General features: G+C 35.7%; 2 protein-coding genes and 1 long non-coding RNA gene across 4 annotated transcripts; 1 reads left to right on the top strand and 2 right to left on the bottom strand.

Annotated features, from left to right (window-relative positions):
- Window positions 1-45,627: 45,627 nt before the first annotated feature.
- LOC121408900 (dehydrogenase/reductase SDR family member 11-like) lies at window positions 45,628-61,395 on the bottom strand. The gene is made up of 7 exons (XM_041600605.1): window positions 60,959-61,395; window positions 50,621-50,830; window positions 48,841-48,935; window positions 48,191-48,320; window positions 47,662-47,748; window positions 47,203-47,268; window positions 45,628-46,158 (listed from the first exon to the last, which is right to left on the bottom strand). Exons 1-7 carry the CDS (start codon window positions 61,088-61,090, stop codon window positions 46,120-46,122), a joined length of 759 nt encoding a protein of 252 aa, XP_041456539.1. The 5' UTR covers window positions 61,091-61,395; the 3' UTR covers window positions 45,628-46,119.
- On the bottom strand, window positions 52,145-59,338 carry LOC121408901. 2 transcript variants are annotated; one of them, XM_041600606.1, is made up of 3 exons: window positions 58,877-59,338; window positions 55,984-56,136; window positions 52,145-54,399 (listed from the first exon to the last, which is right to left on the bottom strand). In XM_041600606.1, exons 1-3 carry the CDS (start codon window positions 59,124-59,126, stop codon window positions 54,269-54,271), a joined length of 534 nt encoding a protein of 177 aa, XP_041456540.1. In that variant the 5' UTR covers window positions 59,127-59,338; the 3' UTR covers window positions 52,145-54,268. The 2 variants fall into 2 exon arrangements, with proteins under 2 accessions (XP_041456540.1, XP_041456542.1); XM_041600608.1 differs by lacking the exon at window positions 58,877-59,338 and adding an exon at window positions 57,041-57,276.
- A 5,683-nt stretch (window positions 61,396-67,078) lies between the features above and the next one.
- Window positions 67,079-70,217, top strand: LOC121409625. The gene is made up of 4 exons (XR_005969185.1): window positions 67,079-67,306; window positions 67,694-67,738; window positions 68,527-68,583; window positions 69,760-70,217. It is a non-coding gene; the product is annotated as an uncharacterized LOC121409625 (long non-coding RNA).
- The last annotated feature ends 1,872 nt before the right edge of the window (window positions 70,218-72,089 follow it).

Here is a 72,089-nt window from a genome sequence, read left to right as displayed (position 1 = left end):
GCAAATGTGGATTTATGTCGGCCTAGAGAATGTTGGAGAGAACCATAATTGGTCCATGAGAGAACAGTATCATGGACCTACAGTAGGTCCATGATTAGATATGCGCTTTCGTGAATACCCAAACTCGATACAGAACACAGAAAATCGAAATGTGCAGCATTTGGCATATTAAACAGAAATAATAATAGAGACATATGGTCCCTACAACAGGACATGAGCATGCTCTTGGACACGAGTGGTGGCTTGCTCTGGTCATTGGCTGTATACTAAACTTATTTTACACTATATCACTACATATCTTAATTGGTCAGATTATCATGGTCGGATGATATTGAGGTCATTTACGATGATTACATCTAAAAAGAACTCTGAATATTCCATATTGCTCTCTTAACATCACAAGTAATTTTCATGGATTAGTGGGCGGAGAACGAAATTCAAATATTATTCGGGTCTGTGCAAAGAAACAATGCCAAATTCCACAATTCATCGCTTAATGGTTATTATCGTCCATATTGTTATGAATTCGTAGGCGGGAAACAACGACCAAATATTAGGTCGATATAAAGAAAATATTTAAAAATATAAATTCAATATTATTGTCTAATGGCCATTCTAATCTAGATGTTGACATAAAAAAGGGGCAAGGACGGATCTCCATTTATTTCGAACTCCAGAAACTAATAATAGAAATTGCCTTAATTTCCCTCGCATTCACAAACTGACCATTTGTCATAAATGGTCAGTAGATTGACAGACAAAATATACCCTACATATTTTCCCATATTGGTGGTACAAGGTCAGTATGACTACAATAGCGAGTAGTATTATCTCGCAATTTTCAATGGTCACTCACTAAACCGTGTTTTATTCTTCGTTCTTTCATTTCTTTGCACAAAAGATTCATGCATGCATTAAATGCTGTCATTAATTTTCATTATTTTCTCCATCTTTTAGACTCTCTTATATTTTTTATATCAATAAATGAGTTAATTCACACTTTTATTTGAATGATCCATAAATGAGTGAAAAAACAACAACATCGCCCTCCATACGTTCATGTACGTTTTACCCAGCTAATGTCTAAAGGATGAATCCTCTTTTCATTCGTATTTCCCAGACTCCTATCTCCATCATGTCCATGCACATGGAGCACACCCATATGGTCCATGCTTCTCCCATCTCCTTCAGTCGTTCTGCTCGTACGGCAATGATGGCAATTTTCTTGGTATCCAATCTCCAACATGTTCAATGGCATCGATGTATTCATTGTCCTTCACTACATCTTTCACTCTGATTTCCAACTATAAAATAAATATTTTCGTTTTCATCCTTTTGAGACAGTAACATCTGCCCCCGTATTCTCTGCCTACCAACCGTCGGAGGTGGTTTATTGTGTCCATGTATAGAAAGTACGTTCACTCAATTCCTCAATGCTACTCATTTCGTTTTGGAGAGAATAACAACATAGAATGCAAGCCTTATCATGACTGTAACCTTGACAAAGTAATTAGGAGATTGATGATAGTGTACCATTTATTGAACTTATATTTTAGAAACAATGATGTTTTAATGATAACATTAGTTCATTAATCATAAATATGGTCATTACTCATTGGCATGATAGGTATAGCGTCTTATCCTTTCATCCTTTACTAACATACACCATTTTACAACTTCATAATGGATGTGTTTTTTCACTAGCCAACAACTCCTTAGTCGAAAGAATAATCGTTAAAGGACTGATGAGCCCAGTATATTCTGAACCCGCCACGTTCCTACTCTCGTGCATATGGCATACAAGCACAACTTGATTTTGCATGCTAATCTGTCATCATTTCATCACATGTCGATACATGAAAATAAAGAGAGCAACAAAAAACAACGATTAACGAAACAAAAAAAAAGGTGAAAACAAAAGACTGGATGATTTTTTTTCACTTTAAGAAAGTTAAGGTAGTTATTATTTTTTCATGTTATCTCATTTTAAATATATTTTCACCCTCTACCGTGTCTAAGGAGTAATGACAGGGGTGATACCTCGATCTTCAACATGTTCAAAGCACATAACTGGTGCATCGAAGTTCAAGATTTCACTCCATCCCATAATAACTTCCATGGTCCTGTCAACTGCAAATTCTCCGGAGACCAATTCGTCCAACAACAAATCATATTCAATCATTTGTCATCGTTTGTCGCTGTATACAATCATTTACACGTTCGTATCGGTTTATGTACATACTCACCAGGGGATGAAGCGGCTTGCCTCTGATGTGGGGGAGATGAGGAAAGATAGGCAAGAGATGGGACGACAGAAGAGAGGGAAATGGAGAGGTTGTAGGATGGACACTAGAGTAGAGAAGATATAAGTATACCGACAGGATAGGGACGGGTATGGGGGTTCATCAAGGAAAGAAAAAGCGGGAGAAAAAAAAAAGAGATGGACATAGGTAATTTGGAAAAGATAGGCGGAGATAACAAAATAATGAGTGAGGCTAATGGTGACGGATGAGAAGGGCAAGGGGACAAATTAAAGGCAAATGCGGGAACGGGACAGCAATTTTTACCGACAAAACACGAAAAAAGCAAGGATAGCTGAAAGAAAATGATATAGAGAACGTGATGATAAGCATCTTGACGATTTGTGACAAATTTTCTATCAATTTAGTGGAGCGTTGTCATTGCAGCTCTGCGCGCGGAGTTTCGCGCCCGAGGGTGTTTGCAAACCGAGCTCGTTTGACTGACTAAAGGGGGTAACCGAAACTTGACTTTGAGCCGAGAGAGGTTAAAAGCCTTTGGAGTCAGCGCAATTACTCTGACGAATCGTCGAAATATGTGTTTCGAGATATTTTTTTAGCGATGAGTGGACCCTTCAGATTTACAAGAGTTACTGCCAATAACTTTAATAATGAGTAGATATTGGCGAAATAATATTAAAATGGAGAGGAAAAGAGGTTGGAACTTGGCGCAAGACATAAAATAAACAATCACTACTCCTCCCAAAAATCCACGTGCTCATTTACACTTTGAAATGAGTATTTCAAATGAACAGCCTGACAAGCGCAAGATCTCCATGCTTTAAGCGCTTAAAGGACATGGACCTCTATAAAAAAAAGCAAACCCAGTAGTGTTGATTTCGCATTTGGCAATGGGCAAGATACATGTTCAATTCAAGACATCCTTAATAATCAGGATAAACTCAGATTAGATTTATGTTCCTACGGAATGGGATAGTCGTCAATTTTGGATTCCTTTGCGTCAATAAATTATGCCAAGTAGACGTTGTAATTACGACGTTTTATTTATGCAATTCCCTTTCCATAGCTAACATGAAATACATAAACGGAAATTCAAAACACCTTCGTGCGAAGCAACAAATATAATTGGGCTATAAATGTATCTTAAATCAATGTAGTTGATCATGACATTCAATATTGTTTGTTTCTAATACCACTGTCTCCCATCCCGACTATATAATATTTGCTAAAAATAATAATTTGATAGGGAACGACTACCACTGCCCTATCCATTCGTTGTGATAGCTAGTTAGAAAGCAAGGGAGTTAGCAAGCAAGCAAGATAATTACTGAAATAAATATTAAAAAAAATATTTTGCCTGAAAGTTTTGGGCAATTAAAGTAAGAGTATGTACGGTCACTATATCACGAAAAATCATGCATTATCACTTAACTAAGTGATTTTATCATGCCGATTTTTATCTGGTATCCTCGCGCCCTATAGCCTATACATTCGGATAAAACCATCCCAATTCGAAGAAAATGCATCTGGAATCATTCGAAAACATGACTAGAATCATCCTAAGTGTTAGAATATCTATATGCAATATAATGAAAATACATTCAATCTGCTTTTCTTTTTTCCGCAAATTTCACACGCGAATCATTTGTTTTCATTCGTTAGACAGTATAATAACGGATTGGAATAATCCGATTGGTATATATCATTTGTGTACCCATTGTGCGTTTAGGCAATCCTCGCTCTGTTTTGAAACAGTGTCCGGTTACATCCCATACCAACTAATTTTTCAGCCATTGTCGGCTGCAGTGTACTATTTTGTGCGATTCGTTTTCGCACAAGTTGATGTGAATGGGGTTACCCTGTGCCAAAGTGTGATGTCATGATTCGTCCCCACTCGCGATGTCACTATTTTCACTATTTGTATAATGAATGTTATTAAATAAACTATTCTGTTTTTTATAACGGGATTGTTGCCGCTATCATAATAAATGGATTTATGTCCAAACCGTCGTACAAAACATTCTAATCGGATGATCGTTTTCTTGTCTTTTTACAAAAAAAAATGAACTAAACATTCTCCCTCCTTCTCGCACATTCTTTCTCACACTCTCTCCCTTTCTTTATTACTCTCTCTCCCCATTCTCTATATTCCAATCCCAACCTCTTTTAAAATATGTCCCATTTCTGATTTCATGTCTTCTTTTGGTTTTTAATTCATATCAGGGGGGTTCTCCGTCTTCCAAGTAGACGTCCCATTCATCGTAGACAACATGATATTACCCTGTAACTCAACACAGTCTTCCAAACTCGGTAAGCCCATCTTTTGTTTATAGGTTGCCCTTGGTAACGGTAACCTTTCGATGAATTTGTACGAGTTCTGAACAAAGACGCGTCACATTCTACTATAGAACAGGGGACCTATATTGTGAGTCATTACAGTGTAATAGCATGCCCTCTCCAATCCTGTCCAATTGCATATAGGTAGAGAAAACCATTCAGATATGAGGACGTTCACCTCACAAACAGAAATATCTCAGCACCGTGATGTATGAAATACATGTATGAGTATTAATTATTATTAGCCCATGGCATTGTCATTGTGAACTGAATTGGAAAGTATACTTAAAGGACAAGTCCACCCCAACAAAAAGTTTAATCGAATAAAAAGAGAAAAATCCACTAAGCATAACACTGAAAATTTCATCAAAATCGGATGTAAAATAAGAAAGTTATGACATTTTTAATTTCCGCTTAATTTCACAAAGCAGTTATATTCACATCTTTGTCGGTATGCAAATGAGGAGACTGATTACATCACTCACCATTTCTTTTTTATTTTATTATATGAAATATTCAAATTTTCTCCCTGTTGTCGTGTGAAACAACGATTAGTTCCTCCCTGAAAATTCCAATTATCATTGTATAATAATTATATTGTTCCATTAAGTTGGTCCTTATTGTCAAATCTGTAAAAAATGAAATATTTTATAATTCAAACAATAAAAAACAAAAGAAATAGTGAGTGATGGACATCATCGACTGTCTTATTTGCATGTCACTGAGTTGTGCATATGACTGTTTTGTGAAAAATAAGCGAAATTTTAAAATGTCATATCTTTCTTAAATCCGATTTTGATGGAATTTTCAGAATGATTGTTTGATTTTTTCTCAATTTATTCAAATCAACATTTTTCTGAAGTAGACTTGACCTTTAAGCAAATATTACTGTTTCTGTTGCGGCTATTTTCGTATACGGAGCATCATTTAGTCGAAATTAGCCCCCTACTCTTCTTGACTTTCGCTTTCAGTGTTTGTTGAGTGCTAAAATTAGCTCCTCTCGCCACACAACTTTTCGTCGAGTGGGACAACCATCATTTTGGGACTACCATCGTGACGAATTACTTGATTCCAATTACAGAATTCCTTTCCCCATTTACTGTTATCTGAAGAGACAATGAAAACATCATTGGAGAATGCCAAAGAAATGCCAATCATACTTCAATATTTGAGTAGGTCCATGGTTTAATGACCTGTAATCTCCGCCCTATGTAAACCCCAAAGAACAAATCTAAGCCATTTGAAGGATAACTCCCCCATTATTCCTGTATTTATCCTTCTTCCTTAATTTGGGTGTTAATATTTATTCTCCGATTTCTTGTCCCTTTCACTTTTGGTCAAGATATTCTCCATTGGTATTTTCAGGAAGGACGAGCCAATCTGCATTCAACATGTATCATTAGATATCATAATGTTTGTTAATGCTTTTGAAATATTCCATGATGTGTCGAACTTTTTGTACTATAATGATTAATGATGAAAACTTTATTAAAAATGTTTGGACTCTTCGCTTTTATAGTCATTTTGAGTTATACATTGATGCATGGTAAAATTCGATTGAAAACTAAGACCCCTGTTACATCTGAAAGTTTCCTACCCGAGACCCGACCAAGTCCACTTGCAACCTTGACTGGATTATTGGTGGATTAGCTTCGCGAACGGACCGAGTCCGAAATGTGGTCTGTTTACATCACAGTGTTCATTCCCTCCCCTATCGCCCTATCTGTACTGTTTCGAGCGGCATCCGATTGCTGACACCTTTAAAAGGCACTCTCGATCTAGGCTCCGAATAATTCGTGCGCGCTAATTGAAGTTACCCGAGATTCTGAAAGAATGCTGATGATCCCAGCAGTCGTTGAAGATATGATCGACTTGAAAAGGATACGTTTAAAATGCTTCTTTTCACTCAAATCAAAGACTTTATCAATCACAATTCATATGTCGCATGCCGCAAAAACATTCGAAGAACGACGGGGCTGGGGAGGGGATAGCGCGCGCTATGACGTAATTTGACAGCTGGCGAACGGACCGAGATAGGTTCGAAAGCTTGTGTGCGTTTACATCTACGAATCGGTGGACCGGGGCCGGCCCGATACCTACCCGAGACTACCTCTGGATGTGGTCTCGGGTAGGTTCGCTAAAAGGTGGCCCGAGGTAGGTTTGGGATGTTTACATCTGATTTCTTTCCGACCCGAGGTAGGCCCCGGGCCGGCCCGAGGTAGGGAATCTCTCAGATGTAACAGGGGTCTAATATGATCAGTGTTGCCTTGGTAGCTACAACCGATGCCTAAGTTACAAATAAAATCTTTTGTAAAAGATTGATGTCATGTTTAACAACTTCTTAAACCACACACTAATTAACGGTTCAAAACGTTAATCGTTGAACGAGTGATTCAGACCCTAACATTCATTTCAGTGTGCACTGTCACTACATTACAGCTCTTCAGAAATCAATGTTTATCTTTCATTGAGGTGAAAGTGGTTTGCTGGATCCAACAATGAATGGCTATTGTTAGAGCTACTGAAAAGTGAACTAATGGGCTATCGTTAGATCGGCTTAAAGACTTGTATTCGGTTGACTTAAGATGTACAGAGTGGGATATCGATTCTTCAAATCAATTTGATAGGGTCCAACATCACAGCTGTCCTATAAATACAAGTCTTGGGGTCTTTCATTTCAAAATAGGTTTTATTTCAGCTACGTGTTTGATAATGATGAATATCATGAAAAGCGAATTGCACGTCTGATTCGTTTTAATGCTTTTTTACAACTTCAGTCATTCCATACCTTGTCTTATCATTAAGAGAACAATAATCCGTATCATCACCCATTTCTACAATCTTTCCCACTATTCTCTCTATTATTAGGTAGGAAATCTATTACAGGAGCACCCATTGTATATGAAATCGATCTTTCAAATCGAGCGAGTGAATAAATGACGTCATTAACTGTACTATAATAATCGGATGATATGGAATAGTGATTAAATTCCAGGAGCTGAGTCTATTCCACTGGGTACCTGTTGCATGATATCATTCTTCTTTCCCTTCTTACTTCTCTCGTTGTGATATCACATCGATTTGTTTTACAATTGTAATTTGGAGTCTCAAAAAAGCATCAGGGTTTATGGAAGTGTAATGAAACAAATAACGCGATTCTGTCAGAAAGATGAAAACTGTATAACCCATCATAAAATGAAGAATGTGCATAATACTACGTGTTACACCAAACGCCATTTTCATGATTATTCATACTTGATTTAAATATCATTATGTGAAAATTCTTCCTTTGTCGATAAAATGGAAAATACGCAAGTCAGTAATCATAATAATGGAATAGATTTCAGATAATACTGAAGCATTTGAAACTCAATTACTTATTTGTAATAATCAGAGCATTGTTCGATATTTTTTTCGTTACAAAGCTCTGTAAAGGAATCCGAACCTCTCCGAAATTGCCATTTTCATCGATGTCGTTTTAAAACCAAGTCACTTTCCTTTTCATCCGCAAAGAGACTGGAAATGGCAAACGTGTTTTAGTATTTTTTTAATTCATGCAAATGGCTCAATTACTCGCTTTCCAGGCGCCAGTAAATCCGAGAGAAGCCTTAGAACGATGGTCCTTCATCCTTAACCAGCAAATCCATGCTCTTGGCTCTCTACCACGAGAATTTCGACACAAAATGATTATTTGGGCTAAATAAGAAAGACGAAATGACACAAAAAGAGTCATCTACGTCTTGTAAATACCGCGTAATATACTTGAAAGCCGATTAAATACCAGTGGTCTTTGTGCCAGTGAGCCAAAGGTCCCAATACGGCGCCATTTGGTCAGTAGCTTGAAGTTCGAGTGGACTCATTATTCCCCCAAAATAGTTCATACCTATAAGGCATTCACTTTCTACCCTTATTGGTATTGGACATTTCTGTCTCCAAAAGAAGAATGGCCATTGCGCCAGTGATTCACTGCTGTTAATGTTTGATCACCCCCCCAAAAAAAAATATATACATATATATATATATATATATATGTATATATCAAGATTTCCAGTTTAGCATAACTCTGTAAGGGTCCTACAAAATGATAATAAAATGCAATATACAAGATCTAAGAAGTCAAAATACAATGATTCAATTGTGATTCCATGACAGTCCTTAGTCGCCCAGCACCCTTACAATGGATTCAACCATCCTGAATGGTGGGGATCTGATGTTCGAATCTTGTGATTATTTGAGTTGGCAAATGAAGGTTACTGTACCCTAATTTCATACAACAGCCAAGACCTTCTACACAATCATAATGTCATTTAATGTAACACACCTCAACATACTCAAGGATATCCATCCTGAAATTTTTAATGTCTCAACAAAACGGCTTTAGTTGTTGCATTTGTACTCGTTTGTTTATCTGTATATAAGATATGTGACAGTTTTTAATGTTTTTAATGTTTATGATATAATTCTGAATAATTGAGCAAATATACCTTGACTCATAATGAGCTAGATGGGACCATTCTGACTTTGGCATAGATTTGCAAGGATATTACTACCCTATACCATGCCAACATTTTACATTATTTTTTTTATCCATATATGGAGGCATCATGTAGGCAACTGGTACATCAAAATATCAACACATCTCACCAATTCTCCAAAAGTTACATTGGTTGCCAATCCGGAAGCGTATAGAATTTAAAATACTTCTTCTCACTTGGAAAGTGTGTAATGGTTTGGCACCAAAATATCTACAAGAGCTTCTCACGCCTTATGCACCAGCTAGAAGCCTGAGATCATCACACCAGCAACTTCTTAAGACTCCCAAGACACGTGTTGCATATGGTGCACGAGCTTTCTCTGCCTCAGCACCTTCTCTCTGGAATAATTTGCCATTAAATTTAAGAATTATACAATCACTGGAGACCTTTAAATCAAAACTGAAATCTTATCTTTTCTAACAGTATTAGTTATTGGCACTTTGACACTCATCCAAACTTTCTCTTTCTTTTCTTGTGCGCCTCGGAATAGAATATTTCTAGATAGATGGCGCTATATAAATGCCTATTATTATTATTATTATGGAGGTATATGTATACATATAACATTCAAACCAGAAAGACCAACCATCAAGCTCCCACAAAGTTTCCTAATCCCCGGAGATGGCCTCTGGAAGATTCATCTAGGTCTTCAGTTGTTGGTGACCTTGAGAGGGCCAGGTGGACTTGACTTAATATAGACTTTGGTAAACTGTTTGGATCTCAAGCCCTGGAAGCTTCATGCTCTAGGAAATCCTTCCCCCGCGGCCAGTGTGGCTTCATATCGATTGTCATGAATATTCAAACGTGTGCCTAACAGGCTAATTATTCTTAAAAATGCCATCGCTTTCTGCATTTTGATGAAAACAAAATCACACCTGATGCCGCAAAGTATCTGCATTTCCGATGCATCATGATGACATGGAGAATGAGCAAAATAGGCTACTTGCAAATTGTTACAGTGAATTTGTATTAACGTGTTTTGGGAAAATCATAAATAATTTTCTTTTGTTCCGTTCAACATTAATGTGTCAAGGCGCTAGAAACTGACAAACTTCGGTTTTTTTTTAATCGAAAGTTATTTTTGCCTGAAAAATGGTTGTTTTCCACTGCATATGTGGTATTAACGGATTCGAAGCTTAAGTGGCAGCGAGCTCAGAAAACAACACATTATTTTCTTTTGCATGTTTCAGGTTTGCGCATTTAGGTGTTAACGAGATTGAAATCGAACAAACACCGTACTGTATCTTTTTACAAGAAATCACACTCGGGTGTTATTGTTTGTTCTCTGGAAACCACATTCGAGCACGCTCCAATGATTCACGGTGCGTAATTATTTGTTTGTTGATCTCCTTCACAAAATTACCCCTGTACAGTCATGGTCGTGATAATCTCATATTGCTAACTGCCTCATTCCCTTTTTCTGATGCCACCTCTCGCAATATTAGTGGCAATCGAGATACATCATTATGGGTATAAACGTTACTAGGACCCGAACTGATGTTTTCGTGTTGGATGCTGCCTAACTAGTTTCAGATTACAGTGAAATAAGCAGGTTATTGATCAAACTCAAACGTTCTGATGTTACCTGGCATAAACGTGCTCCATTTCCATTGCTAAAGATTCAGTGGTCAATTAAGAAATTGTATGTAAGTAATGAGTGATTCATTTTGAATCACCAAATCATTGAGTTTCTCCCATTCGATTATGACCGTGATGAATACAGGAGTACATGTAATTTGGGCCATTAATTTAGAAATTGCAGATCAAGCCATCCATTGAGGTTCTGGATCACTCATGTTCCCAAATGAAAGAGATGAAGAAACTATACTATTCAGGTACCATAGTTCCCATTTGATTTGTGTTTTCGATCATTCATGTTGAGGCATTCTCACTATCCTGACCATATATAAGGATATAAACAGGTTCTGTCATCATTCGGTTACCATGGTAACCATTATTCAGATTCTTATTTTTTTTTTTGGGGGGGGGCATCATGATCATCGGGTTATGTGAGTGTGGTCCTGTACAACACATGCAAATGGAAACAAACAGTGCCATTCAGAAATCTATTCATTTGACAGTCTACAGGCAGATAACAGAAAGTGATCATTTTGGTTTATGACACGACACACCGGAATCCAAAAATATCTTTGCATATTAGAGCAAACTGAAGATAGTACGATTGTACTTTACTCCAGATTTGAATTGATATCTCCTCCATTTCCAAAGCAACATCAAGGAATTTCATTTCGCTTTGGTTAAAAGTTTTGAAATGGTTAAGCTTTGCTCTAATAAAACAGGTTTAAAAACAACCGAACCTCAAAACCCGAAGAAGATGAGCACAATGTCTTCACATACAATGTGGAGTCCGGTGTTTTGAAATGCCTCCTTTCCCCTAAAAAAACCCCCATCAAAACAAGCCAAATAACACTATTTACAACTCAGAACCAATGAACTAGTCATAATAATCAGTAGACACTATCAACAACAAAGGACTTTACGACCAGTCACTCAAAATCATCTTAAACATGTGAAAAGACACAGGAACTTCGCCTAAAGTCACGCCAGGTCGATGCATTCTAAATGGAGACACACTTGAGTGCAAGATAGGATAATTCAAAACAAAAATCAAGAGGCACATCTACTGATTAATTATTGGCGTGAAGTCAAGCACCGCACTAAGCGCGACAAGTCGGGAGGCCCATACGGCGCAAGAATAGGGAACTGCGCTCCCGATATTTGCTCGCTCAGTCATTGACCCTAATCGAGGCGTAACGGAGTAAAAGCAGAGGGTGGTTTTGGTGTTTTTTCTCTTTTTTGCCTGGCTGGATATGGTGAACAGTCTCAAGACAGTGGATAAAACAATATCAATTACCATATAGAATGGTTCATGAATATTGCTCACCCAAACAATTACTTTGGTTTATGAAGTGTAGGTTATCGATTTACAACACAGTCTAATGGTTAATGGTTCCATATCTTCTTTAGATGATATCGGAACTTCGGCAGTCAGTGATGAATTAACTGTGCCGCAATGGTTTTATGAATTTTTTTTTTGAAAAAGAGGGATATATTCTTATTAATAATCATAATGATTCACATTTGTAAACATAATAAATAACCGAACTCTCTCAAGCTCTTTCTGTGACTTTGCTGCTACATCCTGCAAAATAAGAGTGTTGTTGTGTAATCTTTGATTCAGAGGGTCCAAGCTGGTGAATCATTTTGCTCACGTAAAGAAAGGAGGGTGTGTCTATAAGCATACATGTAATGTTCTTTTCATAAATCATTCTTACAATCAAAAACTTCCCCTTGATAATACTTTAATCCATTGGAATATTCAGCGAAGAAGGGAAATATTATCACAACGTAATTATCATGATTAAATCCCCCAGCTGGCTCTCTGCGTGTGCTTTAAACCGCAAATAGAGTCATCATCTTGAATGGAATTGCGGAGTAAGGTAAGAGTCACATTGTTGGCGCCCCTGGCATTTTCCTTTCATGAAAGAAAATGCATGCATGCTACCCTAATACAAATTTCGTCACATCGCTGAGTGAAATGGGCACCGATTCCTAACCAATTACCATTTGCAAGTCAAGAAATGTATTGTGAATTTTTTTATTCTGGCGGTCTTTTCGGTAAGACCGGTGCCATGCTACGCATGTATAAGTTCTATAATAGCCCATCGATCACACATTGAGATGCACAGATTTGCGGTAACGGTCAGTCAGTCAACGACCCTTCCTTAAATCCATGTCGTCCATGTACTTCCTATGTAACATAATCGCATAATGAGATCCAAATGCCAGATCGTTACAACACAAAATGCGGTGACGGCGCAGTTCTTCATCACCGAATTGGCAGAAATTCAAAAAGCCAAGTTTTGTTCATTTTTTTATGATTACTATTCATCCTGTGAGTCAAAGCTTTTATATGATTCATGTGCTTGTCGGAAAGGAATGGCAGGCTAAAATAATACAACAGGCTTAATAATTAAAACGGGTTCATTCATTCATTTTATTTCTGTATTTCTATACCAATAACATTAAAAGCAATTAACCAAATAAAAGTTGAAGGAGGGTAGTCTTGCACTTGAAAGGAAGAAAAATATGGTCGGCAAAGGGGTAGAAATGGAAAGGAGGATAAGCTGGATGGGGAGGAGAAAACGGAAAGAAAGATGGATGAAGTTATGCTTCATTCTCGCGGAATCAGAAAATATATTTTCTTTTCGTATAGGGTTAATAATCATATTTTTTTAGTTATATTATTGGAGGGGGTGGGTGGTTCCAATGACGAGTCCGTGATATTCCTTCATTAATTACCCTCATGTTTTTTATTTTATACAGAGCAAAGTGATTGTTCAACGCCCTGTACTTAGTTGATTCGTAGAATTGGCAAAGTTGAAGAGGGTTATTTAGGGTCATATTGCGTAGAAAGATTACGATGAATTCAGGCTTACATGAAAGGGTTTATTAAAAATCGTATGAAACTAAACGGACTGAGTCAGAAAAGGATTATGTTTCTTTCTTCTTTAATCTTTCTTTCCCAGATCCCGATAGGGCTTCTTGCTCCTTGTAACTGGCTGTTTGAACAATTACCTATCAATCCGTAAGTATATCAATCTGATTATTCTGTCTATTCACCCCGATATCAGGAAATGCTTAAGATCATTCAAAGTTTCAAATTGCAATATATTATCACCGTTTCATTAATGTGGCCATGTTTCTGAGATCAGTTTCTAGCTCATTAAACATGTCCCAAAATTAGAGCGCGATAATTATTATTATCAGGGGACATTTTCATGGCAGACCTACTTCATGACAAATTAAACTTGTTTTATATCAGCTGGCATGTGCCATGAACTCTTTGAAAATTGAACAGATAATCTATTCACATCGAATTCGTACTAGTACCGTGACTGTACTATTTCATTCATAAAATATCTACAATCAAGATATTTGTTTTGCTTACTTATTTTTAAGTTATGGCTATATAGCCTAATAAAATGAAAAATGTTTTACAAGATTCTAGATTGACATTCACGGATGTAGTATTCAAGATGCTTGTGCATTCCATATACACATTGGGGCACTTCTTGAACGGCTAATCACTTAATTGAATTCATAATAGGTTCAAGCTACAATCAATGAGGCACCTGAGCCGTGAAAAGCTATTGTAAATGGGTACTCACGATTGAAAAGCTACGATTAATGGGAGCACACAATAAAAAAAAACTCACATAAACGTGATAAAAGGGTGGTGACACTTGACTGGGAAATTGCAAAACAACGGGATGAGAAGCGGTGCGTAATGAGCCGAAATTCGAGAACAAAAGAAAATATTGATTGTAAGGTGCCGTAGTCTATGGAAGATCATAGTCAATCTGTCTCAAACTTTGCTGTAAAGTACTGTAAGGAGTAAAAACAATAGTAAACAAGTAACTCATGTCAACAAATTCTAAAGCCAATAATTATATTCCTGGTCTAATAATCATTAAATTATACAGACTTGAAATGTATAAGTTTAATTATCTTTCATTTGCAAAAATATTGTTCAAAACATTTCAAATCAGGTTAATGTGATATTTGGTATCATATATCCGTAACACAAAGGTTTGCGATGAATTGCAACTAAGAAAAAAACAATTCTGATTGGTTCCTGGTCAGTATTTTGCGCCAAATTTGCATGTAAACTTGATCTTGATTGGACAGTTCATTTGGCCATTGATCGCTAATATTTGTGTTACGGAGCCGAGGTAACATTTACAGCCATCCATATTATTATGTACTACCATCAAATATAACTACTGACGCGTAGTTAATATACTGATCGGAACGACGTCCTCAAGCGCTTTACAGATACAGTCGTCTTCCGATGGACGCAAAAGTTTATTTCAAACTGTTCGCTTGAAATTCTGACAAGTTGAACTCAATGTCACCCTCCCTGGTTCAAGAATAAATATGTTGTCGTCATTACAGGTGTCATTACATCTTTGAGTCATGCCCCAGCTAATTGCAACACACAAGAGTAACGTTATATCCATAACGTTACTCAACCATTGATTCGTTGGGCAGACCCATAAGCATCTGGATTTGTTCTAATTAGAAGACATAACCCATCAGCATTCTCATTCAAGACAGTGAGGCTGATGATTTGATGGACAGAAGCTCAATGACATCTGCGTTTGTTCAATTTGGATGACATCACCCATTATTGGCTACCGTGCTGACATTGATGAATGATATCTTCCCTATCGCAAGTTTTTTAAGTCATGTACATCCACTCCTGCAGGACAACTTCACAACCTGCAATACACATATAGCTCTATGCACATACCAATTAATTTGGTCAAGTACTTCAGGGTAGGCGCTGGCATGGCTGGGAAGGGAGAGGGGGGGGGGGGGTGGCACCTTGAAATGGATGGGACAGTAACTTTTGTCCCTTACAACACTGATAGAGAAGCGTGATTAAAAAAAAATGTGAAAGTTGAATCTACACATTAGCATGAGGTACCCCACCATCCTCAAAACTAATTAATTTATCACCCTTCTTGGGGAACACCGCCCCTCATCTACACCAATGCTCTACATCATTGAAGTAAAAAAACATAATAGCCAAGTCACCTCTAATTACTAGATTTAAATGATACAAAGATTATGAGCGTTAACAAAAAAAATGTCTTTCGAATTTAAGATGAGTCAATGAGAAGTCAAGAAACATCTTCGGTGATGATCATGTTCCAACGGATCAACATGATCAATGGGCACGGAAATCATATTGGTCGAATATTCTGAAAATTCAGATATACTTTTTAGTTATGTTATCAATTGGATCTTTCTTTTTCTTTAAAACTGAATTATCGATTGCATTTCGTGAATTTTATTACATTGTTTATTCAGCAGTGCAATTTATGTTTTAGAAAGGAACAATATTCCATACACAGAAACCCATTCTGAAAATAAACCGGGGTCAAAACAATCTGGACAAGTATTATCCAATCAATGAAACCTGAATTGAGTTTCCACTCCACGCACCATTTGATATACATCCTTTATTCTCTAGGCCTCATCAATACCTTCACTTTTCATTAAAGTCTATAATTACATATTGACAGTTATTGATTATCTTTCAGATAATAGATATTCATAAAGGGTAAATCCGGTGAGAGATACCGATCTAATCAGTGATCCGCGCACCCATCAATCATCAATCGAGATATACCCTTCATTCGTTCATCGATTTATTGTTACGTCCTTGTTAATAATATATTTATTGATTTATCCATACGAATCTATTCAATTATTCACGCTCTATTCATCCATTTTAAAAAAAATCATAGTCCAGAGTAATAGTCATACAGCTCTCAGATACAGATATGGACTAATATGATGTCATGACCACTTTCAAAGACAAATCGTCGATATATCTTAAAGAACCCTTCCCACACCTTTCAGTTCTCGTTAGAAGGTAGATCAATCATTTATGATTTGCCAATGCTTATGAAACGATAAATCAGATGAGTATATAGTCCTACAGACATACTGACAAGAGACTTGGGATATCGTCTGGTCAGACTTGTCGTTGCCGTGGTTACGTTTATGGTTTCTAGTACCACGAGAAAGCAAAATATCGGTGGTCTCGCAGGTTTATCGAAATTTGTCTTTATCAATTGCTTTGTATGCCAAAATAGTCTTTAAAAAACCTGCTTAAAAGATAAGCAAAACACCAGTAGTTGTGTATATGATGCTATATTATTTAACGATGCATGAAAACAATAATGGAATTGGTTGAATTTGGACAGTTACGTTAGATTGGTTAAGAAGAATTTCGTAGCATAATTGTTACCAAAACACCAAACAAACATTACGACAGTTTGTTTTGCCAACAATTGTATTTAAATAACTCTTCAAACAACCTATCAAGTTATTAAGGCTTAACCAATAAAATCACAAATTTAGTAAAAAAAAAAAAATAATAGTGTAGTATCAAATTAATAACATCATTCAGTGATTTAAAGACTAACTTTCCATAACCAAAATATGTATGTATCAAGTAATTTGATAAATTTTAAAGTGGGTGACAGTGATTCATGGAGGAAACGTTGGAATATTCATATCAACAGAATAACAGATATTCTATTGTACCTGGTCAAGTAGGAATATGAGCTGGCATATGGCATGATGTTGATGCTATTGTCCTTGGTCACGCGTACGTCAAGGTCGGCGTACGACCATATAGACACACCCATCACACTGACAATAATTCTTTTATCTGGTTAACTGATCCAAAACTACCTCCCAAAGTGCTTTCAATCATGCAAATAGTCTTTTGGTGTCAACTGATGCGATCCTGAAATAACGCAGTACCTTGCGCCCCCTGTTGCCCTTGGAAGAGCATTATTAGCCTGCGTCATGAGCGAACTAACTTTAGCTAATTATCACAACTTATGTACACAGTAAAAAATGAAGTGCTAATTTAGCACTTCCAGTGCTTGTATAGTTTTTTTTTATATTTTTTTTTTATTTATTCATTTTCCAACACATGGGCTGGATAGCCCTCTTCAGCCTAACGGCTGTTCTTGTGAGGGGTCCACTACGAGTGCTGATTTTCATGCTAAATTAGCACTTCATTTTTTACAGTGTACCTGTACGAAGGGTGTCAATGCACATTACAAAGACTGACGCAGCTAAGGTAGTGCCCAAGCGTTAGCTAGAACTGATTGAGAATAACGCAACGAAAGTTTTAGGAGTATCTACCCATGCGTCGATGAACACTCGAGATTCTCGCCGACTGAAAGCCATTTAATACAACACATCAATGAAATCAAAAGCTTTCCAGTAAAAGTAACCCGTTCAATATCTAACAAATTTCAATACTACTCACGTAAAGCCGATCCAAAACAATCATGTTGACAATAAAAACATAGAATGTCAGGTGCTCTTATTTGCTTGATCCACCCTACGCAGTCAACATGCAATGGAACCAATAAACCCATGTATCATTTAACCTAAAATGAACGAAATCACAGGGGACAGGTGGTGAATGGGTTAAAGACAAACAAGGACTTGTAATTTAACAGTCTTAAGAATATCTGTACGATGAAAGCAAATATTCAATTCTCGCGTGAAATTGGAGGCTCGAAATAACAACTCGTGGGGAACCTGAGTAAACTAAAGTCTGGTTAGCAAAGCAGTGATGTGAATGCGATGAAATGTAGTCTATTGATCCATGAGTCCATAGCAAATAAGCTCCAAGGCACGGAAGAGAGTTCCTTCGACGTCTGTTGAAATGTAAAGCCTTCAACATGCAAAAAATGACGTTCTTGAAAGTTGTTATTCTCATACGTACAGCAATATTACCATCGCCTCAAAATAGTACACTGAACATAATTTAACAGTATATCAAGAGTACATTATTTTTTTCTCACTCGTCAGAAATTCCCTACATGAGTATGTATTGTGTTATTATCATTAACTTTGCTTTATAAGCGTGTCATTTATAATGTATAATAAACACTCACAAATATGTACTCTCTACTTAACCAAATGGAAACCGCTGGTCAGAAATTTATGTCGACATTGCATGGTTGATTGCAGTATAGGTTTAATTGAATCCCATTTATTTTGGTTGTTTAATGATAAAAAAGGTAAATGAATAAGTCAATAATTAAGGAAAAAGCATTTAATTTATTAAATCTGAAAACAAGCCCACGCCTCTTCGGCCATCCGCAAATTGGTCTTTTGCCCCAAGATGAAATATCATCGTCTGTTTGCAGTGGATCGAAAGCAATTCAATTCGAAGAGATCAGCAGTCTGCGATGTCCTGTTTGTGCAGACAACCTCTGACGGTTTATTTGATCACGATATGATTGGCGAGATGTGACAAGATGGGCCATGAAGGCGCAGCTATGAAATGTGTAGAGGTCTACGGAAAATTACCCCTTTTCATTTCACCTTTCCTCATTTCGAACTAATATTAGTATTATCTTGCTCTTGATTTCGTTCGATATATAAGATCATTTTATGATGATGTTAAAAGAACGATACCCAATTAAAGATAATATCACATCAAATGCCATAATTTTAAGCAACCCTTTAAATATTTGCATGCTTTTAACCCCTCAGACATTGATCAAGCTGACTACCTTTACATGAATCATATTATTACTTTATAATGAAGAATGACGATTGAAAGCTTAGGTATGAAAAATAAGCACATCCTAAATCAAGACAAATTAGTCTCTGCCATGTCTGACTGGGCTTCTTGGATGATAACATTTGGACAGGAGCAATCGGGAAGATCTGCTTAATTTGATAGGACTAAACGTTTAAAATTAACATTGTGATCTCTCAGATGGGAGAGATGAAAAACAATTTGTGGAAGGTTTTGTTACTCATCACACATGTCACAAGGACTTCGATGTTTACCTGACGAAAGGACAAACCTGAAAAAGAATCTGTACTTAATCGTCATAGAAAATGCCTGCTTCTAAGTCAGTACATGTTACTAACATGGGGATGTGGATGTTGATCTCATCACCATTTGTACTTCTGTATTTCGTTATCACTTACAATTTTACAGAGTGGCATAATGCCAAAAGGCCAAATTACTTAAGATATAAATCGTCTCTAGAGTTTTATGATATATTTTCTTATTACAGTTACATTCTGAGGGACACAATACGAATCAGATTTCACGGCTTTGTTGACAAAATACATTGCTATTTATGGCGACATGTTATTGATTTGTGCCCTCTTTCTAAATGATGGGCAAAAGTAATACTTAAAGGTGGAATAATGATTGAGGGGACTCGTTTTACCATGAAGGTCGTCCTGATGAATAAAAACAAAAACCGTGGTGATAATAATGAAAATCCTTTGGCAAGGTCCATTAAGGTCCACGTGGTTGCACGGATGAGGAACCAAGCAAGAGTTGCATGGTCGTGGGGGATTAACCGGTTGGGAAGGAACCATTGGAGCAAAACGCCATGCTACCTGCGAGTCACTAGAACCCTACCACCAAAACAAGTCCGATTTTCACTGGTAACGACATCGCATTCCGAGTTTGAATCAAGTGTTTTGTTTGAGTAGGTAATCTTTTAAAGATTGATATTAATCGGAAGCATGTGAGCGATCATGCAGGCCCTGAAAACATATTTTGGCACAGTGGCAACGATAATACTTTTATTCAGAAAATCAACGTTGCCTGGAGCTAGTACACAGAGGACAAAGCGGGACGTGACAAAAACAATTGTCAAATCGTTGTTGCCATCGAGATATTTCGTTTTCACAATATCCCCAAAATTTCATTCAGCTTATTGAGCATTGGTTTGATTAATAAAATGAAGTCCTTGAAGACATTACAAAATTAAACCCAGATCCTAAACTGATCTAAAATTTTTTCAACTACTGCGTAGATCCATGACGGCCTCTGAATAGAGCATGGATCCATGAAAAAGTAATGATAAGATATGATATGACGTTTCAGACGCATTTCCATTTATGGTCTCCAATTCCTATTGTCAAGAGCAATCTTCGAGGAGACAACCGCCAATCGACAGTACCCAACTCTACATTTCCAGTTTCCAAATCATTAAAGTCATCAAATCAAAATATTCTGGTGTACTCTATTTTTTTAATTATCATTTTAGACCAGTTACGTTCTGCAACTTGCAATGCTTGTGCCTGCAATGATGCTTGTTTTCATTCGACCATGTGTTTTTATTTTCAAACCTTGGCTATTCACTGAATGATACATATCAGCTACCATGACAACAATAATCACTCAATCTCTAAAAAATCGGAAGCTTTCAATCATATGAGAAAACAGATGAGTTCACTTTTCTTTGATTTTCTTTTATTTTCTGCAAAGATAATCTAGTTTATCGGATGACTTAAAATGTACAATATATCTTAAGTAGCGCCTGATCTAGCTAAATGAAATAGACGGGTCATTAAGCACGCGACGTGACAGTAGAAATTTTCATCGAGTGTTTTGGACCTGACGAGATATAATCTAATTCTGTCGTCTACCATCATTTTTGTATTAAATATCAAAACAAGATATTGAAATATTGTTCTTGTAATCATGATAGAACATTCTTTCAAGAACATGACTCTGCAAACACTAGATTGCTTCAGTTACTTCCAACTAAAGATTGGCGTCGCCGTCAAAGTATGTTTTTAATGGCAAATTCTGGTTCAGTTGAAAACTGCAAAAGGAAACAAACAACTATTTTTTAGCGTCTGGTACTTCTGATATTGGCTATTTTTCGACAGTATTTCATCAAATCTTGTTATCCTAGTTCGACCACAAGTTAAATGAATGCCTTACATCTCACTAAAGTTTGATTCATGATCAATGATTGGATGTGTATTTAAATCAAGGGCTAATTAACTCCATGCTTGTTTCAATAAAATACCATGGACATAATTATAGTCGGTCCACAATCTTTAACAATCCATAAACTTTCATACAGTAGGCAGCAGGGGTCAATCAAAGTTGTGATTTGTGTCACATTAAGGACAAGTTTTACCATTTTTACACCCTCAATACCAACCTTGATCAAGGTTGTTGATCAACTTGTAATCAGCCAAATGTTAAAGCACGTATTCTTAATGGTTGATTTAATTCACGAAGGGTAATGTCAACAATGCATTATATGATGTCCTACTTTGTCGTTATGACGGCAAACCGAACATGATATTTCTTTTTAAATCATTAAAGCAGCTACAAAATCTATTTGTGTATTTTATTATTTTCTGTATGTAATGACTGTTTAGGCTGGTTTAGGAGTATTATTATCCCATGATTTCTGAGAAGATTCCGTTCAGTTTTTCTTGGTGTCATCGGGACATGGATCACATGTTTATTTTGTCATATCTTTACATCAGTTCTACGATTCCCACAAACAAAGGGTTAAAGAAAACAATGGCGGTTTTCTTATACCGTGTCTACATTTTCACTTTCTAGTATAGTGTCCATTCATTGAAATTTTATCAATGGGGCTGTGCAGTAACTACCATACAAGCTTGGCTTCCTCTTACAACTAAATTGCGTACCGAGAATTCGGAGAACCATCCAGGGCACTGTTGGGCTTTCTCAATTAACCCAATTTCTTCAAACAGGTCGTTCGCATTTATCGATTATACATTTCCACTGGCATTGGACAAAAGACAATTATAGATCTGAGACTGAAGATAATCTTTGCACTTTCTGACTTTTATCACAGTCCTAATCGATAAGAGAGACATTGTTATTTTTTCTGATGGTAATCATGATAATGGGTATTAAATGTGGTTCGCGATGTTTTAGCTGGAACCTATAGCACATCACTATTTCTTGTAGTAATTAGCAACCGAAAACTATTGAATGCTTATGGAAGGAATTCAAATACCAAAAAAATGGACCACAATACAACTGTGGAATGTGGGTACCTGGTTCAAATAGCACGAAACTTGGCCACTGTGGGGTTATACCAAAACCAAGGTTGTATTGAATGATTTACCAACGCATCAAAACGTTATGTTGAAGATTTTTAGGGTGATCATGCCTATCCATGCTACCCAAAGTCGTTTTAAAAGCAACCCCCTCTCATACCCATAACTTTGCTACCAGTTATCATGAAATTAGACACCCGGTCATGCCGGTTAACATCCATACTACAATAAAATGTTTCAGGTGACTTCAAATGCTGGTGCCCTTTGGCATGTTTGGTGCTCCATGTGCCTTTACACGACCGCCCGGCTTTTACATGTTTTACGGGAATTTTATTCTTTAGGATCTTACTTAGCACAACGTCTTCTTAAAATGAATAAAGTCTGTTTGCCAAGACGTGTTCTATTGCAAAGATTGCGGCCTTATACAGGGTGATGTTGATTTATGCACCGATGTTTGCCTTGCTTGGCTTTCACACATATACTTTGAGCCCATTGGGCACTAGAAGCTGAAAAGTCTTAAGACGCCTTCGAAGGAACTCAAATAAATTCCATGCCATTTAGAAATAAAATAGTCGGTTAGTTTGAATTTTGACGTGGTCAAAATAGGCCTGATGATGGAGGGATGAAGGAGAGAGAAAGGAAGAGAGAAGTGGATGAAAATGAAAACCCTGATATCGTATAGTTTGATTTCAAGTTTCAGATGATAACATAGCGGTCAAAACGTTTATTCATCATCATGGGAATCTGAAGGCATTTGCAAAATCAGGTGCAAACTCCATTCAAAATGTTATCGAAATCATTTAACATGAACTGTGTTTGAGAAGAGGGCTCTAACCCTTGTAATTTGACCAACGCTGTTGCTCTACTGTGAACTTCCAGTTGGATTTATTATTTTTTTTCAAAAAGTTATTACTGTTTTAATGGATATTACAAAGAGCACAATCGAGATGATCAATGAATCAAGTGAGTGAAGTGACAATTGACAAAACATATACCATGCATTCTTTCCAATCTACAAACTATAAGACTTATAAAGGCGTGCCGAGTTGAAAAGCACCATTGAATACTGTCGTCATCATGATCATGATGATTACACGCCCACACATCCATAACGTCAGCTACCGACCACCCATCCCTTCTTTACCAGCAACACGGCGCCTCACTACCCATGACAAGATCAAAACCACCACCACCACCAGTATTCTTTCAGGCTTAACATTTATATTGAATGTGAAAAGTTCAAAACTATGAACACTTGTCCCTATCCATCACCCCAGACTTAAAAAAATCATGATCTGACCTCTTCTTACCTTTCTTTCCCTTTTCTCCGGTCCGGTTGCTATGCTCGTTGTGCGTTTCGTTGTTATTGCTATCCGATTTGTCACTGTGGACATGCACATTGTTGTTTGAAGGTTGTGTCGAACCCTGGCCCTGTTGGTTTTGGGCCCCTGGCTGCACTGCGAACTTCAACATCTTTAAGAGATGTGGATGGCGAGTGCGTTTTACAGGTCCTCAATGTTGTCGTTTTACACTATTTAAAGAGAGCTGACGAAAGTATCATTCCAGGGACATCGATTCCACTTCTTATCAAACAGCTTGACCAGTAAAAAGTGGTTAATGGGAAAATCTGTTTGACGAAACTATATATTCAGTTATCCATGTCCGACATCAATAATTTCGAAGTCCTTATTAAGGGGATCTCAAAAAGGCAGCTGCGTTGACACTATGATAGATAACTCAATAAAAAGCCCACGTGGAAAGTAATCAATAGTTGACAGAGTAGTTCAGTTTTTTATGAATGGGAGCAGATCGCAATGTAGAGTGCAGTTACGACAAGTGCATCCACTATTGGGTTCTCAAGCATAACCGCTGCCTGCGAAACTCTTGCTGGATCTCCAGAGGTTAGCTCTCAACCTATCGGAGGGAACACCGAATGAATGAATGAATGCATGTGTACATTGGGCGACAAGTGGTTTCGATACGTACGATACGTGCGAGTCGCGCGCTCGCTATGAACACAGTGTTAGCTCTATGTTCATGGAGGTACCTCCATGCTTTAACCGATTTACACAAAGCCACACATACCACAGGGACGGGGTTTTTTTTATGGATCCTGCCTGTGGATGCAGATGTGTTGTATTTTCTTTCAAAAAATAATTCTGCAAATTACAGACAGATTGCTTATGTTGGGAACATTTTGCTTTGATCGAAGCATTTCGAGCAGTGTATTTGTGTTTGAATAGTGTTTCCCCCTTTCCCCTGTTCTACTGGTACTTAGAACTGCTAATGTTAAAGAGAAATTCCAGTAGTTGCAGTAAACGCTGATTTCATGAGAAAGTCTGTAAAACCAAGCTTAATTGTCAGAAAATCATCGAGTATCTAGATCTGGTACAGTTACATAAACTGAACTTTGTGAAATCTTGAAATCCACGCTGAAAAACGTTCACACTGAAGATCACCAACACAGATAGGCACACGTGGGACAGTGTATTATTATTGCTGGAATAAAGACCCGACGGAAGTGACCGAATCCGCGCTTATTTTGCATATTTCTCAGCAATTACACAATTTCTCCCAGAATCCTTTGGCACATATTTTTTATTCATACAAACAGACACTTGGGTGGTCATTATATTAGATTCTGTAAAAAGTCATTTTGAGATCGTTACCAAAACTGGAATTTATCTTTAACAGCCTTGCAGTATACAACCCTTCGTAATGTAATCCATTCATATCGCCATAGATATTTACCCTCTGGAGGTCGCGAATACTTCAGCCGTCAATAAATTACTTTCCTTTAACAGTGTTTTAAAGGATACACACAAAGAAAATTCACGAAAGTGATGATTATAGACAAATTATATATGAGTGGAAAGGTCTTGTCTTTTTATACACAAATATGTCACTAAAAAGTCTTACAGATGTTGTGGAAATGCAAGAAATGAAATTAATAGAGACCCTTCTCAGCCCCCCAGCCGCCCCCAGGCAGACATTCACGCGATCGAAAACAGTCGAGAATAATGACGTCACATGATCGACTACACACTATCTCTCTGTGCATAATACACTGATACACCTTCCTGGTCTCTATTTTTCTTCGAATTTACCGTTTTCTTCATGTGTTGTGATATCCGATTTCGACATCTTCAGACTATAAGAGAACCAGAACTGTGTTACTTTATCCATTTTTATTGAATTATGAACTGGAAAGACCGATTTTGTCCACTCGACAGTCTTCGTTGTGTTGCTCTGATTCCAAGCTGTACGGTCCCATTCACTTGCTGCCGATGCAGGTTACGCTGCACTGTTTGATCCAGTCAAAAAGACAAAAGTCAAGGTAAGCATGTTTGGAAACTGTAGTCTGTACTTGTTCTGACGATGCATTCAGGTCAGATGACAGATACAGATCTGATATAATTTTAGAATCATGCATTTTGGCATGACTACTATTAAAATTAAAAAGTCTTTATTTTAGAAATAATGTTTTTGCACAATTCCAGCAGATTCTTCTTCACAAAGACTTCAGTCAGATTTCTAAATAAACTGGTCAGGACTCAGGCGATTAAATTATTTAGGAGCATGAGCACTGGCATGGACCATGGCTGAAAATATGCTGTTTCAGAGGAATGTTTGGCATTATCGTAGTTTTTGTCACCAGTCCATTCACTGCCGTTTATTTCGTCAACGGCGGTGATCCACTCCCATTGACTTTGTACACAACGAGCGCACAAACACCAAATTTCACGATAAGGCCGAATGTTTTCACGATAAGGCCAAATGTTTAAGTTTTTATTATACGCAGGTCTAGTACCCAATGCGTTTATGCTCAGGAGGGCCCTGTATCGTATACATCCAGATACACAGAATTATATCGCCATAATGCCGATGTCATGAAGCAAGACAAATTTTCAGCAGTGGTTACCCTGATCATGCTGATTCCTGGCCAAAACTAGAGTCTGGTGTTTCTTTCTGATTAGAGTGCTTCTACATATGAATGCGTAGTGCCTTCAACATAAAACAATGAAGATAAATGCACTCTTTGTAATGACACAGAGTACCGTACCTCAAGTGATTCACTACCGCTAAGCGGTAAGTAGAGTGGGGCCTACACAAACATCACTTGAGCGTTGAGGTAGAGCACCAGTGTTCTGAGTGGAATTTTTCAGGTGTCTAAACCTATTATTTGTTGTTGACCGGGAATTACATGCCACCGCACGTCGTCAATCATCAAGATAATGAAATTCATACTTTGATTTGATTATTTAAATTATTTCTTTATTTTTTCTCTCTTCTACACACAGATCTGCACACTTGCTGACTCTGGTGACTTCTGGTCTCTGCTCGCTACTTCAATCTGGGAGATTCCATCATGTCCTCTTACTGATTTGGATATAGCCATTTTTTTCTTCACTCTTTCCAGGAGCTACGGTGCAAGTTTTGGACTGATAATGATGCAACAGAAAATTTATCTTTATCGATCTTGGAAACGATTTTGAGCACAGTTTTGGAGAGAACTAAAAAAATTGACTTGGACAGGAATACAGCTTGTCGAAAATAAGAACACACAACTTAAAACAAAAAAAACAATTTTAATGTTATTAGGGCATTTTGCAAGAAATTTTCTAATCAATCACACGTCCCAAATCAAGGGTAAGTCCTTTGATTAAAGACAAACATGTACATGTAGTTGAACTGCTATTGCAACTCGACCTTATTACGCTTGAATTTGAATTTAAAACTTACGCTTGATTTGCAATGGAACATAAGTTTCTTGCAGTGCCCCATATTTGTGTTTTGTTATCAGATATCTAACGTGCTGATTTTTCTCGAAAGGTATAATATATTTGTCCTTTTAAACGGTATTTGAATATGGGTACGCCTTTTATTTGTTTTCCACAATATTTATTGCATGTACATGTATGAACAGAAGTGAAATATTTATTGTGAAGCACTGAATGTTGTGTGCTGTTGTGTGATGGTTCAATTTTTTGTTCTAAGACTGTAAGCCTGGTGGGTGTGAGGAAGTGGCCTGGATGAAAGAAAAGTGAACATGTGCCCAATTACAGATTTGCATATTTTAAGACAATTTTGTTTCTGGATAAATATTGCTATGCATTCCCTACATTAAGAGTAAAGGAGAAGTCCACACAATCAAAAATTCATTTGAATTTAAAGAAAAATAAGATATTGCAGGAAATTTCATAAAAACTTTGATTCAAATTTATATAATTACTACTCTAACATTGAGAAATTTTTCCTAATTTATAAAACGATGATATGCTCATCTGTGTCGATGTGCAAATTACACTAACCGTTATGTCACACGCACTAAGTTCTTTTGTATTTTGTTGTTTGATATATTTACATGACATGTAGATTTGATATTTAATTTTCTATTTATTTTCTGAAAAATTTTCAGAGGGATTTTAATTCCTCCAAATAACATTTAGAGTTACAGTTCCGTAAATGTAACCTATTGTGTTCGGATGAAGAAATTCCTATACTCAAATCTGCAAAGAATTAAAAAACAAAATGCCACAAAAAAATTAGAAACGAATGTGATGTGAGTGACAACACTAATTTGCATATCATTGTTTTGTGACTGTTTTGAGTAAAAACAGCAAGGGAAATTACTCTATTCAAATAATTTTTAGTTGATGTGAACTTGACTTTTAACTCATCCTGTACCCCTCCCATCCCAAATAAGAGTAGAATCTAATCAAGAACTTGAAAATCAAAAGAAGCAATTAAATAAGATTTGATAAATACAGGTCTGAATGGGATTTCACAAGAAAAGAAAGCTGGGTAGGGACGAGAAGGAATAAAAAAAATACCCAATATAATCCGAGTTTTGAACCAGGGTCCTCGCTCACGACAAAACGATGGCCATCACGTTTGGCCACAGACCATTCCCTTCATGAAGGGGGGCTTTTAAGATATATGAAACAAAGTCCGCTCGCCGCTGTGGGCTAATCATGTTTCGGCAATTCAACTGCAATTTCAATCATTTCGCGATGGATATTGCCATGTTATTTTGTGGTTCCTGACTTTGTTACGTAATGAAATTTCATAATTTTTTTTCAGTCGTGACGAAGAATGTCTATGCTTTATATTGATTATAATGTCAATTTGTCGCAAGTGTGATTTCTAAGTGAAAATATGCTTTGTTTATTCAAATATATTTCTTGAAAAAAAAATCATTTTTTCTAAGCTAAATATCGGTTACCAAAATACGTTAAATGTGCACTTTATTTCACTGTTCAGTAAATTCAAACTTTTATCTATATAACAAGACCAATCTTGTGAGGAATAAACAATTCTAAGAGCAAAAAACGCTGATTGGAAAGATCGTCTTCAATGGGCTGCTGTCAGCTCAGCTGCTCACGCTCATTGTGTGACGTCACTCAGCTGGAGCTCGCAAGAGGACCGATTGAAGGCAGAAATATGGCATGAAAATAAATCATTTTTGAGAGCTGATTTCTGCAAACTCTAATGATTATTTTGAAAAGTGAAGTTATATATCTGATTAGTAATACTTCCCCTTTACAATGATGACCACAAAAAGGCATTATAAAATACTTTGGATTCTTCGAGTGTCTCCTTTAAGCCAATTCTTTAAACTATGCTTATCGTACCTTTGTCTGCCTGGTCCACTTTTAAAATGAAGTATAATTATTTTATCATTTTTATCTCTCCATGTGGCTTTCATATTGAGTTGCTGGTGAAGAGGAGTGCACACACACACACATATATATCTATATAAATATACATATACATGTATATATACATATATATATATATATATATATATATATATATATATGTATGTATATATATATATATACATATATATATATATATACATATATATATATATATATATATATATATATATATATATATATATATTAATAACGAGGAAAAATACTTATGTTAGATATAAAATAAAGCAAAGTACAAGCTTATGGCAGGGGATGTACGCTTCGGAAAATACTTCAGGAAAACTGTCACTTTCTTGAAAAAAAAATGAAAAAGTTCTTCATTATATTTTCGATGGTTTGCTATTCAAAAGATATCTCAAAAGCATTTAATAAATAATATAATATTTTTGTCTTCGGTGCACCAGATCTAAGTGAAAACAAAAGCAGTCGATAGAGGGCGCCTGTACAAATTGATACAATGAACTGTTATACCATTTCACGAGTCCATTGTAAGTATAAGTAATCGAATTCAAATTAACATGATAAGAATTTAATGTTATAAGTATACAATATAGCCTCCTAAGTAGCTGGAATCCCCTGTTTTGGCAACTTTGTTCACAGGGTTACGCATGTCACAGTCCCAAGGAAAAGTGAAAACTTCGCACATAATGGCATAGGCACAGTAATATTAGTTAGAGTGAATTTTATGAGCCTTCTTCGACTTTTCTTCGATAAGTTTGTATATAGTATCAGTGAGAAGCCAATAATGAAATTAAGAATCCTAGGTCAAGTCTGCCCATGAATGTAGTGACTTATTTCATCCCCCCCCCCCTCTGATTATTACGCACGGCCTTCTCAGGGATCGTTGATCGAGCCAACGTTTGATAACATTTCAAAGGACATCTTCAGATGCTTGTAGCAAAGGATATGATTCATACAATTTCAATAAAAACCTTTTTTTCTATATCATGTATTATATAAGACTACAATTAGTAAATAAATGGTAAATTCATATGTTTATTGGACAAATATTTTTATGCAAGTTGATTTTAATTTTTGACGCTCATTAATAGATATCAAAATCGTGACAGCGGATAGCTTCAAAATAAGATTTTAAAAGAAAGTTTGCCTTTTTATCATTAGATTTTCATTCGAAGACGGTAGTGCAAATATTCCTGATATATTTCGTTTTTAGACTATGATTGCGAGATCTTTGCATTTTGTCGCGTGACCACTCAAATCTTTGCTTTCATCCATTTCTTTGAAATAATTCCATACCCCCAAATCAAGCCAATCGAAAAGTAGTTTGTTTTCTCAGCGGGCTTAAACGAGACAACAGTCTGCTTCATGCTGTGTGCATCAAGAATTATGATTACCTCAAGTTTAACTAGAGCTGATTAACAGATTACGCCCCGTTTAGTCTGCTTTTATAGCGCTAACATCAAAGAGGTTCTTCTGTATATGTTTAAACCCTAATCAGTAAGGACTTTGTCGATACAGGTTTCATGTCAATGGGCCCAATTAACAATGTGGATTGTTATGAAGCCATTGAAGTAATCCGCCTTTTTATAAGATTACATAACCAATCTTGGATTTGAACTGGCGCGTGCAATCAATCGGCACGCGTTGGCCAAGGTATCAAAGCTATAATCCCCGCATACATTCGTAATTCCGAAGCTTCGTTATTTTGAAGGTTCGGATATTCCGAGATTCGTTATTCCGAAGGTTCGTATTTCCGAAGGTTCGTTAGTCCGAAAACGTAATGAGGTTCGTAATTTTGAAGGTTCATTAGTCCGAAAACGAAATGAGGATCTTAATTCCGAAGGTTTGTTAATCCAAAACGAAATGAGGTTCGTAATTCCGAAGGTTTGTTAGTCCGAAAACGAAATTATTAACGTACCTTATTTCGTTTTCGGACTGACGAACCTTCGGAACACGAACCTTATATCGTTTTCGGAATAACGAACCTTCGAAACAACGAGCCTTATTTCGTTTTCGGATTGACGAACCTTCGGAACATCAAACCTTATTTCATTTTCGGACTATCGAACCTTCGGAATAACGGAGTAACGCCACAAATGTTCGGATTAACGAACCCTTTAACGTTTTCGGATGAACGAACATCGAGGTATAGGCAATTTACGTGTTTCGGAATTACGAACCTTCAGAATTACGAAGTGTAACCATAATCCCAATGAATCATATTCATACATCCTTCTAATAGCATAATAAGCGTAAATCATATGATTTAATCAAAGTTTGATTTAGAAGTTAGCATTTGTCTTTAGCACGATCTACATTATATGAAAACGACATGGTAAAGGGCTGATGTAGGGTTTTCCAAGCAAATGACTACTCACGTCCAGATATAGACAAGAGATATACAGGCAGAGTGTTATAATGATGTCACACACTTATTCCCCCATTTTCTATTTGATTATAGGAACATGAATAATTCAATTCAGATGATAAAAATCATAATTGTTATAATTATTTGTGATATTAGTGCATTCAGATACTCTTTATGATCGAATCTATAGAATTAGAATTTCGTTTGCTTCTTAGGACACAAAATGAATTTTGCCTGTGATTTTGTCATGCTGAACATAATGTGCATAAAGTATAACGTGCTGTGAACATAATGCAAAACTTTATAATTCAATATCTTTTTGTTTTATTTCAAATCAATTTTGATTAACATTTTCATTATTATGTTTGTGTAATTATTATACTATTATAATATAATTATACTATTATCGCCTTTGTTTAAATCAACTCATTGTTAGGGTGGATTTTGCTTTTAAATTCAACCCTCCCCACCCCTAATTATATCATATTGAAAACTTAACATTACAGACATTCTCCAACGATGAACAAAAAATAGGATGTTGTTGGGAGATTGAGCTTTTTAAAAAGTGACCAAACTTGATAAAAATGAACAAGAATGTAACAAAGGAAGGTCAAATTTTTTTTCTCTGGTGTACACTGGTTTATATGGCTTATTAAAAAAGAAGTAATTTACTTATTTAAAATTTTTTTCAGTTTTTTTAGATATATTGTACAAAATACGCAATACTAATGAATATTTTGACTCGAAAATTTTCGGTGCTAGGAGACACTTTATTTTTGGAAGGCCTAAAAATGGTACTATTCGTTAGCAGTTTGTCATTCGTTGGAATTGATCAGAGAAGTCCTAGTAATGAAATTATCACTAAATTCCATTCAATTTTATCAGAATTGTGTCAAAGTTGACTGGGAAACTGCCCGAACAATTGCGTAATTTTTTTTTCATTGAAATGAAATTGGGGATATACATGGGGCCCTAGTTGAACTTTATGATACCCTTTTTTCTGATGTGTTCCATACCACAAGGGACAGGAAGCACCTGTCTGAGACAACTCTTTAATCCAATGAGATTAAATTGAAGAGTACTTGAGGGAGTACTTGAAATCGATCTCTTTCAAGCATCCTATACAGAATCACAACTGGCTTGGTAATTGATCAAGTTTTCATTCTTCTTTACATGGCACGCGTTTTAAAGTTTGCGTGAAGTTCAAGCAGAATTTCACTCACCAAGGGAACTCTCCACACAAGGTGATAGCGATATACCCTACGAGCTACGACAACAGACAAACTCATTTCAAAAAGTTTTAAAATACAACTTTGGTTTTTCACAATTATTTATGTTTCAAGGGTTTTAGCGCACAATAACTTAGATTACCAAAACGGGGGCCCTGTATATAGTGTTTATGCATAAGATCCCCCCTGCTTAAGAAGGTAGACCGATACAGCATCATCGGTATTATTATTGTCCATTTACACTCATATTTGCTCAATATCATTGTATCATTACACTTAGTAGATTTCTAAATAGCCGCCAATGATGGCAATTCGAAATTAAAGAATTCGTCGAACGTCTCCAATGAATGCTAATTTTAAAGCATGTTGAACATACATTTTATTCTACTCTGTTTATGTCTTTCAGAAAAAAGGATGAATAGGTTTACCAGGAGTTTTAAATGTAAAAAATCGATAAAACCTATTTGGTTAGCATCCTATACGTACTTTGCGTGGCTTTAGAACTAATTTAGAGATTATTCTTCAATTCCTCTCAAGAGCTTGGCCATGTGGCACGCGTGTTCAAGTTTTTTGGTTTGAAGCACCATGGGGGGTTTGGAGACTTCAAGTAGGAGTTCACGAGGGATTGAAGATTATATTCATGCTGTTTGGAAATCTTGCAGATTCTTAGAAAGTGCAAATGCCCGTTGTGGTTGTGAATGAATTTCTGAGCGGTATACCATTGTTCACCTCCCCCCTTTTTGGGGGATGGGGAGGGTGGTAATCAGAAACTTTTTTTATAGTGGAATAAGTTCATGTACCTATTAGCAAAGAATTAATGTGCTTTTGGCTTTCTTTAGTCATGTTAGTTGAGATTAATTAGGTCGATTACAAAGCGTTGTTTTACATGGCTTGCAATTGATCACTGAAAGACAATGTCTTGTAGCAGCCATTGTCGCATGCTTGTTCATAACATTGACAAGGGACCAATCAGAATTGTCCCTTACAACACATCTGTCATGACACCCCGGGAAGTCCGATGCTACTTACATCATTTCATTCATTATCCATCCAAACTGTTGAACGTGGCGTCAAACTTCGGAAGCTGATTTCCTTTATTTGGAATCAAACACACAGAAAAAAAATCGCCAGTAATCGTAACCGTTAGCGCGCTAATGAAGCTGGTCGCGAAGATACAATACCTGCAATCGCCTTGGTATAAACTAGCATCCAGGGCCTAATATAAGCGATCAGAGGTTTCGGCGGCAACCTCTTTGATCTATCAAAATCCTGATTTTTAATGGCATACGGCTGCTTAGAATGCCAACAAGGATAATAGAAGGGGTTGGCAATTTTGTTTTGAAGACGTCGCCTGTCTTTATCCCATTGTTTAACAAGTAATTAAAAGCGATGATGAGGAGGGATAAATCCACTGAGACAGCTGGGTACGAGGCTAATGGTCTTGTATTGGAGTCGTAGTCTGGAGTCGTAGTATTTCGAGTTTCGAATTTTGAAAGTATCCCTAATAATGATAATAATAGTAAAGATAATAATAATGTAAAATGATAACAACAATGACAACTCTTATTTACCTAGTGTAGGTACTTCAGCTGTAAGCTTTTCTTTTTACCCTTCTCCATTCTCATACGTCGAGATGGCAGAAGGGGCATTTTTAAGTCTTAAGTTTAACTCAGCCGGGGATCCAACCAATGACTTCATCTCCTATTCTTGAGGCGGATGCCCTTCCATTTAGCCACCATGCACAATTGAAGAGTAAGATTTAAGAAATTAAAGTTACATGAACATGACAAAGTTGAGCATTCTCCTGGACAGAACCAGCAGTAATATAATTTCCACAACTTGCATAAGATCAATTCATGATTTGCTTCAAAATGTACAGCCGAAAGAAATGCACTATTAATTTTGTGAAACATGGTTGGCTTTGCATGATCAGCCTCGTTCGGAGGCTATTAAAGTCATGTATAAATTTGTGATATGATTTTTGTTTTTAAAAGGTTTATGCATACAATACAGAAACTTAAATAAAAAAGAAAACCCCGTTTAAAGTAGGGCTTCAGAGAGAGAGGGGAAAAAGAGGGGTTATTTATGAGGACGTCTTCGTTGCTTAGACTACTAGTATCCAGCGCACGCGAGTCGTGTGTCTACATCAGACTGAGACGAGAGATTTTTTTAGCAAGTAAACGCCAGTTTCTCTTTCTTTTCTTTAGTGAGAGTTAAATAAATCTCGGCTGTTTCCTTTTCAAATATTTAACCCTCCGTGACTCAAGACCCAATGGTTTGTTCAGTTGTGTATGCATGAACTTGGCGGCGAATTTCAAAGGCGCTGAAAACAACGCTCGCTAATCTAATGTGGAAAATGTAAACGAGTGACGCAGGTGCTTTAAGATTTCATTGAAGCATTCGAATGTTTGCTCCATAGACATGGCACTGCATGCTCAGTGAAGTAAGCTGAAATTTTTTGAAAAGAAATCACGAGTCAAGCAGGCAAACTTTATGTTTTAATTCTATACATTCTAATGCCTCATTCCTCATTTTTCACGAAGTGTAAAATAATCATGCTGAAATCATATTATTAGAAAATAGAGTAGAAGAAGTTGAAAAGAGAGTTGACTGATGTATTGGTGTGTGAGTGTCGGATTTTCGAAACAAACAACTATACTAGCGTCCAAAATTAAACTACCCCCCTAGATGCAGATTAGAAATTATATCCAGTCATTTTTCAGGATTTTCGGAAATAGGTCCGGGAAAAGTAAAATATATCCCTTAGATCTGATAGAGAACTAGCAAAATTGATACAAAGTTCATAATATAATTATAATGATAATCTGAATACTTTCGAGTGTGTATGTTACATCCATTTACTTGTTGGTGACTCGAAGGCTTGCTAAATCACGCCGATAGTTCAAATTACAACGGAGTTTCAGAAAACTAATTTTTCTCTATGATATTACTCTAAACATTGTTTTTTCTTATTATCTGCTTGTTGAAAATCAATCCGAAAAGAACGTTGCACTGGCAGCGTTTAAGAGTGGCAATGCTTGATATAGAAAAAAAAACAAATCAATGGGAAATGGTAAAATCTTATTTTTTCTCGGATTTAACCCTAAATGACTTATCCCAACTTCATACTGCACAAAGACAGCTGTCTTTTGGGGAAACTCTGTCTTGTCAAACAGAATTCTTGCCCGGGAATAACCTTTTCAGTTCTGTTCAGGGACTTCGATAATCAGCACAAGCGCATTAGACTCAGCCTGACCGGTTTTTACCTCGCATTTTCTTTCCGCTTGCCAGCGCACCCAGTCTGATGAACCATACGCAGGATTTATTGAATCTTCTGTCAAATTTGAGAGTGGTACCATCCTGATAAACTTTCTCCAATGTGAACATCATAATAAACGTTTAAGTACCATTCATCGAGATCGTGTACGCGAGTGTGATTCTGGTAATATTAAGCAGAAAACAAGGGTGATGCACTTAATTTCTTTACTTGGAGTTGGAGAACAAACCGTGCGATCTTCGAGTGAACGTGTACTTGAAAACGCCATGATTGTCAGATTGTTGTATGAAATTTGATATTCAAAGGCTGCAGCCTGCAATAGATGATGAATCATTGTGTATGTTATTCAGTGCTTCACCATTTTGATATAAGGTCCCGATAAATCACACATTTCATTTTTCTCTCTCTGTCTCTTCACACGCAATTAACTCATCAACATTTCAAATAGACCCACACAAAATTCCAGAGTGTGAACTCTTACAAACGTTTAGTGTTACAGCAATAAAAATTGAAACTTTTTATACCATGTTTTTTCCGCCATTTATTTAATTGTTGCTGTAAAAGTTATACATTTCGATAAATCGTAGACTAGGATTTTGTCACATGGTAATTGGATTAAGCTTAGAATCTACAAGCCCTCCAAATATCAAGACCAACACCAACACAACCAATTATCATCGCCGTCGTCGTTACCATCGATCAATTGAAATTATTACTGCATTATTCAATGTCCCCCCCTAAGCATGTATAATTATACAGCCGAATTTTATCGTAGCAATTGGAGCACTTGGTTTTCATGGCACGCACATTCACACACTTTTTTTTTTTGATAATATTTTATTTTCTTCCTCTTTCAAAACAATAAGTTGACAATCACAATTCATATAAATAAAGATTCTTTGCATGTATACAATCAATTAACAATCAAACAAATAAATATATCAATATCAATTAGATTACAAATATTTTTAAAATGATTACAAATGAAATCAAACCGCCAAATTTCTCTTCTATAACAATATGAAACTTTTTTTTGTAAGAGAAAAAAAAATTACCTCAATATTATGTTAATATCAAAATTATGTCAAATCAAATAAGAAACTCTACAAACCTTCAAGAGGAAGATTACATATATATGTTTCACTCACCCACGCACCCCACACTCCCTACCACACAATATACCACTCCAAAAAAAAAAACACACACGCACGCCCTCACACACACAGAAGACCCCCCTCCACACCCTCACGCACGCCCTCATAAAACTACAAGTAAGCGCGCGCCGGCTCATAACTTAAAAATCAATAATGCCTGTAACATTTTCGTTTACTATAATATTAAGTTAAATGTGTATTGCTCAATAAACATTGTAGAAGCGACATGCCGGGATCTGAACCTCATATCTGCAGCCACGACACCTTTACAAACACACGCAACTACACACTCACTCTTTGCGCTCTCTGACGTCCATCGGATGCCAACAAGGATGTCCGTTGATGTCAATGACCTCAACTTCTGTATACGACGATGTTCCCCTCGACAAAATTCGCCCGGGGCGAATCCGCTAATTTCTTCGTATCGCTTTCCACACCCACCTCCCGCCTTCACACTTCAACAGCTCTCCGTGGATAGGCATGGGCTATTTAATATATAGGGAGGAATTATGAAATTATTCAACGCGAATGGTCAAATCACAACGCTGTGCCTAGAGGCTCTGTTTTACCTGTTAATGGTAGGTAGATGGCACAGGAAATGCGAAAAGGCTCGCGAGAGGGGAGTTAAAGGGGTCACAAAAATTGATTTTGTCTACTAAAAAAAAAACGAGATTGTTGATTTGAAATAGATTAAGCGATTGATTCTAATAATTAAATGATCTTAACGCTCTTCATCAAGCGTCTTCAAAATATGAACTATTCGAACTTGTTTGACCCTAAGAATTCGCTGCTCTTCCCTCAGAAAAAAAAACTGTTTAAGGAAAGAAACCAACTCTTTTTCTCTAGTATATGGAGCTGTTGAAGTGTTAGATAAAATGTTTGTATTCTACAAATGATTTTGATTTCGTTTACAATCGGGCTTCATCGTCTCAAAAAATGTTTTATTTAAAAAAACATCTGGCCGAACATGCTAGCAAATTAGATATACCGCAATATATAACAGGCACACTATTAACTTTTACTTCTTTTAGTGTTTAAAACAGATATCAGAGACTTTGTACATCGTCTTAAAAGAATTGACTTTGCATCAAGGCAAAAATTCCCTGCTTTGTCAAACTATGGGTTTCCCTTTAAAGGTCGATGATCCTGATTTACTAGAGCAGAAATCAAATTCACCCGAGGCGAGAAAAATGAAAAATCTTCATTCGCTGTAAATAACGCGGTGTTAGCTTTTCAGTCTTGTACATCTGCAAATGGGCGTGTGCAGCCACTTAAATGATTTAAACTCAAAGCCTATGCGGGATAGTGCGGTCACTCTTTTGGATTTATTAATTAAATAGGCTCCTTCGACATCTAAAGGGTCGAAAATAAGGTGTCATTTCGGCCCTCGGGTCTGGGGAGCACTGCACAGCGCACAACACTACAGTCAACTCGCGGGTAGGAATATCGGCTTAAAGGGGAAGTTCACCCTGACAAAAAGCTGTTGTAAAAATAGCAGAAATATAATAAAAAAACATTGCCGAAGGTTTTGGAAAAATCAATCAAAGAATACAAAAAAATATTAGAATTTTCATTATTTGATTTGCGAAGTCATCTGCGAGCAACTTTTCAACATAGCGTATGGTAAAAAAAAATCAATCATAAGCCATTTTCTAAGAAAATTGAAAATGGTTATTACTGTACCTTCAGCATGTTCAGTAAGTCAATAGACAAAATCATTTCACACAAGTCCCGTTCTCAAGATGAAAAAAGTCATCATTGACGATTTCAATATTGAAATTTTATGCATTTCATATTACACAATGTCACAAATAATTATCTTTAATTGATTTTCCTCAAACATTCACAAATATTGTTTATTGTATTATTTTCTGCTATTTTACAACAAACTTTTATTCAGGGTGCATGAACTTCCCATTTAAAGTTAAAGTTCACCCTGACATAAAGTTTATTGCAAAAATGACAGAAAAAAAGGAGTAAAAAGTATTGGTGAAAGTTTAAGGAAAATCCATCAAAGATTACACAAAATACAGAAGAATTTGATTTAAAAAAGTGGTGATGTCATATGCGAACAATTTTCAATGTACTTGCTGGGTGCTAAGGTTGATTGATTGTAGGTCGAAGTGCGAAAATTCATTACTAGTATTGCATACTAATCGTTGGACGTTAAGACACAGAGAGGGCGCCATTACAATACAAAATTTCTGCAACATTTAGATCAACCTATAGACTCTAAAAGTGGTAACTTTAAAAAAAAAACATTAAAAATAAAATGAAATTCGAGGTTTGAATGAGTATTACCAGTGGATAGGATATATATCTGTGATTCCATATCTGACCATAAAGGGGTACCGTGACCGGCTCATCTTAAAAATAATTCGGCATTTATGAAGACTACTGACAGGATCAAAATTAATCTAATCACACAGTAAAATGGCTCTGATTCTTCTGCCAGTCAATAGTTTCAAACTTGGCGATATATCTTCTCGATTTGGAAAAAAGAAAGTTCAGTAGTTACCCTCCGTAGAATCAGTGTTAAATTGCCAATCATATCTATTCACTTTTGTCAATCACCTATATCAAAATAAATAATTTAGAATGGTTTGGCTCGAATGAATATCTTTTGCTTGTCAGTTCTAAATAGACCCGTGAGACCTCTATCGCCCAGATAGCGGTAACACGAAGCACGATATAATCGATTTCCCCCAACTTATATTTTTATACAATTGTGTTTTCCTTTGCCTTTGTGTCGTCCAAAATGATCTTTATTATATTTTTTGATACAAGATAAGATTCATTCATTCATTGATGTAGGAAACATTTTTTTAATTTCTTAATGTACAATGGTTTGAAGTAATTCTCGGTGTTAGAGACAATATAAAACACAATGTTTTATTAATTCATGTGAAAATTTGGGTCAATATGATTTATAATAACCGTAAACTGACAAGGGTCCAAAATGTAAATAAACATGCAGTGCCATTAAAAGGGCAAAACAGATTGAATATGAAAAGGCAAATAAAAAGAAAAGATAAATTGACATTATACCTGTACACCATATATGGAAAAAGTTTTCCCTATCATAGGTTTTAGTCAATTACACTCAATTGTTTATTTCATTATTTTTGTTTATCTCCCGCGTTCTTCAAACTTTTTCTCCCACTGATCCTTACCAATCAATTTTAATTACAAAAAAACATCAATATACGGTTACCTTGCTACAATGCTCAATTTGGATAAAATTATTATAAGGAGTCAGTAGTAGTATAAGAATACATATTATAATAGAAATAAATCCAATATTCATGATGCCATTATGGGTAAAAAAAAAGTAGACGGGTTTTGGTTTGGCTGCTCCCCTTAACATTTCGTTTTTTGCTTTGTTGTTGTTTTGTTGGTGTGTTTTATATATCAAATCTGTGAGATTGTTGTATATATATTTTCGAAGAATAAACGTATAGACTTCATTATTCTGTATTTGTATGGTCTTACAAACACAACGCATGGATATATCTATATCTATCTATCTATATATATATAAATATATATATCATGGGATGAACTTCTTTTTGCATCCCTCTCTCTCTATAAAACAAACTATTTTACATATCAATTTTAGTATTTTGTCAGAACAAAAGTCTTGTGTTTTTGGATCTTTTTTATCAATTACAGTAAATACGAATGAATGAACTGCTTTCTTTTTGTATTATTGGTTGTGATAGTCTTTGTTCAAAAAAATTATATCACGATGTATACTACTTCCTTTGTTATATTGCTCTATACTTCATTTTGTATAAGTATTTTATTTACTACACTCTAAAAAATATTGGGTAAAAGTGCTCCATGAGGGTAATTATGTGTCCAACCATTATAAGTCATTTCTCTAAAGGCATTTTTATTTATCCAGTGTGATGAATTTTTTTTCCCATTCTAAATCATTGATGCTTACTTTTTAAACCTTACTGGACAATATGTTTCCCGCATTGAATAAAATACTGCCCCAAATTTGTTGGAAACATAATTAGCCTCGCAGTAGTAAAAATTTTACCCAATATTTTTTCCAGTGTCTTTATGAGAAAATTTAATATTATTATCTGAAAAAAGGCTAAAAAGAATTAAAAGAAGAAAAATATTCACTGGCTCAAATATTAACTGCTGAGTGATACGCGCCATATAAGCTAAAAAACAAACAACAGAAACATTGCTAAGATGTAAGGCATAAATTGTAATGGTGAAATAATGGTCGTCAGCATTACTAATCTCAAAATGCTCAATTCAAATTTAATTTACGATAACATTTTATTCACACAATCACAAACTAGCCTAATTTAATGTATGAAAGACAATACTTTATTTCGTTATTTAATAAAACGAATACATACCATGCTTACTTATTATGATCTCGATTCTCGAAATACATATAATACATGTTCTTCCATGGTGATTTCCGACCTTCGCTGTAGAAATATTCCACAGTGAATGGTAATATTGCAGTGAATAAAGAAAACATCTTGCATTCATGATTTCAGGCTGAATCGTGCTCAAATCAAATTCAGGCACTTCGTAAGCAATATAGGCCCATAAACTTTTCATAGTAAATAAATAACTGATTGGATGGTCCGTGTTATTCAAATCGACGAATGTTTGCGTAAAGTAAATGCATTACTCTTTAAATCATACGCCACAATATCTAATGGTAATTATTTACAACAACAAAAATCTCCACGAGCTCTCCCTTTTCGATGTACATGTAATTCGTATGTTAATTTTATGAAACTAATGGCCCCGGCATTTCAAAATAACATTTTACATTAAAATTAATCAATGATAAAGCTAAAATATTTCGGCTTTCGTGTCATCTGATGGTGGAAACGTTTAATCATTAAATCTAAACAAACTTCACAATAACTATTATTCACACAAGTATTATGATAAAATGTAATCTCATATGGCAGTGACAGCGCGATGTTAACTATGGTGAAGGGTATGACGTCAGTAATGTCATTTGAATAACAGGAATAATATATCTGGTGATCCTTTTTAGGCGCTAATCTGCATAAATGAAAATATGAGGAAATATCACATACCGCATGAAAGGATCACCAGTCGACAGTCGTCCGTAAAATCGCTAGGATCTTACAAATAGTTCTATGAAACACACTCCAGGACTAAAATGAAAAGAGAAAAATCGACTCTAAATGTAGTTAACAGAAAAGGCACCAATGGTAACCGGAAGACGAGATAAGCCGCATTCACAGATTTTAACGCCTGCGTAATAGGTCGAAATATCACATCGTCAACCTATATCAAAAGGAATAACAAGAATTTTGAAATAATGGTGGAATTAGAGTTTTAATTAAAAATGAGATGCTGTCAATTAAATGGATATATTTCCATAAATTCAATATCACATTATTTCGACTTTTCTGTTTTAAATCTTTGTTAGGCCTATTTTAAGCATCAAATGATTCAAATCTTGAATCCTGACATGATAGCCAAGATAGCTTATTTCCATATTCGGTCTTCGTGTAAACACTGATACGACGTAGTCTTGTAAAATTTCTATTTTCATATTCATCAGGTATTGTGATTTATGATTAACCTGCAATTATGGCCCGAATTCACAAAGGTGGTTTTCAAAACCCACGGTTGAGTCCATGGTTTATGCAGATTTCCTGTATAAATTACGCTTAATTAAGCGCGTTTCTGGCGCGTGTATAAAAAGAGGTCAAATTCTATTGCGCGCTTTTGTCAAAGTGCGCCAAAATGACGCCTGTTACCATGGTTATATACGCTATTTTATTCATGAGTCCACCGTTTGAAGAGTGGGCTCATGAATAAAAACAGTGGACAGATGAATAAAATAGCGTATCTAACCATGGTAACAGGCGTCAATTTGGCGCGCTAGGACGAAAGCGCGCATCAGAATTGGACATTTTTTATACACGCTATTATATAGGCCTATACCCTATTTTATATACGCTATTTTATTCATGAGTCCACTGAAGAGTGGACTCATGAATAAAAACAGTGGACTCATGAATAAAATAGCGTGGATAACCATGGTAACAGGAGACAATTTGGCGCACTTTGACAAAAGCGTGCATCAGCATTGGACATGCTTTATACACGCGCCCGATATGCGCTAAATTAAGCGTAATTTATACAGGAAATCTGCATAAACCATGGACTCAACCGTGGGTTTTCACAACCACCTTTGTGAATTCGGGCCTTAAAGTTTCTGCTAATTTTACCTGAGTTACACAAACTTACAAAGCCGGACCTTCGGCAACCCCCCACTCAGCCTTTCGCGGAGCGAGTGATTATTTAGTCCCCGGTACCCCGGGAGCCCGCCGGAGCTTCCGTACCGCAGGTCTAACTAAAGCCCTTGGCGTATTTAATAAAGATAACTAAATCAAAGGGGAAAATTTAATATAATTTCAATCTACTTACCATGATACCAGACGATCAGACAACATGGTTTCAATGTCGTCGTCATTGTCGTCGGCCATATTTCGAGGTCAAATTTTAGTCCAAATATTAAACTCAAGCCTCCGTATCCAGCGACGTTCACCGACTAAACATGCACTTTGACTTTGCGCATGCTCAGGTTCATTCATTCAGTCACTTATTATTTCATTTATTCATTCATTCTCGCATTCGAGACCAGTAAATAATATTTTCTCACGAAATTTTGGCCCATACTTCAGGGGTAGAAGTATGGGCCCACGAATTTGGCCCATACTTCGCAAAATGGCCCACACTTTCTGAAGTTTGGCCCACACTTCTGACCCACACTCTGCATGGCAAATTGGCCCACACTACAAATCTCTCTCTCTTTCTCTTTCTTTTTATTCTATTCTTGTAGAGATTAGTAAAGGGGTCCACTTCCTCTAAGCCCCCCATCTATCTGACGTCGCAGCTCAGATTTAAAAAAAAGATGTCAAACCTATTTTCGTCAGTGCCTTGTAACCACTGAAATTTCCGTGCTTTTAACATGTTTGAAAGTAGGCGATGCTTCTATAGAATGAGGGCGCTCTTTCTAAAGCAATGTGAAACCCAATTCATGAATATAAAAACCATGTAGGTCTTTTTACACAGTTAAGAATTTCGTTCATATTTCACAAATGATAACACTACTTTTTATACGCAAATAAATCAAAATAAGGCATTCAAAATTTGTTTGTCGTAACAGAGGGGAAGTATTTTGGTCGGGCGGTATTATTTTTTATTTAACATGCAAAGCTCAATTTGTTTGTTGTGTTTTTGTCGTCTTCAGGAACTTTCTCCTGAAGATGACAAGCTGTCGAAATGTCGACTTTGGGTGGCCCTTTTCAGGACAAACATATGCCCTTATCGAGGAACCATATAACGTCTATTGTAAGTTATCTTTTCTATTAATTTGGATATACTGGTAAAATATTAAAAATAGGCCTGTAATTTGTTATTCTTGCGGATATTCTAACAGGATTTACCTTTGCAATATTTATGGAATCAGGACATTTATCGGTGCTGATAGACAGATTAAAAGAACGACACGACACAAAGGAGAGGCAATATAATGTATGATCTGTTTAAAAGGGGAAATATGAATTCTATCATGTCCCCGTGATCTACTTGATTTGATGTTTCTTGTTATTTGATTACTTCCTGAACATTTGTGGGGTTAAAGAATAAGGACGAATAGTGGGGGTGGGAATTTTGTGTGTGCAAAATTTCGATTTGGTCTGTAATTTGTAATTTGATATCATGATGCAGAATTTTAAAAGACACAGAAAATCAGTTCAATAGTCATTGCAAAGTGCTTATAAAGACTTTTTTCTTTTCATTTAATGTAAAGCAGGTGTTAACAAATATGTTTGTTAAGTTAGGTACGACTGGAGTATGACATGCTGATAAGTAATGGTTTGCCCATCACCTCCACCGACGGGAATTATTTGCTTACTAACATAATGAACAACTGTTTTCCCCGAAATGGTTATTATTTCATATGATTAAAGTAAAAATGCATGTAAATTGGGCAGAAAATACCTTGAACCTTGTCCTAAAAAAATGTGTCTTTATGGGGATCTTCATCAATTACTGGTTGAGAAATATGTGAAATAATTATAGTTGTCAAAATCAGAATTTATAAACACGGGTCGGTACATTTCGTGGGTATCATTTTCACGCACATATATTTATTGTTCTGATAATCTATCAAATAGGTCTATCAGGTTCGGACCCATGGGGGGGGCGGAAGGTTCGGGTGTAACAAGTAAACTTACAAAATAGTATACCAGATACATAGAACATCACCACTGCGCACCCCGTAAAATGAACGATAACCTCTTTTTTCTTGTCAAACAGTGTCAATTAATGATTTCAGGTAAATTTGTATCCCGTAAAAGTCCGAATCTTGATCTGCGCCTGCCCATGTCTGTATGTCATGTATGTAGCAGTAATTAGATGCCGCAAGCGGAGAATACGTTCACCCCCATAATAAGCAAGTCTTGATTGTTAAGACTGATAATGGACTCATATTATTACGGGATGATCCGGGCGGCGGGGACGCCCCTTCAATTTCGAATTTTCTACAGCAGCCTTTGGGAGCGGATTGTCTCTCCTTTCCTCTCGGAAGGAATCCAAAAATCTATTAAATGAAATAATCCTAACCTAATCGATACTTTAGGATTTTGGATTTGGTCAATAAAGTTCAACGATGATGATTGTTAATCCTCCCAATCGTTTGTAGATTGTTTGTAAGATAGATTGCACAACTGATTTTAAAGATTGCAGACCAACTCTGAGCTTTGTAGATTCAATATGCAGTGTGGAGAAAAGAAGCAAGTTTAGTTCCTAAGGCTGTGTAACGGGACGGAGGAGAATGTCATGGATCTGGGAAGAAAGAAAAAGCAATAGAAAGGGAAACTATGTCAAAATAAACACGCTTTAGTCTAATTTTAAACATAAATGTTATGAAACGAAATCAGGATAAAGATAGGAAACAGAGAATCTGACATTTGACTAAAAGAAAAGGACTCCGTCGTTCGGTACTGCAGATCTATCTAAACTTTAAAATTAAAATTTCCTATCACGATCTTTTTCATGAAATATCAAATTCTGATCGGTAAAGATAAAAGCTAATTTGCTTTGTCGAATAAACATGACAAAAGAAGCGACTTGGAATATATTTGGAAAGGAGTTAAATGCAAAATTTATTGGAGAAATCAGAATTTGTCATTCTCCTTGTCACAATTATGATCATTATATGATGAACCACTGTCATTGAAAAAAACCTCTCCAACAATGATAAAGATACTCTTTTATCAAAGGGGGTGGGGAGGGGGAGAATGATCAGAGAATAGATTATATATATATATATATATATAGTAAATAGTGTTAGTAAAATACGAGCTGTGATTGGCTGGATTGGTACCACGTGACCTCCCTTCAAAAAGTTATATTGTACATATGTACAATATAACTTTCGATTTTTGGATGGCAAAACCCGTGTTAAATGAATGGGGAGAATATCGATTAATTTGTTTTCAATCGATATATTTGTATATCGATTTCCCAAAGTAGCATTTTTATAATTTCCGATAGCAGATAGAAATACAAATTTACGTGGTTTAACCCCTTGCAGCAGACGACTCCAAATATAAAATTATCCCTCGTGCAAGCCTATTTCACCTCGGCCTTCGGCCTCGGTGAAATAAACCTGCACTCGGGATAATTTTATATTTGTCGTACATATAATCCAGTATATTGTACAATAGATTGTACACTATTTATATAATATATATATATATATATATATATATATGAACCTGAAACTGCAAATTCTTCTTTTTTGTTTATATATTTATGAAGAAGGTTGCATAAACAAATATAAATTATCTAGTTTTCAGCGGAAACTAATAATTTTCATGAACTTACCTGTACATGCTTGGGTGTGTTTAGGATGTATTCTACTGCTTCTGCTATGTCTTCAGCCTCAAGTTGCTATCGAAGAATAAAATAGATAATCATTCCCTTTGGTATTTATTTATAATAATAATAATCATCATCATTATCATGATCACCTTCTTCATCATTATCATGATCATCCCCACCACCGCCGTCATCATCTTCCAATTTATTATTACTTTTATTACATTATCATTATTACTGTAATTGTTATTATTCTAATAATCGCCTGAGAAAGTTATCAAATATATTGCAAATACATGTAGGCCTCTTTTTTTTGTAGATTCACCAATGTAACACATAAACCACGTTTACATACCAAACAATGCTAGAGTGCATTTTGTACTCTCTATTTTTTTTGCAGCTTTACATGTTGGTTACCAAGGTGTTGCCTTTGGGTTGCAAACATGAACCTTTGTGTAAACATACCTTTTGCAGTAGGGGAACAGTAGATTTTGAAACATCTCCGAACATACTGGGATAGAAACCAGTATTCCCTTGACCTGGCGATATACCCTGGGAGAAAGAAAGAAAATTATTGTCGTATAAATAAAACAATCTTTAATTGAAACATAGTCCACCATTCTATTGGCATATAACATGGAAAATTATGAAATAGAGAAAAACGTTGCTGACGCAGTGTCATTATTATCGTTACACCCGTAATTAATTTAAATAGATGTTCTTTAATTTTGGCACCCAGCAGGGAACTTACGATGGCAGTGGATAGCAGTAGTGAATCTGTATACAGGGGTTAAGTGTATATAAATCACTCAAGTCCATGAAGGATCATTGTTTGTCTTTCAATAAAGTGAATCTAGGTCCAAATGGCTATGACTGGTCAAGACCTAACACCTCAACATTTAATACACACCGTTATTTTTATAATATATTCCAGCATAATGTTGGTTCTATAGAGAGTAATAAAAAGAGATGAGCTGTGATTCTGTGACATTACCGATATTCTGATGTTTGACTTGATTTCCCTGAGCTCTTGCCTGAAACCTTCTTGTATAGCCATTAACATCACCTTGGAAGCTCCATAGAAATGCATATCACTAATAGGTGTCCACTTGTATGCGGCAAGACTATAATATTAGGGGAAAAACACATTTCTCGAACCAAAAATATTTAACCAAAAATAGCAACAAAAACCATAAAACACCTCCCGTTATTGACGACAAACATAAATGACTTAAGTTTTTAATTCAAAAGGATTGAAATAAACTGGGAATCCCAAAGGATCGGTTTTAGGTCCGCTGTTATTCATTCGTTTGCAAAAGATGGATTATCCGGTGACTATGACATTGTTTGATACCGCGTTTATTCTTCCGTAATGTAAGCATTAGATCTTATGACGTATTTTTTTTAGTCAAAAGTATCATAGACATGATAGACATCATTATAATAGGCCTTAAACAATTAAAATATAAAAGTGAACAATATTATGTTAGTTTATACGCTCGATTGTACGTTATTGGTCATTAGTGAATTAGTGCTAGGTATACGAATATCTCATAATTAAATCAGATTTTCATATTATTCACCAGGCGATATGGGTATGACTTGTCAAATATTAATAGTGTGCATTCATGTTGTCTTGGTTACCTGACTAGATTAATAAGGACGCCATCATCGACACCATTTTTCTTCATCAAGTTGACTGCTTCTCGACAGCAGAAGAGAGTTCCTAAAACATTTACCTGGAGAAATGGATGGACATAACGAAAAGAAAATGATAATGGTTTGTTTGTGTGCATCAAATTTGTAAGTAATCTTGATTTATTTAGCTGTCATAATTTGATATCATAATGGCCTACTCAACCTGAATATAATATGATTTAACCCGAAATAAAGTAAAATGAATGACAGAGAAAAGGATAAGTAGGTAGGCGAACATTTAAAGTGAATTGGACAAACCAGTAGAAAGTGATTTTTAAAACTCATTTAGCAAAACAAAAAACACAAAAGAAAAAAAAAACGCGTGCAGTATACATATTTGATTTCAAATTGGCCGTATAGGCCCTGCCCGTATGATGCAATAGGCATGCTGCGTCAGCTCACGTAATCACGTCGCTGCGCGCCATCACGTTTCGCGTATATTCGTAAAAAAACCCATCCTAATGTCCGACGTGTTCGGTTATGTGACCCAACGCTTAGGTAAAATGCTACAAACAAAATATGAATCATCTCATTACGTGAATAAAATAAATGAAGATTGTTATTGAGAACAGACTATCCGAAAATTCAACTAAACAATTTAACGAAGCATGCTGAATTAAAAGAATTGTTTACCTCGATACATATCTCGTAATTTTGTTCTATTTTTAAAGAGGGCGTTAACAAAAAAATGTTAAATTTCCTGATTTTGGTCACTTGAGCTTATTTTAGGCTCGCTGTATTATTGCACAATTTATGTTAAAATCAAAATGGAAAATTCCAGGAAATGCCTAAGAATTTTGGGGAATTTAGTATTCAGTTTCGGGAAATTTGTTTTGGATCTGTGAAAACACTGGGCGGAAAGCTTTTGTGATAGAATCTGTGAATCTGGTTCCATGGTACACCGCTCATTTTTCCCCGTTTTTTCTGAAAATGTAAAAATTTACCGAAACACTAAATGGCAGTTTACATTCGGAGATTAACCTTCTTCTTAGGTTACCACCTTGCGAAATTTAAATGAATACAGGAAAGTTTATTCAAAGGGTGAGACTTTCGGACTTGCATGTTTTGTTGCACACATACATTGCGATCTTGGTACTGGTGCATTTTGGTGTGTGGCGTCATGATTAGTCTTACTAAGGCGCTTGCAATTTAAAAAATCTACAAATACTGTCGGGTAAAGTGCCTAAAGACTGACGTCACGTATGTGCAAATCTGTGACTCCTCGTGCAAAATAGCAAAGTGTACACCTTACACTTCGTAGATTAGAGGACGCGTTTTTACGAAAGTATCCAAAACGAAGACGGCCCGCCGTGACGTGATTACGTGAGTAAACCTTGCAAGCCGATGTAGTGTATGCTCAAATTAAAAGGTCTAAAATTTCGTATTAAAAAAAAATTACACATAATTATATTTTTCTTAATTGAGGACATGTCACAATATTCCACCAATGATACATTTTGAATACAGGCAAGAAGGAAAAATAGCTTAGGGGAATCAATAGGAGATGTCTGTAACTATTACAAGCAGCTACTGTCTAAATTGCCAATTTGAGATCACATAGATTTGGTGATCTCATAAATTTGTTCAAACAGCTATAACTTTCTTATTTTCTTTACGATTTCTTTCAAACCTTTGCCCTTCCGTTTTATTTTTATTTCCCCTTTCATTCAAATCAGTTTTTATAATCACCAGAATTGGATTTCCTTTAAACATACAACCAACCTACCTCCTGCATTATCCTCCAATCATTAGCATCACCTGAGAGGAGGGGAGATGCCTTAGAGAGACCAGCACACTGAACACTGACATCAACACCACCAAACTTATTCTCAGCCTGGGCGTACATGTCTTTGACTGCGGTCTCGTCAGCGACATCACACTTCATGGTATGAATCTCCCCCGACATGCCGCTATTCTTCAGGGAATCAGCTACTCTCTGGTTAAAAGAAAGGAAAAGAAAGTTCTCAGTAAAAGAACTTTGGTCAAACAAACCTGTAAAAATTTCATATTTATTTATCATTTTATTCATTCATAGAAAAAAAAACAGTCGAGCAGGAAGTGCACTGGAGCAACATTTGCCTTGTATCATTTTTTTTATCAACTCTGGTCGACATTTTCCTATGTTATGGAATTTCCTTTTTTTTCCCTGATCTGGAATGTTTCTGGGGACAGGGCCAAGCATACGGTGAATATAACAGTTGTATAATGTGCATTTATATACAGCAATTACTTTAGGCTTTGAGTATTTTTTTCTTCTGTTTTTAGCTCCAAAGGCTTGGTGTGTGTGCCTGATTCTCCACACTGGCTTCCGTTGTAAATCGTAAATCGAATAATTTTCTTATCATTAAAACAACAAGTGGCGCCATACATACATTTGTTATAATATCTTTTAGTTTGTCCTGAACACGTATTAAGCCATTGTCATCAATGTGGAATATTATCGCCCCCACTCCCAAATACCTTGTGTCTTCATCTCCCTATCATTTGAAATATATCCCCTTTCATATTCAATGTGTTTGGTTAAGTTTCTTCGAATTCCTTTTTGTGTCCCAAATGCTACATTCAGCATGTTCAGGTTGATCAACCCCACATAACCATCTGTCGACGATTCCGACTCCATAATGTTCGACAGTCGACACCCTGTATTTACACTGCAAAAACCAGGGTGTTAGATTCAACACCATAGGTGTTAATATTAACACCATCCCGGTATCTATATCGGAAAACACCAGTTGGTGTTATCGAACACCAAGGACTGGAATTGAATATTTTAATTCTACTCTTGGTGTTGTAATCCAATTCTATTTTTGGTGTTAATATATAATCCAACACCATTTTCTGGTGTTACAATGAATCCGATTTCCGGTGTTATTTAACACCAAGGTCTGGAATCAAATGATTTTAATTCTATTCTTGGTGTTGGAATTCAATTCTATTTTTGGTGTTTGTGCAAAATCCAACACCCGTGTTCGGTGTTACAATGATTCCTAATTTTGGTGTTATTTTACACCAAGTCAGAATCAAATAGTATAATTCTTCTCTTGGTGTTGCAATCCAATTCTATTTATGGTGTTATATAACACTAAAGATCTGGAATTAAATATTTCAATTCTACTCTTGTTATTGCAATTCAATGCTAGTCTTAGTGTTTTAAAAAACTCAAGACATCATTCCTTCAACACCAACCAATTCAATTCAGCTCACTCATTCATAACACATGCACAGAAAATATTCAAATACACACAATAAGTTAAAAGAAACAAACACTTGGTGCTTATTTATTCAATAAATTAAACAACTTGTTCTCATTCATGTTGAATTCAATGATGCTTATAACGTTTTTATCTTGTATGTCTCAACATTAAATCGTTTTGTCATATATTCAAAATCTGTGACTCATTTGTCTGAATACAACAGAACACACTATCTTTTTTAATCATTCAAAATTTGCTCAAAATATGAATGCACCTTTATAAGAAAAAGATGAAAAAATAAGGCTTGAGGATGAATCAAGTAACTAAACTCTTTTAAAACATTTAAAAATGTTATAATTCCTTTCAAGGAATGAAAAATCAAAGTACTTTCTAATAGACACTAAACAGGATGCAAAATGCATGTATAACTGAAGACAAAACAAATAAAATGTAAATTGCTTCTACATCAGAGTGAATTATGTAGCTAATGAGAATTTTGACACATTTCACCTTGAATCCTATTACATGCTTGCTGAAGGAAAATATTAGAATCTTTTTCATATGAAATATAAAGAGTGCCCCCCTCGCCAAAACACACAAAAAAAATCCTTGGACACTGCCATCAAAAAAGGGAAAGTCCACACAATATTTTACTATTTCAATACACAGAAAATACTTTTAGCAGCACGTTAAAAAAGGAATTGGTTAAGGAATAAGGAAACTTTCGTTATTTCATTATCTTGTAAATCACTATCCGCTCTGCAAATTGGCAACACTTGATGGCATTATGCATGATCAGCTCTCCATTCATATTGTACACAAAATTTCACATAATCTCATTTTTCTCCAAAGTTAATATGAATTTTATACCCTCGGTCAATTTATATTATATAGAAAGCCATTTTCCTCAACATACTTCGTCCAAAGGTTATAAAAAAATAGGTAAATTTTTAGATAAATACGAAAATGTAACAGTCCATGTACAAAGGTATGGCGAGCTAATCGCATACGACGCCATCAAGTGTTGCCATTTTGCAGAGCAAATGTAGATTTTCAATAAAATCTAAATGACTGTAATTTCTTTATTCCTTGATCAATTTCGCTCATTCTTTTTTTTTATATGTTCAAATTATTCTTTCATTGAAATATGAATATATGTAGGGTGGACTTTCCCTTTTAAAGTATTGCTTTTAATTTCTTATGCTAGGAAGCAGTCTTCAAGAACTATACCAAAACTGATAAACCTCATCCAGCAGTTTCAACAAGACTTTTTACCACAGGCCTGCAACCATTGAGATTTAGGATGATTTAATTATTTCAGTACATGGCTCATGGGGATTTTATCAGAAGTTATTTCCTTCACTACTTGTCAAGGTTTGAACAAAAGTTTCAAAAAGCATTAAAAAACACTATAAATTCTACATTCAACCTAATAAAGGTGAACATTCCTTTACAGCTTTCTGTTTACAAACATGTATTCCCAATTTCCAGGAAAAAAATAACAAAAAGTAAAAATTATTTGTTTCTCTATCAGCTAATTCACTGCTGTTTTTCCAACAGGGTATAGACAACAACAAAATCAGTCTATGCACTTTCATTTCACTGGCTTTCATGCACAAACATCATAAAATTGTTTTTCCTGTAAGAAAAAAAGATAGGAAAATATACAACAGCTATTTGACTAAATTTGGTTTCGCATTAACCAATTTACAGATGCTTACAAGAGTCCATAATATTCTTGATTAAGATTATTTTTAAAACCAATTGATACAACTAAGCAAAGCCAGACGTTAGCTTGAAAGCTTTAAATTACTTAGAAAGTACATGCCTTGGTGCTACATACTTCCTTGAGTCTGTCTTTGACAAAGTTGTCATCAAATCTAGTGGTTTGTAGTCAACAAGTTCCTTTTGATTCTTCACTACATGACGACGTGGAAAAATGAATTCTACTGCGTATGAATGATAGTGTGAATTGTAATACACTGTATCTAATTGGACAAGTACAAAAAATGCATTGCTGTTGTGTACAATGATACGCTCTATTTGACCAAACAGAGGAAGCTCGCTAACATCATGGCAGACCAGAAGTGACAACTGATAACGTGTTCCATTTACTTTAACCCAGTTGGCATCAAAGAATTCAGTAGAAAGATCCTCTACTTGAATTTGCTCTTGCACAATCAGAGGGCATCTAATCGTGGTCTCTTTCTGCAGATGCCAAAACTTGAATCAGATTCTGAGCTACTGAGGGAAGAGGAGCTGGTATCCACCTTGATGTTGTCTGCACTTGTGAAGCTATGTACATCTGAACCTTTAATAATGAAAAGAGAGATAAAGCCATGATCACTGTTAAAAAACAATGAATACTAGTATCTTAACCTTTGGTACAATTGAATACAGTTGGGCCTCCTCTATCCACACACTTGGGACCAGCACTAATCTGGACAAGGGATTTGACCAGATAAGGAAATTCTATATTCAAAACATGCAGTTGCCAAGAGTTTGAATGAATGAATGCATATTTCCATCATGAAAAATTTAACTCAATGTGCAATAAAAAAGTTGGGAATAATATAAGTAACCCGAATAGTTTGCCATACTATGAGTATGCTTGAAATCTTTGTTGGTTCCGCTAATTCATTTGAGTAAAATACCGGTAGGCAAATTTCAGAGTGATCTGGATAAAGGAGACTGGATAAGGGAAGTCCAACTATATAAATTTCTAGTCTAAAACCATTAAAAACCAACATAAGTTATATTGATCTGACAGAAAATTTGTAAGTGTGATTTTGCAATTATATATGATTCATGATGGTTAACAAACCATCAGTTTATTTCAACCCATTCATATTTATTGTTAATTTTATGATACTTGAGCATTTTTATAGACATTTTAATTGTTAATTGAAAATCATTCATGCATGTCTAAGTAAATTATAATACAAGCATTTTTTAAATCAATGCTACGCTCTATAAGCTACATTCAGTACACAATAAAGCTGCATTACTGCTATTTTTGTTTATCATTTTGTTATTTTTTAATTTCTTATGCATCAATAGAAATAATATTCAGATTTTTCTAGTGGTCTTTTGTAGCATTTTGAAGCAAAATTTCAAAGGTCAAACACAGACACACACAAGTACAGATCCCCGTTCCACAGACCACCCCCCCCCCCCCCCCGTCTCAAAATTTCAATTAAAGACATTTCAAGAAGAACAAAAATGCAGGTTTGCATTGTTAAGAAATAAAATGTTAAAAAGAATCCGTCATTTCTATAATCTTTAGACCTGGAATTTAGATAATTGACTGCCCACAAATCATGGCTATTGTGGCAAGGTTATGCAAGCACAAATAAAGGGGTATGTTTTTCTTTCCTTGACCAAGTTTTGACACTTGTGCCTGTAATTTGCACTGCACATTCATTTATTGCTTAGGTAAAAAAAAAGTTTGAATAGCCTTTATCGACCGACCGTCAGAAAATGGCCTAACCATTTTTTTTTCCTTTTCACATAAATTGAAAAATCACAATAAAATGGTAGATAGATATATGAAATACAATAAAAATGGTCATTTTCAGGTGTTCTTAAGCTTTTCACTACCTTCTAAGTCTTCTTTTCCTCATGGATGGGGGGGGGGGGGCTTATGAAAAGTAAGAATTTTATTCCAAAGACTCTATACAGTAGCAGATCCAGCGGGGGCGCACCTGGCATGTGCCCCCTCTATATTTTGAGAATTACCTCGTGAACATGCACATTACCAAGGTTAAATTATGATCTGCGCAACCTTTTTATTTAAATATGCTCTTTGCGCCTCCTCTATTTTAAAATCCTGAATCCGCTAAACATAGCAGGGGTTTGCAATTTTGTATTATAATGCACTTTATCAAAAACTTACCAGACCATTCTTCATCTTCTTTTAGCACCATGAGGCTGACAGAGGGATGGCTTGTCACCACATCTCCTAGTACATCATCGTCTATACCAAATCCTTCTTGTTCATCCACAAGTACAAGGTCTTCACCATCCTTTATGTGGAATTTTCTTTTGACTGTAGGAGAGATTCAAAATAAATGAGAAAAAATATCACAGTGCACTTTCAAATTTCTTAATACAAATTGGTGGCTCATAATAATTCTGCAAAACTACTGCTACAAGTAAGCCCAACTGCTATAGTACACTCTAAAACCTGTTAAATGGGATCAGGTCAATTCCACGATAACTTGTTAATGCATCTAAATTTTTGAAGCTTTTTATTCTGAATGTTTACTTTGTCAGGAGTTAGTTAGAGTCATAGTTACGGTACACAACAGAAATTGATTCAAATTCCTACGATTTTAGAGTTATAATGTGAAAATTTGAGCAAAAGTGTCACCGTAACGCCGTAACATAAAATGATTTTATCATGGAATTGACCATGATCAAGCTCAACTGGGGGTGGGGATGGAGTTGGGACTGTTGGGTGTGCTAGTACAAATAAAGATTGAATTTCTGTTTTCATCATTTTTGCATTTATCTGTATGTTGTAGACTAGGTTGGCATGATTTCTTAATTTTTGTTGTTGTAATTTTAACCCTTATTTCAGTCAAAAAAGTCCAGGATACACAAGGCAGCACACACAAAACTATGGAGGTCCATACATTTACATGTCGGTGCCATGTTTGTTGCTCTGAACAATGACGCACAGTGCACACTAGCTTTAAGAGCATCGTGATGATGAAATTTTTAATATGATTTTTGATATGGTCATCACGACGCTTTAAGCCTTTGGTTAAAATTTCCTCCTCGCTGCTGTATGTAAACAAAAAACTATTCTTACATTTTATAGAAAATCTATACATTTTTACAAAAAAATAGAGGGGTTGAAACAATTTTCTAACGGCCGAACACCTTTTGCGCGGGTGGATCGCATTTCTAATTCGGTCAAAAGATGAAAAATAAGCAACATTTCTTACCCAGCGCTGTGATTTTTGCTTCGATATCCACGTTTCGCCATATTTTCATGTATTAATTCGTGCCGTCACAATACTGCATTTGCACAACATGAAGCCGATCGCATCCGATCGCACTCACTAGTCTCGATCTGAAGGTGTGCAAAATATTCGCTTGGAAACCCCCAAGTGCAACCATTGAGTTTTTCCGAACGAAATATTCTGCGCACGCGAAGATCGAGACTAGTGCGTGCGATCAGATGCGATCGGCTTTCTTTGTTGTGCAAATGGAAGTATTGTGACGGCACGAATTAACACATGAAAACATGACATGTGGATATCGAAGCGAAAATCACATAGTAAATTGTTTTAACCCCACTAGTTTTTGGAAAAATGTGTAGATTTTTTAAAAAATGTTAGAAGTTTTTTGTTTACATACAGCGGGGAGGAAATTTTAACCAAAGCCTTTAACCCTATGCAGCCTGGGGGGGGGCCTTACATTTTTCGCGATATTTTTTTTACGCATAAAAATCATGCACTGTAAATTCAGTACTTTTTTCCTTCATATCTCGCGCATCTTTTGAGACCAAATTTGTGACGCCCGGCTATGCACTTCAGAAGCTACTTGTACTTGCACGTCGGACCAAAAATGGCTCAAAAACGTGATTTCATGTATAATTCCAATACAAATTGTGTTTTTAACTAAAATCTATAATTATTTTTGCTTTTACATATCAAAATCTATTAATTTCAGTCTACTTATGATTGTAAAGGTGTTGTCGGTGAATTTCATTGAAAACATAGTAAAAATAACAAGGTTAAAAAACAAAGAAATACATAAGAAATTTGAAAAACAATGAAATACATAAGAAAAAAAATTCTGATACCAGATTTTTTAAAAATTATGTTTGTTAAGAATGTAATAATGATTATAATCTTGACCAAAAATCACCATATTCTTAGCTTTGAGTGATTTAGAGCAACAAAATCGTATTCCATGCATAAATTAGCATAATTTGCATAATTGTCCTTTTTTTGGAAAAATTAACTATAGATCTACAGTTTTAGAGATTACGTCATGGGCGACGTGTGTGGGGGGCCAAATAAGCCCCCCCCCGGCTATCCAATTTCAAAATAGCCAGGGCTATATAGGGTTAAGCGTCGTGATGACCATATCAAAAATCATATTAAAAATTTCATCATCACGACGCTCATAAAGCTAAGTGCACACTATAGAACATCATACCATTGGTATATTACTAATACTAGTATTAGTACTAGTATTAGTACTGGGCCTAGCCCTAGTCCACCTATGAACCTCCATAGTTACACTTGTTGTAGGCCTAGTCTGCTTTAGCTAGGATAGCTGTGGAATAGCTCTTGACAATTTGAAAAAACAAAAGCTATTCCACAGAGCTATTCATACTTATGGCATTCTCGTGAAAAGACTTTGTACACAAGAGAGACGCGCGCGGGACTACAGAGGTGGCTTATTTCACGATTTGGCCATACTTATCTGCTTAACATTATACAGTGAATTTTGAAGCCCCTAACCGGCTAACGTCAGGCCTCACCATTTTGAGCTCTATTTTTTGGCTAGGCTAAACCCAGGATCACTGATTTCTCTTTACATTTTGCAACAAATATGTATTAAATAACTACATTTATCATTACTGTTTGCTCTTTGGTGTATTCATCAGTGATAATTTTGCAGAAATCCGTAAAATATTAAATGGCATCAGGCCGGATACCCAACCGTGAACCGGTCCAGACACGGCCTAGCCTAGTTAGGCCATACCGCTAGGCCTACACAACGACGAACACATGGATTGATTAACAAGAACCAAGGTCTACACTTACTAAGTTCAAAGAATCCTACTGTGTCTTCTGGATCTATAGGCAGGTATTTTCGAATACTTCGATCCGCTGAGCAGACCCTGACGCTTAACGGCATGGTTGCATGCACTTCAAGATGTGTATCTAGGCCAAACTGTAGAATACTCCTGAAAATCAAGTCAGTCGGGCAATGGATTTCTATTGCCTTGCTCCAGCTAGCTCTCGATCGCAAGATAATATGGCGTCCAGCTTCAGCGCATGCGCATGCAGGCATATCGGATCATATGACAACTTTCGTCCAATGATTTTCCTCCATTTATCTCGCTTATGCGCATGTGCGATTTTATAACACCAAATTTGACACCATCAACCTGTAATTGAATATTTTAACACCGTTGGTGTTATCATTCGCCGACTAGACATGAAATTGACACCAAGGGTGTTAATATTTTTCTATTCCATGCTGGTGTTGAATATTTAACACCCTGGTTTTTGCAGTGTATGGACGTTAATGATATCATGTTCAATGCGTATCTAGGTTCATTAGATAGTCAGTTAACTTAGTTTTTTTAAGACACCAACTTTGTTACTCTAAAACGCATATTAGCTATTTTTATAGTTATAAGGATGTAGGCAAAAATATAGCATTTTTCATTGCAATGCATCAACTAGGATATCCAGATATAAATTTATTTATATAAAATAAAGTTTTATGCTAAGTGAAAGGGCCTATACAAGACATCATCACTTAGTTGATCTGATACAACATTTCTACAACTCATCGGTCTATGGTTTCATGAACCACGCAACCTGAGTGGAACAGACATATCCGCATACTCTTTGACATTTGAAACATTGATGTCTTCGTCTGAACATAGCCACTATCTCCTCGATTAAACGTTGTTGTCGTCATGATCAATGAACTAGAATAACGTAATTTTAGTAAATCGGTTGGATTGTCTTTCCCCTATTGCATTCCTGTGTCTATATGCTTTTGGATGCATTTGATTCAACCACCAGTGCCAAACACCCTGGAAATGAGCACCGTCAACAGTACGATAATACACCAAATGTTGGTCTGTACTCAGAGCGGAAGAAGGACAACGAGAACTCACACCAAAAAGTACGACGTCATACCAATTAAAGATATTACATTATTTCGAACGATATAAGATCAGTCGGTTCGGGCTCAATTTTATTGGTGCGACTGTGACATAAATCGATCTTTGTTCTATAATAACAATAAAAGTCAAATACAAACGTTGCATTTTGATAGCGTATATAGGAGTCCTGTATCCACAAACTGCCAATCTAATCATATAGACTGATTCATGATACCAAGAACAATATGGATAGCCCTCAACATACGTGATAAAAGATTACTAAAATCACGTATCAGATATTTATACACTCGTTCTGTGAATACATAGATTTAATTCAATGGGAGTACATGCTTGGTTAAAAGGAAGGAAATGCTTACAAAAACTCCAAAGTTACGGTATCGAACATAAGGAAAGAACGCAGTCATGTTGACAACTTTTCCTTTTCGGAATGTTTCATTTTCAATGTATTTTTGTCAAAACAAACTTCCGGACGTTTAGGTTCATCCAGGGCTTGAAACTCGAGGGTGTTTTATAATTACATCGAGAACTTAACCGGTTTATTGTCTGGTTTTATTCGATCATTAAGCTCTATAGTAACCTGGGCTAACATCCATGCTACATGATGATAGATTGGTACGTATGTTTTAACATGACGACAAAATCCAATGAATGAAAGCAAAAATAAACAGTTACTATTTAAAGACATTCTCTACACAAATTTGAAAAGCAATTTAACATGGACGTAAGGAAAATTAAATCAACCTCCCTGTAGTGTTTAGAACCGGACCGGTCACTAGATGAACATACATGACATATAAGCTGCGTTCAAGTAACGCCTCTTTAAGATAAATTGTTTAAAGAACGTTTAACGTTCTAATAATATTACGGGACATTTAAAGCCTTACTGCTATATATAGGGTGATTGTTTGATTTCAGTCAGATAACCAACGACTTTCAATCCCCTCCAATAGTTTTTGAAATGAAAGTTAATTCCTATGATTACCTCAACGGAATCGACGTTGACATCGGTGGCAAGTATTCTCATCCCGATCCTTGCTAGGCTTCTTGTGATCGCCTCGCCGAACCCCGAACCTGCTCCAGTCACCACGGCAGCGCGACCAACCCACTGTGCCATTATGACTCTCTCTTTGAGACCAGACTGTTGATCAGGTGGAGATACTCGATAAACCCGAATCAGCAAGTGCGAAGATCCTTACGATGTGTTAACTCAATTCTGGGTTTTCTTCAATTCTGGTAGAACTCACAGTGATACTCTAGATTCCCGGGGTAGCTCTACCAGCAGCATGTGCCATTCGTGTATGGTTTGAACTCAATATGACATCATTACCACATCGTTTGATCAGTCATTTTGTATACTGAACGGTATAATCATTGACTATTTCCTGAATTAAAAAAGGACTTTATCACGAGGGGCGTAGCATGCATACAGCGAGTTATGTGATATTTCCAATTTATCACGGTTATTGTATTACCCCCAGGAACTCCACCCGTGTTCCCGATTGGACTTTGGTAAAGAGTCAACACTAACGTTAATGACCGGATTTATTCCTTCAAATCGATTGGAGGATTATTCGGAATACTGATATTGGTTGATGATAGCATGTCAAATACGCTAGCTTCACAGTAAACGCTTCGGCTGTGCACTTCCAAGGCCTTCGAAGTCATTTGTTCAAGGAATAATGTACGAATAAAAAAGTATATAAATTACAGCATACTGATATATAGACTTGTTACAAAGTATATTCCAAAGAGAGCAGCACGTGTCTAATTTATCACACAATGCATAGGAAATATGACATATTTTATTATACTGCATACGTTAAAATATTTTTTTTTGTAAACGACGATTCAGACATAGAATACGATAAAAACGATAATGGCCAACAGCAATGATTATGTTTTATTACTGTGAAAGAAATTGTAATATATAATCTCTTTATAATATGAATAAAGTGCGAATTCGTATTGAGGTAGAACTTTGATTGAATATTTAAATCTTATTGAAGTGTCGTAATTATGCTGAATTGAAATACAATTGATTGCCAGAATTTTATTGTTGACGAGAAACGAATATATAAATTTGACGATTGAACTGAAATAAAATTATTGAATAGAACTATGATTGTAGAATAAAAATCGTATTGTGGAGGTGTCGTGGTTCAGTTACTTGACTCTTAAGCAAGGGTCGAGGGTTCGAATTCCACCCAATGCTGCCATTTGGCATGGCACTTATCCACGTTTGTCACTCCCCACCCAGGTGTTAAATGGGAACCCTTAGAATGTGAAAGTCAATGTAAGTTGAATGACCTGTGTGCACCGATGAACGGTTGCCTGGCCAGTGTACTGCCCAGGGAGTGGAGATTGTGCACTTTATTTTGCGGAAAGTGATATATCCTGTTTGACCAGGGTAATAATAATGACAATGTAAACCGCTTAGAAACGAAAGTATATGAAGCGTTATCTAAATATAACTATCATTATGATTAGTAGTAGTATCATTATTATTTCCATCATTATTATTATTACTATTTCTACTACCATTAGTATTGTTATCATTATAACATTTCAAATATCTGAATAAATCTAAATCTATATTTAGACATTGTAAATTTGCAAAGTAGATTTTATGTTAGGTTTTAGATTCTTGTCATTCCTCTTTCCTTCTTTCAACATAGAAACTTCAATCCAATGTATTATTACCAAGCAAAGTCAAATGGAAAAAATTTACATTGAAATGTACAAATACCGAAATACCAAAGTATTACATTCCATTAACATGTTTTCTTGAATTTCAATAAAGAATTAATTTTTTTCTGCCCATCTTCTTCTGCTGCTACTACTGTTACTGCTACTACATGTACTACTACTACTACTACTTCTCCTATACTGCTGCTACTAATACTACTATTACTACTACTACTACTACTACTACTACTACTACTACTACTACTACTACTACTACTACTACTACTACTACTATTACTACCACTACTACTACTAATACTTCTTCTACAGTTACAGATGGCGTGATGAGCCAAAAATATATGCGGGTGCAAAGCAAGGCGTATCAATAAAATTGCCTTTTAAAAACGGGAGCAAGCGAAATGTGTTACCTTTTGTGAAATAAATTTCATTTTGTGACAGATTTCTTAAAATAATTTTCAGGTATTTATAATTGTTTCACATTTTACTTTCATTTTGTCCATGTTTTATACTCCTTTTTGGTTGTGGAAACTGTGGGGTCCAATGCCCCCAGTGTCCCTACGTAAGCGCCGTGGTGTAGCAGTTCTGACTCTCTCCTTGTAATCAAGGGTCGTGTGTTCGAATCCCACCATGGCCTAGCGCCCTATGGCAACGCGTCAATCCACACACTGCCACTCTCACCCAGGTGCTAATTGGGTGCCGGTAGGAAACAACCGTCATTGTGGTTGGTATAGCAAGTGTGCGCCTATAACAGGCTGCTTGAAATGCTATGAATCCAGTGGCAGGGTAATAATAATTGTGAAGCTCTTCGAACAGTCGTAGATTGATAAAGCGCTATATAAATGCCAATCATTATTTTCATTATTATTACGTATATCCTCAGCAATAATCTGGTATATGATGACCTGAACTTCAGATATAATTTCCTTTTGTTTTACTTTGGTTATATATTATCATAAAACCTGGTCCAAATTCCACGTCTCATTTGCTCTGAATAAAATGATTAAAAAGAATGGCTGTTGCTCTATAACTGTCCATAATTTGATTATGAATCTTGAGCGGCAGATCTTCTTACATTTATTAATTTCAAGCTCCTGTCCATGGAAATTACCATATTTGCCATAAAATGATTGATGTATCTTATTGCACCAAATTAAACCATCGAATTGACCTACTATATAAGCAATCTTGAGAGATTACTCGAATCAGACACATTTCATGTATTTTCCGAAAGCATTGGAGGAGGAAGAGAGGGAGAGCATTTTCGTTTTGAACGAAAGGCTGTGGGTTCGAAACTATACAATAGTCTTTAAATATCATAACTTCTGTTAAATCCAAGTCCTATTGGAAGGCCGAAGAACATAAGGGGTCGCTTTTTGGTAACTGAAACTCAGAATGATCATTATCCTACCTTCAAATCAATATAAACGACAAATTAATTATATTTATATATTCTCTTCACTGTTCAAGAATATATGACAGTCAATCATTTGTAGACGTCATTGTATTAAAGTTCAATGAGGTTGAAAATTACTCAAGATAATACATATATTATGGAAGATACCATCACATTTTAGTTTGTTAATTTCATCCTCTGTTTACCCCATTTTTTATTTAAATTGAAAGTAATGACCAGAAATTATTACAAATAGGAGCATATATTTCATAATTCCACCACCGTCGACATCAGCGGCTGTTGCTATTTTTAAAATCATCATATTATCTACTTACCTCTCGCAACATTTACATGTTGATTGGCTCTTCTGTCTTTAGATTGTTCTGCTCTGCAATAGGATCTAAAAAGGCTAGGAAGATGAAGTTGAGCATCACTGTAGTAGCTCTCCTTGTTATGTTGGTCAATTTCTACCCAATATCTAGTGGTACGTTAAATTTTCTGGTACATTTAAAAAAAGCTGTAAAACAGACATAAGTTGAAACGAAAGAGTACTTGAATAGTGGCTAAGAGTTGACGTAGAATTTTGCACAGATGAAAAACGTTACCATACTTTTTTTTAATATCAAATTGTCTTTATCTTTATTTAATCATCTATGTTCCTGTTTTCATTTATCTATCTACAAATTTGTTTATTAATCTTTTATTATAACTTGTTTTTATTTTTTTCTTTAATTGTTATCAATTGATTTACTATTTTATCATTTATATGTATTCATTGATTCATTTATAGACTTTGTTGTTTACAGAGAGGTTATAAATGTGACATCGCCGTTATGATTTTCGTTTTTTAGCCATCGTCATTCTATAATACATTCTTAGCGATTCGATTCGTTTCAAACAAATGTTTCTTTAAAAAGTAGGCTACAAATACATGGTCGTCATGCGTGTAGAGACATAATCTCAGTCCATAATATTTAGCACATACTTGTCGTGTTTACACTTAATCGGCATTTGAATCGGCTTGCGGTTCTGAACCGCGAGCCGATGCAGCATCGGCTTTTTCATAGCGTGTAAACGCGATTAACTTGCATCGGCTCGCGGTTCAGAACCGGCAATTTGCACACCAAAGTAGTAGGTTCAGAGGTCCGTTTCATAAAAGACTTGTAACTGTTGTAACTTTGCCATTATGGCAACTACCATGGTAACAGGTCCCATCAGCCAATCAATATCAAGGTTACCATGGTAATTGTTGTAATGGCAAAGTAACAACAGTTGCAAGTCCTTTATGAAATGGGCCCCAGAACCGCGAACAGAATCGGCTTTTTACTACGTGTAAACAGAAAGCCGTTTCTGCATCGGCAATTTGTGCGCATTTCATTTACTTTACCATTGTGACGTAATTGTAAGCGCACTGATCTAGCGTTGTCTTTATGACTTATATTGTTGGTGTGCGTATCATCAGGTTTTTGCATCGGCTCGCGGTTCTGAACCGCGAGCTGTAACAACGTGTAAACGCAAACCAATAGCCAATTCTGCATCGGCTTTTGGTTCTGAACCAAATGCCGATTCTGCATCGGCTTTTGGTTCTGAACCAAATGCCAATAAGTGTATACATGCACGGTAACTGCTTTACTACATGTATTTGCGTACCGTATACGCCTTCGCCAAGCAGCTCACAAAGCGAAATAAATGAAAAGCAACATTTGTACCCAGTTTCAGCCCTTTACAACTCCAGTCTTTATCATCGGTTTGCATGAGCTAAGACGCCTACTACCCATCACCCACATACCCACTCTCATGCACCTACACACCCTCACCCACACGTACATTAGCCTCCGGCTCCTGACGCGTTTTAAAGGCTTTTTGTTTAATAATTGATATCCTCGTTTTTATATTCATCTCAGTTCCAACCGTGCCCGCTGGCTTTCCCGGCATGCCCAGTGGGCCATCTGCAGAGGGATTGACTGGTGAGTATACCGTATCCAAATGGACGAAATATAATTCCGAGGTTACTATCACAAACAAATATATCTTACCGATTAATTTTAGTATTTTCCACATTCCTTCTTATCGTCCTGTCTCTTTTTATTTTTTTCATGTATTTTGTTTTCACAGCCTAACCATAGCCATTATGTATGAAATAATTTTTTAAAGCATACCAGTATCCACCAATATACCACCATCATCAACATCGTGAAAATAATCAACATTATCATCCTCATCATTGTAATTAATATCATTACCACTACCAATATCATTATCGTCGTCGTCGTCGTCCTCCTCATCATCTTCATCATTATAATCATCACCACGAATTTACTTATATTTGTTATTTTAGGTGTCTCGAATGAACATATCTTGCCTTCTAGTTGAAAATACTAGTGTCTCGAGTGACCAAAATCGCTTCGTTTATAGGCTATATCTCTGCAAATCATTTTTGTTGCACAGCGCCCCCTGATTCCAATTAGTGTCCGTCTCGTTGCATGTGCTACATCTCCATTGTTTACCTTTGTTTTGTACCCACGGTGAAGCTTTTTTCTTATTTTCTCGTGTATTTTTCAACTCTGTTTGATTTCATTTTTCTATAATCTTAATCAATGATTACAAAAAATATTAATAATAATGATAATAGTAATAATAATATTTAATGATGATAATAATAATAGAAGCAACAACAACAACAATAATAATGCAGCTCTCCCCCCTCGAAAGAAATCATACATTATTCCCCTAAAAACAGAGAAGCAGACGGCGCGGGAGGGGGGGGGGATCCACCCCAACTTTCACAGTGGGGAGTACCGAGTACAATATAGGTTTCAAGATGGTATTTTTAAAATGGATTTTACTATTCATATAATATAAATTTATAGTAATTATCACAAGCCATTACTACCAGGACTACTATTATTATTCATGTAGTTATGCATTATATAATGAAATCTAAAAAAGTCTATTTTGTTCTCTAGCTCGATCGCTTCGCTTGATCCCTGTATTATTTTTTACTTAAAATTAGGTCGGAGGGTATACACACATTTACATATATACGTACGTTTAAATGATGTATGCATACATACACCCAACCCTCATACACACGCACTAACCACATGCAAAGTACAGAAGGCTAAAAATAATTTATTGAATGAAACGTTTCTTATTCCTTTTTTCCCCAACCAGAAGCAGCTCTCCCCGTAGATGATGCCTCTCATGGAGGAGTCTACGAACAGGGTTATGGTGAGTGTCGTACGCAGGGCATAAAATAGTTGTAATGATAAAAATGAAGGAATTTCAAATGCAAATCATGCGAGAAATATGGTTATGAGGTCATCACAACAAGCTAATATAGCCTACTGCTCACACAATCACAACCAGAGGATGATGTCCCATTATAGAATGCGGGGGTAGCAGACTGGAATGTGTACCATAGTATGAAGATCATAATTGTTATATTATGATAAAAAAATCAGAAGAATGCAAATCATGCGAGAAATTATGATTCTAGGATCATCATTGCGAGCCAGTAATCGTCTACAGTATAACTATTTCCCCCTTTCTCTTTTCTTTCTTTCTTTCTATCTTTCTTTCTTCCTTTCTTTTTTTCTACCTTTCTTTCTGTCCTAGTAAAAATTAAAGGCGACGGACAGGTACAGGCACCCGGTATTCCCGGTAAGTACCGTATAAAATAACACTTTTATAAAAAAAACCCGAATCATACGAGAAATATGATTCTGTGGTTATCATCACAAGGCAATTATAGTCTAGTGCTTATATGTTTATATATACATTTATATTTATTTTCTCACATTTCTTTATCATTTATTCTGTATATTTTTTTCTTATTTCTCTTTTTTTCTTTCTTTCTTTCTTTTCTTTCTTTCTTTTTCCTTTCTTTCTTTCTTATTTACTTATTTATTTATATATTTATTAATATCTATCTTTTCGACTTTCTTCCTTTTCATGTTCTTTCTTTCTTAGTCTATTATTATTTTCGACTTTCTTTTTTCCCCTTTTCTTCTTTCTTTTTATGTTCTTTCTCATTCTCAGTTTATTTATGGTAGGATTCTGTTTTTCTCTCTATTTGGTCCTTCCTTTTTAGGTTTTGGGATTCTTGATTGTCACTCGACCGCTTCCAATCTTCAAGTTGCTTTCTATCCCATGCAGTCTTGTTGTATCATCTACTATTTTCTTTTCAAATAAGCACACCAATTAACACCATTACCATTAACTTCATCATGATTTTAATAACCACCACGATCGCCATCATAATCACTATCATCGTCATCATCATCGCCATCATTATCGTCATCATCATCATATCATCGTTGTCATTACCCCATTACTACTATCATCATTAGCAGAATCATCACCACCACTATTATTAACAATTTACACAAAAATATAAAACTAAAGTGTGATAAATCGAATATGATGTATTTATTTACTGTTTTTCTTAGGATATCAACGCAAGGTAGACGAGGTGACCTGTGACCTTGATCTATTTTGTTAATCACGTGAGTGGTTAGATTTATTTATTTTCAATTCGTCCCAATTGCCAACTCGTCCAATACCATTTGGACTATCATCAGTTCGTCTACTCACCACATGGTCTAATTTCAACTGTCAGACATCCGGTGTGTTGGCTCAGTTGGTAGAGCGTCCGTCTCACCACCGGGAGGTCGGGAGTTCAAAACCCGGCCGCGTCAGACCAAAAGACGTTATAAAAGATGGAAGTTGCTCCTATCCTGTTTAGCGTCCAAGAATTAAAGGGATAGAGCCTCGTCGATCACGCGCTGCACAGCGATTGCCGTGCCCATGATCAATTAGACATTCATTTCATATTTCTAACAATGAAATATGATTTTTTTTTCATATTCATACGCCTTTAATGCAATGGCGTAATACGTTATAGGCCTATTAGATGATGAAACTCTAATAGTTTAATCGTTGATCGTAACCATTATGCATCATTGTTGGTATACAGTGTGCCACGAGGTAAGTTACTATGGAAATAACATGATCAATTCGCCGCTTGTATTTTATAAGACTGCCTCAATGACATAACAATGACTTCGCTTAATGGTTTTATCTTAACGATTAGTTTAACTCTTATAATACCATTTCATCTAAAAAAAATAATAAAATGAATATCGCGAAAAAAAATGTGCATGCAAAAGTTTAATATGTCCCTCCTGAATCATACCTCACATGCTCGAAAATAAAATAAATCCTGAATGTTTATTACGTCAGTCCAGTGAATCTAAAAAAAAACAGGGTGATCACACATCGTTTGTTTAAACGTTTGATTTTGGATGAGGATGTAATCACAGCCCTTCATTTTAAAGTTTGGAAATTCACTTTGGTAGGTTACAAAGTTTGCAATTTACTTTGCATTGTGCTTGGCTGACGAAGCACTGTTTTAACCAATCGAAAACGAATTGGCCAATGTACCTACCGTGAGACGCCCTCTGAACTGGCGATTTGTGATGATCTCTTTCAGATGAGACAAATATATCTGACTCAGACGGTGAATTCATTAAATCTCGCCAACTTTCTCCATTTTGCACTGTTTGTTATTACATGACACTTGATAATATAGCGCTATTTTCTCTCTACCCCATTCTCGCCCTTGTTCGTTGAATATAACTCATGGGTACAACTTCTCTTGTTTTTTTTTTCTTTAATGACAGGATGATGGTGATAACACGGCTCTGTGAAATCGTTACATTTGCATACTTTAAATCGGTTGAGTCACCAGATTTTTCTTGGCATTACGGCTCTCATAACTTTTCATTACGTAGGAGACTATAGCCAACCGAATTCATAACATTATTCGAGATTTTGGAGCCACGTGTTCCATACTGTTCAGAATATGGCGAGACAGATCGAACTATTTATGCTAACAAGTGAAGAATAAGCTCCAAACCTACATTGTATCCCAGACAAACAAATGACATCATAATAATGTTATTGTGACATGGGTTTCGATTGAGGGGAGTCTTATTACCCCCCATCTCCCAACAAGATACGGAATAAAATTAATATGTATCATGAGACAAGTATGATCATGATGATAAGGAGGGAGTAGAAAATGACGATTACCATGGTGGAAAAAAGTGAGGATTATCGTGTATATATATATATATATATATATGCGCATTATTTAATATAAGAATTCTTTTATTATTATTTTCATTCCTTTTAATTTTTGGAAATTATTAGAATCTGATATGGCAGATAAATGGAGAGTAAAATAGAATAAGAATAAGATGTTCAGGTTTAATTTTCTCATACATGGCGCAATCTTTTCAAATTGTACCACCCCTTACAACAAAACGCATGACGCAAGCCCTCTTTATTTTACCACCGTTTTCAATGTTACCTTATATGTGTAAGTATTCTCTATTAAGGTTTATGGTGTAAAAAAAGAGGAGATGCCACAAAATTGAAAGTTGAAATTTGAAAGAGGGTATAAAGGAGAAAGGATCATGAAAAGCGACAAAAGTCATTAAAATTACCCTTAATCGGGTCAGTACATAACAAATTTCAGCTCGCACTTCGCGCTCGCATTTATTGACACATGCATTGTAACGTCATGAATCATGTAATGTTTTTTATATAGATTTCAACATTTTGTCATACATCATGTTGAATGATCTTATTAGTTTGTTCTAATAAAGGTCGACAAATTTATAATATCTTTAATAAATTTCCAATAGACTTTGTACACCAAAATTGTTGCTCCTTATTCACGTCTACAATGTACAGTAGAAAATGCGAATATCGTTAGCAATCATATCTGCATTAAAATTATATATATATATATATATATTATATAATCATTCATCTATTATTTCGGCATGCTAATATATATACATTTTTACGATTAGTACATGTACCTTTCATTTCAATTCTCTTGTAATTATAACAAATGGTTTACCTTAAATATATACACTGGTCTTTACTATTCTTATTAGCTACTTTACAATCATCTACTTTATATTTATCGTCACTTCGGTCACTTTTCATGATGCATTAATTACAAATCATTTCGATTATCTTTTCTACGCGAGAAATTCGATAATGACAGAAAATGCGTATTATTATCAATTAGCAATTATTTGCTATATTCCCAATCACAAAGTCGTCTACCACTTGAATACATATCTGTATTACGACAAAAGCACCTTTGATTTTGAATTTCTCATTAATAGTCATATTCATTAAGATGTTTGTCAATACTCCTTGAAGACTTTTTCCTACGTCTTTCTCATTTTTTTTTCTGATGGAAACACGATATTGGGTTTTGCTTATATGATTATTGAATTACAATGTAGACACGATAGAACAATATTTCAGTCTGAGTTAATTTTGTTATTTATGAAGAAATGTGTTGCATGCAAATAGTAATATAAGTAATATGATGAAAAAGAAAAGAGTAAGGGAGAGAGAGAGAGGGGGGAGGGACAGAGAGACGTGCATACAAGCAAAGAGTGTAGGATAAATGAAGGCAGTGGAATAGTGGAAATGCAGTGGAAGGGACAGAAACGGAGAGGGAGAGAGAGAGAGAGGGAGAGGGTGGGGCATCGTTTGATTAAAATAAGTTGTTACTGTTTCGGTGATATTACTACGGAGTGAGCAAAAATAAACTCTCATAATTTATGATAATTCCTATTTTATCGTTTGAGATTTATCAAAATGTTCCAGTAGTTAAACAACCCTTCCCTTTTTATTTCCATGGAAGTCCTTTATATTTCTTACTCATTAATAATTTATAAACTAAAAGAATACCACTTTTTTAGTGCTTTCATTTCTATCACACCAGCCCGTCGGCCAATTTCAATATACTAAGTAAGTCCTTTTCCACATAGGGGTGTTATATCATTCGATGTGTGCTCGTAATTTATTTGTTAAATACCAATCTTGGTGATGAGAAGACCTGTTATTTCATTTTAATTGTTTACAGCAAATGCAATCTTTATTTACTTGTTTATTGGACAAAGTATTAATGATTTATCTT

The sequence above is a fragment of the Lytechinus variegatus genome, chromosome 2 (genome assembly GCF_018143015.1).
Source record: "Lytechinus variegatus isolate NC3 chromosome 2, Lvar_3.0, whole genome shotgun sequence".
Classification (NCBI taxonomy): Eukaryota; Metazoa; Echinodermata; class Echinoidea; order Temnopleuroida; family Toxopneustidae; genus Lytechinus; species Lytechinus variegatus.
This window is presented reverse-complemented; position numbering and strand designations above follow the sequence as displayed.

What these genes read in the sequence shown, in the direction of transcription:
- LOC121408901 (XM_041600606.1), bottom strand. Translation starts at nt 59,126, where the DNA reads ATGCCTGCATGCGCATGCGCTGAAGCTGGACGCCATATTATCTTGCGA. An exon ending in AGTAGGATTCTTTGAACTTA is followed by an intron (nt 56,137 to 58,876) that starts GTAAGTGTAGAC and finishes TCTCTCCTACAG; the next exon opens with TCAAAAGAAAATTCCACATA. An exon ending in AGAAGATGAAGAATGGTCTG is followed by an intron (nt 54,400 to 55,983) that starts GTAAGTTTTTGA and finishes TCATTATTAAAG; the next exon opens with GTTCAGATGTACATAGCTTC.
- LOC121408900 (XM_041600605.1), bottom strand. Translation starts at nt 61,090, where the DNA reads ATGGCACAGTGGGTTGGTCGCGCTGCCGTGGTGACTGGAGCAGGTTCG. An exon ending in CTGTTCCCCTACTGCAAAAG is followed by an intron (nt 47,269 to 47,661) that starts GTATGTTTACAC and finishes ATTCTTCGATAG; the next exon opens with CAACTTGAGGCTGAAGACAT. An exon ending in ACACACCCAAGCATGTACAG is followed by an intron (nt 46,159 to 47,202) that starts GTAAGTTCATGA and finishes CTTTCTTCCCAG; the next exon opens with ATCCATGACATTCTCCTCCG.